The sequence below is a fragment of the Rhinoderma darwinii genome, chromosome 6 (genome assembly GCF_050947455.1).
Source record: "Rhinoderma darwinii isolate aRhiDar2 chromosome 6, aRhiDar2.hap1, whole genome shotgun sequence".
In the NCBI taxonomy this organism is placed as follows: Eukaryota; Metazoa; Chordata; class Amphibia; order Anura; family Rhinodermatidae; genus Rhinoderma; species Rhinoderma darwinii.
Window position 1 is genome coordinate 117,105,285 of NC_134692.1, and position 62,709 is coordinate 117,167,993.

Here is a 62,709-nt window from a genome sequence, read left to right on the forward strand (position 1 = left end):
TTTTTGAATCTGTTCTTGGAACGGTTGTTTCGTTTTTTATTTATTTTGTTGCAGATGTCACAGCTGGCGGAGCTATGCCTTCGAAGGCAGGATAGGACACCCTACATGCCAGCTGCTGGGCAGCAGCCGGTGCATTATAGGAAAGCAAGGTTTCCAAAATAATGCGAAGTATGCCTTCAGGCCAATTGTTTAAAATCATTGTATATAATTAATACAGCTGTGGCCATTCACCAATTTACCATAAAGAAGCGTGTGAGTCTTTATTTATTTAGAATTATCCTCTGGAGCGGATGGGAGTTAAATTATACACAGGTGTGGACTTTCCATGCAGTCTCAGGGGAAGCCCCTGACATCTCTGTCCATATATGCTAGCTAGCGGCTCTATTCCGGGATTCCGTCTCTGGGGAAGCCCTGACATCACTGTCCATGTATGGAGAGAAGGAGTACCAGGCAGAGCGCTAGCGGCTCTGCTCCAGGACTCCCTCTCTGGGGAAGTCCCTAACATCACTGTCCATATATGGACAGTGATGTCGGAGGAAAAGAAGGAGTCCCAGGCAGAGCGCTACAGGCGGCTCTGCTCCGGGACGCCGTCTCTGGGGAAGCCCCTGACATCACTGTCCAGGTATGGACAGTGTTGTCAGGAGCAGAGCATTGTCCCAGACTTTAGGGTTGCCCCTGACATCAATAGCTGTATATGACAGTGATGTCAGGGGCTTCTCCAGAGCTGGAGAACTGGAGCAGAGCCTTTACTAGTGCTCTGCCCGGGACTTAAGATCTGCTCTGGACATCACTATCCATCTATGGACAGTGACGTCAGGAGCAGAGCAGGGGTCCCAGGCAGAGTGCTAGTAGTGTTCTGCCCGGGACTATGGCTCTGGGGTTGCCCTTGACAACACTGTCCATATATGGACAGTGACGTCAGGGGTTTCTTCTGAAGCGGAATCCCCAGACAGTGCATCGGAAATGCTCTGGCTGGGGATTCCCCTCCTAGAGCGAACCCCAAAGGCTCTACCTACAGGGAGGGAGGCTATGTGGTACTAGCAGGGAGGGGGGCTGTGTGGCACTACCTGGGAGGAGGGGGCTGTGTGGCATTACCTGGGAGGGTGGGGGCTGTGTGGCACTACCTGGGAGCAGGGGGCTGTGTGGCACTACCTGGGGTGGCTGTATGGCACCACCAGGGAAGGGGCTGTGTAGCACTATCTACAGAGGGCACTAAATGTATGGGGGTACAAACTGGGGGCCTAACTTCTATATGGGGACACAAAGTGACATTTTCTGCCATTTTACTGCCACCATGAGTTCCCCGCAAAGGGGCCTACTAAGTCTGTGTCGCCCAAGGGCCCGCATAACCTGGAGCCGACACTGGTCATAGGTAATGCTACAATATAAAAAGCAGCCACCTGAGCAAAATGCATGGTAGGCAACTAAGGAGAATGGCAACTGTCGTATCGCGCATTTCATTACGCGCTAACTTCGTCAGGAGCATTGAATAGTGAGTCCTGGCCCGCTCTGCCCAGAAAGTCTCCAAAAAAGAACTAGAAATGGCTTTGTATGCAAATTTACATAAACCGGCCATTTGTTCTGCAAAATGTATGTCAAATTAGCAGTTTATTTTGGTAACAGCTTATGTTACGACAATTTAATAATTATTTTTTTTAAGGATTTTTCTTGATCAGATTTTTTTTTAGCATTGCGATTCAAAATTGAGAGATTGAATAAACTGATGTAAGCTGGTGTAAATTTTCTTTAACGTTTTTCAATCAGTTTATATCAGTTGCAGAAGCAAAATTAACCCCTAGGCGCACCACGACGCAACTGTACGTCCGGGTGGCCAGTGTCTTAGCGCATGGGGACGTACAGCCCCCTGTAGATAGTGCCACACACAGCCCCCCTGTAGATAGCTCCACACACAGCCCCTGTAGATAGCGACACACACAGCCCCCTGTAGATAGCGACACACACAGCCCCCCTGTAGATAGCGACACAAACAGCTCCCCTGTAGATAGCTCCACACACAGCCCCCTGTAGATAGCGCCACACAGCCCCCTGTAGATAGCGCCACACACAGCCCCCCTGTAGATAGCGCCACAAACAGCCCCCTGTAGATAGCACCACACACAGCCCCCCTGTAGATAGAGCCACACACAGCCCCCAGTAGATAGAGCCACACACAGCCCACCTGTAGATAGCGCCACAAACAGCCCCCTTTAGATAGCACCACACACAGCCCCCCTGTAGATAGCACCACACACAGCCCCCTGTAGATAGAGCCACACACAGCCCCCTGTAGATAGAGCCACACACAGCCCCCTGTAGATAGCTCCAGACACAGCCCCACTGTAGATAGCTCCACACAGAGCCCCCCTGTAGGTAGCGCCACACACAGCTGCCCTGTAGATAGCTCCACACACAGCCCTCCTGTAGATAGCTCCACACACTGCCCCCCAGTAGATAGCTCCACACATAGCCCCCCAGTAGAAAGCTCCACACACAGCCCCCCAGTAGATAGCTCCACACATAGCCCCCCAGTAGATAGCTCCACACACAGCCCCCCAGTAGATAGCTCCACACATAGCCCCCCAGTAGATAGCTCCACACACAGCCCCCCTGTAGGTAGCTCCACACACAGCCCCCCAGTAGATAGCTCCACACATAGCCCCCCTGTAGGTAGCACCACACATAGCCCCCCAGTAGATAGCTCCACACACACCCCCCTGTAGATAGCTCCACACATAGCCCCCCTGCAGGTAGCTCCACACACAGCCCCCTTATACTTTGTGCCACAATGCCACCAGAGCGGAGAGCAGTAGAGGAGCTGGACCTACTACTACCACTCTCCGCTCCGCCTTGACGTCACTCACCGTCAGAAGAAGGCAGGAGTCTTGCGGCGGTGTTCTCACTGATGTCGATGCCAGGCCAAGAGTGGACCAGTCCAGTCACCTGACCGGTGAGGTCAGATGACAGGTCAGATGACTGGTCCACTCCCGGGCCGGCATCGATCCCAGTGAGAACGCCGATGCAAGACCCCTGCCTTCTTCTGATCGCTGCTGCAGTCAGTCGTCTGGCATGCACGGCGCCTGTCAGCAGCGATCATGTCATAAAGTACAATATGTCATGAGAAAACAATCTCAGAATCGCTTGGATAGGTAAAAGCATTCCGGAGTTATTACCACATAAAGTGACACATGTCCGATTTGAAAAAATCATCTGTGTCCACAAGGCCAAAACAGGCTGTGTCCTGAAGGGGTTAAAAACACATACTGCAAAAAACTTCATGTGAGAATTTTGCTGAGGCTTTCTACGCTCTCCATTGAACACATGGAGTAATTCCTCCACGCCGACAGGTGGCAGCACAACACTAAAACTAATGCAGTCTCTAGAATCGTGACTATAGTAACAACCTAAGCTATCGCCTTCATGCTTAGCCGGACAGCTGAGCGCATGCGTGGAAGAGTCTTTTCGGCCCGCAGCTGACACCTCTAGCCTGTGTCAGCAAAAAGCAGGCAGATCGTAACAGACCGGCAACCTGCTGAGCGGGCCCGAGAGAGGGGAACCAACCGACGGGGGCATGGACGGAAACATGCGTGGCTGGGCGCTGTGGACTGTGCTCTGCGCCTTGTGCTTGCGCTGCGGGCATGGAGCGGAGGATATCGTGGTGGGATGCGGGGGGTTCGTGAAATCCGACGTGGACATCAACTATTCGCTGATCGAGGTGGGTGAGGGGACTTGGCAATCGACACTTTGTGGTTCTCCCCTGGGCTTTTTCCGCTGTATGTATCAGGGGGGTGCCCCGGATGTTGGGGCTGTCACTTTTATGGGACAGGCCTCAGCCTCCCTCCATTCATTCACTCCCTTCACCTTCGTGCTGCTGACCTCTGAACCCTGCTGTCAGAGGCTGCGCCTAGTATCCTAGGTCATATACATACTGTATATACTTAGAATATATATATATTTATTTCAGAGGAGGGCTGTATACTGGGTGCACTTATTGGTATTAAACCCTGATTTAAAGGGATCCTGTCAGTGACTTTATGCTGCCCTCAGAGAGTAGTAGTGACAGGCGGTGTCTGATTTCTGTCACTTATGTCTGATCGTTACTGTCAGTGATTTTAGAGGACTTACATTTAGGGTATGTTCACACAGTATAAACGCTACGGATGTCCTTGTGGAAAATCTTCAGCATAATAAAGTAGCAGAGTGGGTGAAACTTGATTAAATCTCATTCACGCGCTGCGAAAAAAATCTGCATAAAAACTGTTCATAAATTGACCCGTGGTGCGTTTTTTTTTTTTTTTTAATCCGCAGCATGTTCATTTATGCTTCAGCAACGTTGCTTTTCTGTTGCAGGTTTTCACTATTGAATTCAATGGAAAGGTAAAACCCGCAACAAATAGCAAATGTTGCGTTTTTTGCAGCGGAAAAGCAGCGATCCGCCGCAAAAATTGTAACTCAGAAAAAAAGAAGAAGCTTTTTCTTGTTTAAAATGTATAAAACGATTTGTACTTACGATTGTTTTTCAGGCGGAATCATTTGTTGAAATACTGCTATAAGAAGAAAATAGTTCATACTTACCCCGTTCTCATAGCGACGCTTTCTTCTGTTCTCCGTCCAGGCCGGCCACCTGGGATGACGTTTCATCCTGTGTGACTGCTACAGCCAATCACAGGCTGCAGCGGTCACATGGAATGCAATGTAATCCCTGGAGGCCGTTCTGCCCGGAGAACGGAGGGACGCGTCGTGTTGATAACGCGGTAAGTATGAACTATTTTCTTACAGTAGTGATTCCGCCCGAAAAACTGCACCACAATTTGGTTTCAGTTTTTCATCTGGAATTCCCTGCGTGTTCCAGGACTAATGCGCTGTGTACTTTTACACAGTGTATCCACCCTATGTGAACATAGCCTTAGTGAATTGCAGTTTTCTAATCTCTCTGTGAGGAAGGAGTCCGGCGTAGATATATGCGCAGCCGCTTTTCCCGATTTACATATTTCTCGGTATGCGAATTATTAGGGAGAAAGCTGTCAATCAACGGCAGCTGGGTGGGGGTAGCGGTAGCACATGAATACGCTAGACTCCTTCCTCACAGCGAAATGCGACAGCTACAACGCTCTATATGTAAGTTCCCTAAAATGACTGACGGTAACTTTCTGACATAAGTGACAGACCGCAGCATAAAGTCACTGACAGGTTCCCTTTAGGCTATGTTCACACGGGGTATTTTGCCGAGTTTTTTGATGCGGAAACCGCGTCGCAAAACTCGGCAAAAACGGCCCGAGAACGCCTCCCATTGATTTCAATGGGAGGCGTCGGCGTCTTTTTCCCGACTATCTTCGGGCGCTTCCGCCTCTGACCTCCCATTGACTTCAATGGGAGGCAGAGAAAGCCTATTTCGCGCTGTTTTATGCCCGCGGCGCTCAATGGCCGCCTGGCGAAAAACGGCGCGAAAATCGGCGTGCAGGGAGAGGAAAATCTGCCTCAAAGTTCCAAACGGAATTTTGAGGCAGATATTCCTCCCCCAAAATACTCTGTGTGAACATAGCCTTAAAGAGGACCTGTCAGCTCTCCTGATCTGTCTGTTTTAGTAAATATTTGTATTCCCCATGAAATAACAATTCTGAAGCATCTTTTCTTATAACTTTGCACTGCGCGCCGCTGTCCCTCTGTTATTCCTCCTAGAAATGTATGAATAAGTTTTTAACTGCGTGTTACCATTCCTCTTGTCAAAGCGGTGTGTCCGTACACAGTCTCACTCTATTAGCACTGATTGGACATTGTCAGTCTGTGTAGGGTTTTTTTCCCTGCACAGCGGCGCCTTGCCCCATTCAAGGGAAAATGTAGATGGGGATGCAACACTGCGGCCCCTTCATTGTTGGGCTATGTTCACACGGGGTATTTTGCCGAGTTTTTTGACGCGGAAACCGCGCCGCAAAACTCTGCAAAAACGGGCCGAGAACGCCTCCCATTGATTTCAATGGGAGGCGTCGGCGTCTTTTTCCCGCGAGCAGTAAAACTGCCTCGCGGGAAAAAGAAGCGACATGCCCTATCTTCAGGCGCTTCCGCCTCTGACCTCCCATTGACTTCAATGGGAGGCAGAGAAAGCATATTTCGCGCTGTTTAATGCCCGCGGCGCTCAATGGCCGCGGGCGAAAAAGGCGCGAAAATCGGCGTGCAGGGAGAGGAAAATCTGGCTCAAAGTTCCAAACGGAATTTTGAGGCAGATATTCCTCCCCCAAAATACTCCGTGTGAACATAGCCTTGGGGTTGCGGAGGGTCCCAGTCTGACCCCCTCCGATCATAAAGTAGTGGCATATCCTAGTGTGATTCCATCCCTTTATAAGATTGGAATAACCCATTAATAAAGTCCACAAAATATTTCAGAAAGTAATCGGCCCCCGTTCACACTCTTTATAAGGTTTATTATTCCTTCTCTTCCAGATAAAGTTATATACCAAGCAAGGCACATTGAAGTACCAAACGGACTGCGCGCCTAATAACGGATACTTCATGATTCCTCTTTATGATAAGGTGAGTAAGCAGTGCTGTATATGGAGATGTGGACAAACAACTACAACATTACATCTTATACATCAGTACTTGGCTAGTGCTGAAGCAATACATTTTTATAAGCCTAAGGCCTCATGCACACGACTGCGCAATTGCGGATAGTGTAGGGCACGTTCTATCCTCTGGGCCAATGCACACGACTGTGATTTCCACGGTCTGTGCATTGCCTGGACCGGAAAAAAAATAGGACATGTCAATTCACGGACTGCAATTACGGTCCGGGCTCTTTGAAGTGAATGCATATCTTGTGTGTGATGGTCCGTGATTGTGGACGGCCTGCGGATGACCTTCCTTGGGCCATCCGTGCCATAATTACGGACCGTGCACGCGGCTACGGTCCTGTGCATGAGGCCTAAGGCTCGCTTCATACAACACGTCAAAATTATGCCCTGGAACCAGCCTGATAATCCGTACCAAATTTATTTCAATTCGATTTTTGGTGCGGAAGTCAGCCGCGGATTTTCATTCCTTGCAAAGCTGTATTGAAAATCAGCTGCATTTCCGCAAAAGACCGAGCATGCTGTGGATTTTCAAATCCGGAGCATGCCCTATCTTTTGCGGAAATGCAGCGGACTTTCAATGCGGATTTCATTCGTTGCTATGCAGATTTTTTACGCAGTGAGTGAATTTTGGTTAATCAAAACGCCATTCACTAACATTGTGCTGTATTTCGTTGCAAATTCCACAACAAAAATGCATTATCTGTACCCTGATCATTAAGAGTATATTCACACGTGGCACATTTGCTGCAGAAATTTCTGTAATAAATCTGCCGCGTGGATATACCCTGTAGGAATATTATGGTTTCTACAGATAAAGCTTATTTATTGTGTAATGAAAAGTTATAGAATTTTCCAATATACTTTCTATATCGATTTTCTTCTGTTTTAAAGGGTAACACAGGCAGCATGAACTAGTGAAGCCCTGCGCCGTTTCATAATTTTTTATTTTTTTTAAAGTGCTGGGCTTCGATGGGCGGCTCCTCTCTGGCTTTTCCGCACCTGGGTTAGCTTGATTGACACATGTCTACCTATACAAACCTTTTGCTGATAACCTTTAAAGATCTCTGCTTGCTGTCATACAATGGGAGCCTTTACTGTTTACTTTCTCCGGATGCACGTCTGTCCTGGTCACTTGATAATCACACCGGTGCGTGACTCGTTACAAGGCAGATCAAATTCCATCATCTAATCATGACATGTGAATAGCCCCTCACTGGAACGAGCTGCGCGTCTGTCACGTGACCAGGTCAGATTTTTATCCCCTAAAAGTAAAAAAGGTTCCTATTCTATGATATCAAGCAGAGATCCTGAAAACGGTAAAGAAATGATGCAGAAAGTAAATTGGAAAATCCTTCTCTTTTTATCATACTTTGAATAAGATTCATTTGCTGAAACCGTAATACCCCATTTAAAGGGGCAAACACTCAAGATTGAAAGGTAAAAACCAAGAAAAGCTTACAACATTTTATATCTGTGCTACAACTGCTCCATTCATTAGTTTTAGTACTATAGAAAGAGGGATACAGATGATCGCCTATGCTGTCTTTGGCCAGTGTAAAATAAGTACTGTTTTTCGGGAACGTGTGTCCGAGAAGGAACATTGTTTGTATTGTTTTTCGACTTCTGGAAATCTACATTGGAAGATGGACTGTTCTATTCCTATAACATATCTGACACAGAACCTGCATGTTACACAATTAAGCCGGATTCGCATGAGCGTGTTCGTTCCGTGATATACAGTCGGCATGTCGGCCGCATTTCCTGGACCGAACACAGTGCAGGGAGCCGGGCTCCTAGCATCATAGTTATGTACGACGCTAGGAGTCCCTGCCTCGCTGCGGGAAAACTGTCCCGTACTGTAATCATGTTTTCAGTACGGGACAGTAGTTCCACGGAGAGGCAGGGACACCTAGCGTCATAGATAAGTATAATGTTAGGAGCCCGGCTCCCTGCAGTGTGTTCGGTCCAGGAAATGCGGCCGCCATACGGACTGTATATCACGGACCAAACACGCTCGTGTGAATCTGGCCTTAATTGGACTGCTTCTTTATAGTAAAACCCTCACACCCCCACACTTCCTTCATTGTGTAACCTCTGATTACACAGTAACTTGTTATGAGAACAAACCAACCTTTCTGCTCTTCTGACATGTCTGTTTTAGTAAATACTTTTATTTTCCAGGAAATAATTCTGGAGCATCTTTTCTTAGAACTTTGCGTTGCGCCGTTGCCCTGTTTATTCTTCCTGGAAACATATAAAAAAATTGACAACTGGGTGATTCCATTACCCTTTTCATTGTCAGCACTGATTGGACAAGGTAATATTCGGTTTTCAATTTATTCATACATTTCCGGGAGGAATAAAAGCGGAATTTCACTATGCCGAATTCTAAGAAAATATGATCCAGATTTGTTGGGGAACACAAGTATTTATTGAAACCGATATGTCAGGAGAGCTGACAGATCCTCTTTAAATCATTTTGCATGTTATTTGTTGGGGTTTTCCCAAATCGATAGGAACGTTCATTGCTCACGTTCAGAGGGTGAGACTGGTCATGGGATGATCCCACAGGTTCACGGCACTTTACAGTACAGTTATCAGAGCTGTGTCTTGTTAGGGATTATTCACATGTTGCGGTGATATCGCGATATAAGTGCAACCTGTGACTAAACTCTTAACAAGTTGTGCACCTGTGTGATCATCACATCACAGGACAGATTTTTATCCTCTGGACGTAAACCATGATGGATCCCAATGAATGACCGAAGATCATATGGAGACTGTATTCACCGGGCACCATCCTTAGGCCGGATTCACACGAGCGTTACGCATCTTGGATGTGAAAAACTGCCGTTTTTCACTTCCGAGGTGCATCCGTGCTCTGCGGGTTGCGATATCACGCATCCCCCATAGACTAGAGTCCATGGAGGGATGCGTGAAAAAATAGGTCATTACCTATTTTCTCACATTCCCTTCACACGGTCCGTTGAAACAACGGCCATGTGAACGGCCACATTGAATTATACAGGTTCGTGTGAATAAGGACTTAGTGATGAAAAAAATTCAGTCCCTGGAACGTCTTTCTGCAGCTGGGAAACAATGTGACTAAGACCAGGATCTCACGTGCAGTTTTTGGCTCCGTTTTTTGAGCCAAAGCCAGAGGAGGATCCAAAAGGGAGGAAAAGTATAAAGAAAAGACTGATCAATCGCTTTCCTTTTGTGTCCACTAATGCGTTTGGCAGAAACAACAAACTGATCCAAAAACTTCATCAAAACTGCGTGTGATTCTTGCCTAAGGCTCTTTTCACATTGCGTTTTGGCCTTCCATCGGAGGTATACGTCGGGAGCACTCTTGACCTATACCTCTGACGGAAGGCAGCAACTTATCCCACTCCACGTATCCCAGGAGGTCCCTTTACATATTTGGACAGTGACGTAAGAGGGGAGCATCAAGAGTCGCTCTGCCTGGGGACGCCGACCCTGGTTAAGCTTCGCTCCTGATGTCCCTGTTCATATATAGATAGAGACGTCAGGAGCTTCCCCAGAGTCAGAATCCCTGGGCAGAGCAGCTGTGCAGAACTATGGACATATGTGGACAGTTATGCCTGGAGCCTCCTGACGTGATATGTTTAATGTATACCTGTGATGAATGCCCAACAGTGGCATCTGTCACCCATGTTAAAAAAAAAAAAATCATACACCGTGCGGTATACGTTATTTTTTTTTTTAGATCCCTCGGGATGAAATACCCTAGTTGACTATGCAGTTCCATTCTTTTAAGGAAAACGGTTTACTAGCCCGATGGTGGCAAAAAGTACGCCCTATTGACCAGGAAAGCTTGGGACGTACGTGATACACAAGATGTGATGAGGGCCTAAGGACTTATTCGGACGAACGAGTGTAAACCCGACGTGAAAAACTGCAGTTTTTCACATCCAAGTCGGATCCATGCAAACGGTCGAAAATAGGACATGTCCTATTTTTTTCCACGGGCCCTTCACACGGTCCCTTAAACAGCCATGTGAACAGCCCCATTGAGTTGCATGAGTCTATGTGCTGTCCGTTTTTTACGGACAGCACATGGCTGTATAATACGCTCGTTTGAATAAGCCCTATGGGCTGTCATCAGCTTATTTCCAAGGTATATCTAGAAACTTAGCAGAAATCAGCTGATCATCGGGCGACTTCATTCTAAAGCTGCACATACGCATGTACACGCGCGCACATACACACACGCGCGCTGCTTGCTGAATGCTTGTTTGGTCCGCGGCTTTCTCTCCTGGCTCCACTATAAACATGCAAGCTTGGCTGACCTTGCATGTTTATTAGAGGGGCAGCAGCTTTACCCTTCTTCCCGGGGGAACAAAGAATTCGGCTTGTTGAAATCCAACAAGACTAATCCTTCTTGGATTAAGTCCGAAAGCCTCCATAGTCATGAGATCTATGGCCGATTTTTCATCCCTTTCCAAAATTGGTGGGTTTGTCCGACTTCTCATGTTTACGACTGGCTTAAGTATAACAGAAATATTTGCAAAATGTGAATTACGATTTTGACAATTTTTATTTTGTACAATATTTTTGCGTTTCAATTTAACAAAGGTTACAGACCGTAAAAAGGATTAACTACAACTCACATTTACGGAGACCCTGTATGTGGCAGTTTTCATGCTGCACAAATCTGCAGCAGGAAAAACCGCAGCAAAATGTAAAGTCTGAACTTAAAACTTTAATACATGTGAAAAAAATAGACTGACTCGGGCTGCACCATGGCTTTGATTGCAATGGAGAACCAGCAAGTTAAAATTGTCCAGAATTGATACAAAAAGTTTTTGTTGTGTTTTTGTCAGAAACCGTGTCACTGTTGTCCACAGGGTGTCTCTGGTATTGCAGTTCATCCCCATTGAATTTGGCTGAGATTCAATACCTGATGCCTCTTGTGCTTTTTCGCAGAAATAGCAGACCCTTTTTAATCTTGGGCAAACCCTTTGAAATCAATGGGGGGGGGGGGGGGGCGATTTGGGGCGTTTCTTGTTGCTGATTTCAATGTGGTTTCAGTGTCAAAATCGGCGTCAATAAAGCCTTGTGAACGATCCCTAACTGGTTCTGCTGCCATCAGGTACTTTCCTTTCCGTCCTGTGTATGCGGACGTGTTTATTAATGGATAATATATATGGGGATTTGGGGACCTTGTGTACTTGTTATCCGCTACTGAAAACATCTGCTACGTAACCAGTAGACTCGGTCATTTATTTCCTTCTGTGTCCTTGCAGGGGGATTTCGTTCTCAAGATTGAGCCTCCCCTAGGGTGGAGTTTCGGTAAGTTGCTGTAATAACTATGTTCGTGTCCCGGTGGCATTGTGTGTGTTTATAGTCTACATTCCCAGGTTTCCCCTATTTGCATTCGTTAGATGTAATCATTAAATCCCTCGAGACCAGAAAAACGTCACAATTCTTCTGATGTCTCTTAATGTTTCCTAAGATGCAAATACGTTGATAATTGAGCGTGGCGACACTTTCTGGGCTGCATTACGTTTTTAAAACCTATTCGTGTATCTATATGTTGTTCCTTTTATTTTAGGTTTTATAAAACATGTAAAAAAACAACAACAAACGTTTAACCTGTTAAGAACGGTCAAAGGGGTGTGTCTCTACAGTCTGAGTCCACTGATTGGACATGGTCATTCTGTGTAGGGACGCAGCCGCCCTAGTAACACCCACTTGTCTATTCATACATTTCCAGGAGGAATAACAGAGGAACAGCACAACCTACAGTTCTAAGTTGCGATGAGAAATAGACTTTTTAAGGGAAATATATTTAAAATGATCTTCTGAAATGTCATAGATCTCACATTTTCGATAATATAAGAGCTTCGCTGATTTCTGGAATGAAGAGTCTTTATAGATCATGGCCCTTGGATCACAATGTGTCCTTACACACTGGGGCTAGAAGAATTGTATTCGTGTGTATGAAGTAAAATGTTTTTCTGCTCTATATGCAGAGCCAACGAGCGTTCCCCTTCACGTGGATGGAGTCAACGACATCTGTACAAAAGGCGAAGATGTGAATTTTGTTTTTACTGGGTTTTCAGTCAGTGGAAAGGTATGGAAATTGAACGTAGTGTCCGCAGTAAGAACGAATTGCATCTGTCCATGTCCCTAGTTTTAATGTTGGGGGTGTTGGGTCTGTGCCTATTTGCCTTTTGCTTTTATTACGCTTGCGTCCTAATGTAAATCTAATCCTCCCTGTGTGTGTTTATGAAGAAATAAGAGCTTTTTTTTAAGTTTGTATATTAAAATGTTAATAAATTACTTACAGGTTCTCAGCAGGAACCAGAATTTGGGACCAGCAGGAGTTCAGATTGCAATGAGAAGAGCAGGGAGTGGAAGCAACTTGCAGACAACGGTTACTCAAACTGGTGGGAAGTAAGTTGTTTAAGTAAAGTAAGGACCTTGTTTCCACTGCATTTTGTCGACGCTGATTTTGGCCATAAACTGCATCGGGATCAGTGCCAAAAAAACGCCTCAATTCTTCCTAAAAAAAAAAGTCATGCTCTATGTTTTCGTCTCTTAACAGCCTCTTAAAACTTCAGTGGGAGGAGGGGAAAAAAATTCACCTTTTTGATTGAGGCATATATTTTTTTTTTTTAACCAAAAACTGCCCACGATTTTTGCAATTGCTTATTCAAAAAAAATAAAAAATCAAACACTTGCATTTAAAAATCTGCCTCAAAAATCAGGGAGTTTTGAGGCAGCATATTTTTCTGCTTGGCGATAAACGCTGTATGCTCATACCCTAAATATGCGCGGTTTAGATCTTTAATATTTTTAACTGTTTCCTGACTAAATGTGCAGCCTGCGGCCGAGATACCCCCGTCTGGCACGACTTCTGTAGCGGCCAATTGCACATTTTCATGAGAAATGCATCACAAAATGTTGTGATGGTGTCACTTTAAAGGGGTTGTCTGGTTTACAAAACACTTTTTAAATATCCTATTAGGGAATTCTGAGGTAATGGGGGTTCGGGATCCCACATTCAGGACTTTCTAACCAGAGAGATGGACGTCCCGTTATTTATAATGAGAACTGTGTAATACTTCCTTTCCCCTCTGGTGGTTTTGGGAAACTGAACACTGTTTTAATAATCATGTCTGCCACTTTTTAAAGCGTATGGATTGTTACAACCCTGATGTTTCAATATTTTACTTTAATTACTGAAAACCAGCACCACCTATATAGATACTTTTGTTGTTAATTCTTAATTGATCTATCAGAATAGAGAAGAGCAATTGTGGACATTTATAAAAACTACTGCAAAGGGAGAAGTGGAGTTGTTGCCCATTCCAACTAATCCGATTCCTGCTCTTATGTATTTTTTAGAGGCCCTTTTGAAAATGAAAAAAAATATGATTGGTTGCAATGGACAACTACTCCATTTCTCGCTTGTACTAGTTTTGACAAATCTCCCCCAATGTTTATATACGTGGGCTTCCTGGAGACTTGTCCATACAGGCAGGGTCTATATAATGGAGGAAGTAGCTAGCTTCTCCTCCTACTTAGGATTCTGTCGAATTAGGTATAGTGGACTGTCTAGAACATAATTTCATGAAAAGAAAGCCTAGCAATTTCATAGTTTACCCTGTGACACATACCCTGTGTATAGCGGATATCCTTCTTGTTCTACATATTTATATTATATTCCATTTTTTTTAAGGTTTTCCTTCAATAAAGTGCTTCCTGGAGAATATGAAATAATTGCATCTCATCCCACTTGGACCTTAAAAGAGGTATGTCCTTCCTTGAAAACAGATAGTTCAGGTTTCATGAAAGTTGGTTTCCGCATCATTTGTACAATGTTTTAGAAGTGTAGAAAGAAGGGTCGCAGTATTAGCATTGCTATAAACAGCTGTTCATATGGAAAGGCATAAACCTCAGATTGTTCATAGACTTGTCACTTCATTAAATGCGTTATTTCTATATTTCAGGCAAATGCAATGGCACAAGTGAAAAATTCCAATGCCCAAACATCAAGCCCTCTTCTCATCGCTGGCTACGATGTATCTGGTTCTGTTCGTAGTGATGGGGAGCCAATGAAAGGCGTCATGTTTCTGTTGTTCTCCTCATCCATCAGCAGAGAGGTAAAGTCAATGTGATGGTCCTTGACCATTTACTTCTATTATCCCTCACTTGTGGAGCATCTGCCCTTTAAAAACCTCCTGTTTCCAAAATGCTGTTTTTATGTGTAAAGGGAGTCTCCAATTTTTGAGGTATTCAGTTAAATGATATCTCTTACGTTTGGCAGTAACTTTCACTTTAAAGTGGAGGAGTATTACCATTTAAAGAGGCTCTGTCACCAGATTTTGCAACCCCTATCTGTTATTGCAGCAGATAGGCGCTGCAATGTAGATTACAGTAACGTTTTTATTTTTAAAAAACGAGCATTTTTGGCCAAGTTATGACCATTTTTGTATTTATGCAAATGAGGCTTGCAAAAGTCCAAGTGGGTGTGTTTAAAAGTAAAAGTCCAACTGGGCGTGTATTATGTGCGTACATCGGGGCGTTTTTAATACTTTTACTAGCTGGGCGTTGTGTATAGAAGTATCATCCACTTCTCTTCAGAACGCCCAGCTTCTGACAGTGCAGATCTGTGACGTCACTCACAGGTCCTGCATCGTGTCGGACACATCGGCACCAGAGGCTACAGTTGATTCTGCAGCAGCATCAGCGTTTGCAGCTAAGTAGCTACATCGACTTACCTGCAAACGCCGATGCTGCTGCAGAATCATCTGTAGCCTCTGGTGTCGATGTGTCCTCGCTCGTCTGACACGATGCAGGACCTGTGAGTGACGTCACAGCGTGATCTGGCAGAAGCTGGGCGTTCTGAAGAGAAGTGGATGATACTTCTCGTCAGAACGCCCAGCTAGTATAAGTAGTAAAAACGCCCCGATGTACGCACATAATACACGCCCACTTGGACTTTTGCAAGCCTCATTTGCATAACTACAAAAATGGTCATAACTTGGCCAAAAATGCTCGTTTTTTTTAAAATAAAAACGTTACTCTTATCTACATTGCAGCGCCGATCTGCTGCAATAGCAGATAGGGGTTGCAAAATCTGGTGACAGAGCCTCTTTAAAGAGGCCTTCCAGTCCTAAGAAATTGATAGCCTATCTTTAGGATAGGCCATCAATATCTGATCGCTGTTTTGAAGGGACCTGCCTTCGTACAAGCGCTGCTTCCCCTTCAGTCCTTGTCTACTCTTATTCCTTATCGCCCGACACACTTGTCTCAGTATCTCACAGTATTGCAGCCCCCTCCCATGGAAGTGAATGGGAGCAGGCTAAAACTCTACAGCTGCTACAAGTGTGTCGGCGCTTCACAGTACGAGCAGTAGGGCTGGGTGATTAATTGAATTAATTCGTCCTCGTGGACTCTCCCGATTCTGTTTTTTAACAGAATCGTTGAATCGATTATTTAGTGGCGCCGTGCTGCAGGAGGAGGCCCCGCCCTGCCGTCTCGTCACTGCCTGGTCCGCCCCGTTCTGTCTCTGCTTCCCCACAGAACTGCTGTTCTGCACTGAACAAAATGATACAGTATGGAACAGCAGTTTCGTGGGGAATCAGGGACTCCTCATATATAGCGATACCACCCCGCTGTAGAGAACACCTCCCTTGCAGACCGCACCACCACTACACCCCCTTTCTGATCGCATCACCACCTCCACTTGTAGATCGCACCACAGTAGCTCCCACTAGGAGCTGAATCCCCAGGCCAAAGCGTCAGCAACCTCTGGCCGGGGATTCAGCTCCTAGTGGCAGCTACAGTGGTGCGATCTACAAGGAAGAAGGGGGGGGGGGGTATCTGCAAGGGAGTGGGGGTTGTGCCGAGATCTGCATGGGGATGGGGGTGCTATCTGCAAGCGTGTGTGGCACTATATTGGGTCACTCACTATATGTGGCCACTGTGGCACTATGTGGGCACTATGTACAGGGACATTGCGGCACTATCTACATGGGCACTACTGTTTTCAGATGATGAATACAAAAACCCTGACAAATGAAATCCTCGTCCCCTTTTTTCATTTCTTATTTTTTTTTAACGGCTATGAAAAACAGACGGACTAGAAATTGATGAGAATTTGGAGACGCTGATGCAAAATGCATTTTTTTTTTTTTTTTTTTTTTTACTGTCGTGTGATTAGCCTAAATGTCTAGGATGCCAGAAGTCCCTTTCACATGTACCGTCATCCGGCTGGGAAATCCGGCAGAGACACTGACCGTTTTTCACAGTCCAATCACGGTTGTGTGAATCCGCCCTTAAAGAGGCTCTGTCACCAGATTATAAGTGCCATAATTTTCTACATAATCTGATCGGCGCTGTAATGTAGATAACAGCAGTTGTTTTTATTTTGAAAAACTATCATTTTTGAGCAAGTTATGAGCAATTTTAGATGTATGCTAATTCGTTTCTTAAAGAACAACTGGGCGTGTTTTTACTTTGGTCAGCCTCATACACTTCTTTACAACACCCACTTGGTCAAAAGTAAAAACACGCCCAGTTGTCCATTGAAAAACTAATTAGCATAAATCTAAAATTGCTCATAACTTCCTCAAAAATGATCGTTTTTCAAAATAAAAATCACTGCTCTTATCTACATTACAGCGCCAATCAGATTATGTAGGAGATAGGGCACTTATAATCTGGTGACAGAGCCTCTTTAAAGAGGCTCTGTCACCAGATTTTGCAACCCCTATCTGCTATTGCAGCAGATCGGCGCTGCAATGTAGATTACAGTAACGTTTTTATTTTTAAAAAACGAGCATTTTTGGCCAAGTTATGACCATTTTTGTATTTATGCAAATGAGGCTTGCAAAAGTCCAAGTGGGTGTGTTTAAAGTAAAAGTCCAAGTGGGCGTGTATTATGTGCGTACATCGGGGTGTTTTTACTACTTTTACTAGCTGGGCGTTCTGACGAGAAGTATCATCCACTTCTCTTCAGAACGCCCAGCTTCTGGCAGTGCAGACACAGCGTGTTCTCGAGAGATCACGCTGTGACGTCACTCACTTCCTGCCCCAGGTCCTGCATCGTGTCGGCCACATCGGCACCAGAGGCTACAGTTGATTCTGCAGCAGCATCAGCGTTTGCAGGTAAGTAGCTACATCGACTTACCTGCAAACGCTGATGCTGCTGCAGAATCAACTGTAGCCTCTGGTGCCGATGTGTCCCCGCTCGTCTGACACGATGCAGGACCTGTGAGTGACGACACAGCGTGATCTCTCGAGAACACGCTGTGTGTCTGCACTCCAGAAGCTGGGCGTTCTGAAGAGAAGTGGATGATACTTCTCGTCAGAACGCCCAGCTAGTAAAAGTAGTAAAAACGCCCCGATGTACGCACATAATACACGCCCAGTTGGACTTTTGCAAGCCTCATTTGCATAAATACAAAAATGGTCATAACTTGGCCAAAAATGCTCGTTTTTTGAAAAATAAAAACGTTACTGTAATCTACATTGCAGCGCCTATCTGCTGTAATAGGAGATAGGGGTTGCAAAATCTGGTGACAGAGCCTCTTTAAGGTCATTTATTAAAGCCCCATCGTGGTTTCGGTACTGCACAGGGTCCTGCTCACAATTCAGACACTATAATGTAATCTCGCTCCAGAGTGCCTGCTCGGCGCAAACGGAAAAAAATAAGAAAATCAAGATTCAAATCGAAAATCGCCCAAAGTCTTGAAAAAAAATCGAGATTTTATTTTTGGGCAAAATCACCCAGCCCCAATTAGCAGTAAAGGAAATGAGGGGGAAGCAACCCTCGTATGAGCGCTCTGGCCCCTTCATAATAGCTGATCGGCATGTAACCCCTCACACTGCTCTATTGATGCAAAAATAAAAAAGTTTATGGCTCTTAGAAGGCGGGGAGTGTAAACTGAAAATGAAAAAATGCAAAAATGGCTTGGACTTTGAGGGGTTAAACTATGGCATATATTAGGGGGCCCTTTAAAGGTATATGCTACATTCTAATCCGTACGTCCCTCTAACTGCGGGATCACATGGTTAGAATTCCGACACTGTTGGTATGCAAGTGGTTTGATTCCCCTTGGTCGGTAAGTCGTAAGTGGTTTACTGATTAGCATACAGAGTTCCCTTTAAAAAGTCCCCACTGCTGAAAGGTGAGTTGGCATGAGTCAGTAATTCAATACGGGCACTGATTAGTTAGGGCTTCTTAGAGATGACCCAGTGTAAAGAGGGCTTGATCTGTCACAGATCCTCTTGAATTGTACTTTACACCGTGTAATTTAATGTTCTCACCGCAGGATATTCTCGGCTGCAATCTGTCACCGGTTGAGGGCTTTCAGGATAAAGATGAATCCGTTTCATACCTGTGTCATGCCACATCTAAAGAGGACGGGTCCTTTACTTTCTCGTCACTGCCAAGTGGGGATTACAGCGTGGTGAGTGAGGAAGGTGTCTCTTCCTATCTAATGAACCGTCTGCTTTTAAACTGACTAGACCGTTAATCTCCTCTTAGTGGAGTAATCTATGGGGAGCTTCCTTAGCTAAATCCACCAACAAATGCTCTCTCATTACTTTAATCCTGCCCTCTTTTGCTACAAATATACAGATCCGCTAGTCATACACATTAGATAAAAGGCGGCTGACGGGCGCCCCATCAGTCCTATATGGGATTGTTTGTACGATCACCCACATAGAACATGCAAGACTGGATTAGCTGAATAGTCCTACATTGGTGCCTTACATAATACAGCAGCACCCTTTGGGCCGATGTAGGAAAAAAAACCATGTGCACAGCAATGAATGTTTTAATGTGCTCGGCCACCAACGCCATTCACATCATTGCAGACCACGAATGGGCAAAAAAAACAAAACAAAAATGCCCGACCATCTTAAATATTTTTCAAAAAGCGTCGACTAAACCAGTCCGAATTGGCCACTTTGTCCAATTATGTAATGTGTATTGCTGCTTAACAGACTTTCTTTTCATTATAATTGGTATATTCAAGCCGGGTTATACCATGTGCCTACTGTTTGGCATACCGAACCTAGAAGTGCTGTAAAGCTGGACTAATTTGCCTCATGACCAGTATGCAACGTCAATGTTTCCCTGTGGAAAACAAGATGGCATAGGTGGTGTTCTGGTCAGATCTTTCGAAAATGCAGGTTGCACAGCAGGGGACACCTGCTGGTGGGAGTAGAACACTGCTGGCGACTATTACCAGCATGTCAACTTCTTTGTAAGGTTATTTAAAAACCTACAGACCGTGGTCCTTAAAATTTACCCGGCTATTGATCTATCAATTTAGTTATAGGGGTATTTCCATCTTCGACATTTATGGCATAGCCACAGTATATGCCCTAAATATATACGATAGATGCGGGTCCTAACTATGGGGACCTGCGCCTATCTTTACAACAGGGGCCCCTGAGCCCCGTCGTCCCTGCTGTTGCTGGGCTCCAGGTACTGACTGACGAGGTGGCCCGGGTTTTCCGGAAAGGTTTTGCTACGTTGTTTCTGGAACTCCCATAGAAGTGAATGGGAGTTATGGAAATGGAGTAGCACAGCGAGCTACGCTGTTTCTATAGCTCCCGGATAATGGAAACAGCGTAGCTCGCTGTGCTACTCCGTTTCTGTAACTCCCATTCACGTCGAAAGCCGCGTAGTAAAACCCGCTCGTCTGTTTCTGGAGAACCCGGCCACCTCATTAGCCAGTGACCGGAGCCCACTGGGAGAAGGTAGAGCAGGAGTCATGGGGCCCCGTTCTAGAGAGATGCGGGTCCCAAAAGTCATACCCACATTTATCGGACATTTCTGATCTATTCTGTGAATATGCCATAAGTGTCCGAGATGGGAATAACCCTTTAGTTTATACAATCTGCTGCCAAAAATACAATCCATTCAGTCAGTGTCTATGTATATTTGCACATTTATATAAGCTCTTCTACATATGTGTATTGTACATATGTATTTGCTGTGCCATTCACTACCTTTTCATGGATTTGATTTAACTGGAGGGGGGGGGGGGGGTATGGTTCTCATTGAAGAGACCAAGCAGTTTATGGAGACTTCTTTACAGTCAATGCTCCATGGGAAAAAAAAAGTATGCAAATTAACTCCTATCAGCCAAACCAAAGACTCCTCCATAAGGAAGAGGGACCGATCTGTAGACAGCACTGTTCCTGGGTTACTGCTCCTCACCAGTACAGAGCAGGGTAATGGTTACCACTGCGTCTGAGGCATATAATTTAGCTGACCTGTACACTGCTCTGTAAGGGTGAGGGGCAGTAAACCTCAAAACAGTGCTGTCTAAAGATGGGTGTCTCGTCCTTTTGGAGAAGTCTTTGGTTTGTCTAATATCCGTTAATTTGCATGGATTTCATTTGAATGTTATTTTGGGGCATGTACTTTTTCAACCTCTTCCTGTATTTTATTTTTTCTAGATTCCGTTTTACCGGGGAGAGAGGATTACATTTGACGTTGCTCCATCCAGGATTGATTTCACTGTAAAACACGACAGTATTAAATTAGAGGTAGAATAATTCTAAATGATCATACACCATCTGCTTTATTTTGTCATCTTACAGTTAGAATTTGTTAATGTGACGACTTACAGCCAGGCTAACAAAATGTAGTTTTTATTAGATTGTCTGGCCCTCCAATAATTACTGCAGTGGCTCATCGCCGCTTTTGTAGGCCGTGTCCGGCCATACGGATGTATTACATGGCAGGCATTCAAATGAATGGTGGTCTATGTAACACACAGACCGGCCGGGTTCGCCAGAGTGAGTTCCGCTTTTTTTTTTTACAGGCTCTCCTCTTACTCATGGAGTAAAAGAGGAGTCTATATGTCCTAATAGGGTATACGAAAAGGGGTTTTCGTCATGAGACAAATCGGGACATCATGAAGGGGGAAATACTTTTTTGTATTATTGTATTTTATTTTTTCTATATCTTTCTGCCCTAAGGCTGAAATCTCATGTCGTGGTTTTTGCGACGGATTGTGCCAAAACCGCACCATTTTGCAGAGATTGTTACAAAGATCAAGGCAAATTGGCACAGTTTTGTCGTAATTCAACGCAACTTGAGATCCCAGTCTAAGGAGTATTTTTTTATTTATTTATTTTTTTACTTTTTTGTTTTTAATATGTCAGTCTGATGGATTAACCCCTTAACGCCGAAGGACGGATATATCCGTCCTCAGCAGCTGCTAGTTCGCGCAGGAGGACGGATATATCCGTCCTGTGATCGCGCGGGTACTGACAGTTTACCCACGCGATCAGCGGCAGGAGCACGGCTGTTATACACAGCCTGGCTCCTGCTGCAACTGCCGGAATCGAAGCACGCGCCGATTCCGGCAGTTTAACCCATTAAATGCCGCTGTCAACAGTGACAGCGGCATTTAATGTGTTTGACAGAGGGGGGAACTCCCTCTGTCTCCCGATCGGCGCCCCCGCAAACAAATCGCGGGTCGCCGTCGGGTTTCCATGACAGCCGGGGGTCTAACAAAGACCCCCAGGTCTGCCTTCAGCATCTGCCTGTTAGGCGATGCCAGAGGCATGACCTAACAGGTTGCCTGTCAGTTTTACACTGACAGGCAATAATGCTTTGGTATACGAAGTATACCAAAGCATTATATATGCGATCAGCAGATCGCATAGTGAAGTCCCCTGGTGGGACTAAAAAAAAAAAAGTAAAACCGTTAAATAAAGTTTGTGAAAAAAAAAATAAAAAAAATTACAGTCAAAGTCAAATAAAACTACTTTTTTTGCCCCAAATAGTGGTTTTATTTAATAAAACGGTCAAAACAAATCACACATACACATATATGGTATCCCCGCGATCGTAACAACTTGACCAATAAAATGAACACATTAATTAAACCGCCGGATGAACGGCGTCCAAAGAAAACGCAAAAAACAACGGCAAAATTCTCTCTTTTCTCCCATTCCCCCCATAAAAAATAAAATAAAAGTTCATCTATAAGTCCTATGTACCCCAAAATAGTACTAATGAAAACTACACATTGTCCCGCAAAAATCAATCCCACGTACGGCCACATCGACGGAAAAATAAAAAAATTACGCCTCTTGGAACGCGGCGATGCAAAAACAAGTAATTTTTTTCTAAAAGGGTTTTTATTGTGCAAACGTAGAAAAAACATATAAAACCTTTACACATTTGGTATCCCTGTAATCGTGCCGACCCATAGAATAAAGTTAACATGTTATTTACGCTGCATAGTAAACGGCGTAAATTTATAACGTGAAAATTAATGCTGGAATAGCTGCTTATTTTCAATTCTCTCCTAAAATAAAGTTAATAAAAGTTAATCAATATGTTATAAGCATCTAAAAATGGTACAATTACAAAATACAACTCGTCCCGGAAAAAACAAGCCCTTATACGGCTATGTCGACGGAATAAAAAAAGAGTTACGACTCTTGGAATGCGACCGTGGAAAAACAAAAAATAATCCTTGGTCATTAACGTGCAAAATGGCCCGGTCATTAAGGGGTTAATATCATTTCGCTGTGTATTTTCCCTGATCACAGGGTTTAGCAAGTTAAACGTTTATTTAACTTTTAAACCCTTTGATGACCTTTTTATTACTCAATGGCGCAGCGTTATGATCTTGTTCACATCGTATGCCCTTTTTTTTCTGATAGTCTTTTGTGAGTAAAAGCCTTTTACCTCTCTTTAATTCAGCCGATCTTTCATGTCATGGGATTTTCTGTCACTGGTCGCGTGCTGAATGGGCTAGATGGTGAAGGAGTTGCAGATGCTGTGGTCACGCTCAACAACCAGATGAAAGGTAATAGCAAGGTCACTGCATCTGACTTACGTTGCAACACTGAATGCAAGCTTTTAATATTACGAAAGTGTCTGTAGCACGGCTTTACGATTTTAAAGGGGTAGTCCTATGGTAGTAAGTGACGGCATATTGCCAGAATATGCCATCACTTCCTGATCGCTACTACAAATTCCACTCATTGTCAAAAACAAGGAGCTGACCTGCTACCTAAGCGCTCTGGGACATTGCCAATGTTGAGAACGGGGGGGACTAAGGTCCTTTTTAGCTTATTCCTTGCACTACGGCGCATCCAGCCACAATCTGTTCAGGAAACTGCAGTACACCGCCATTCACATGAACACAGCTGTGCAAAATAAGCAGACGGGACCTTGGTCTCTTCATTCTGAGCATTGTCTGGAGTCCCAGAGGTCATACCTAGTGATATGCCATAACATTATAAGATGGGGATAACCATTTTAACTATTGAGTGACAACCTCAGTACACAGGCGTGTATGGAGTTGCATACAACTAATGTATTCCTCTGGACTGCAGCTTTAGCTCAATGGCTACAGTTGGAAAGGATCACTATAAAAGTCCCAATGTGGCCCCAGCCTTAATGCACTGATCTAGGAGCACCCCATATTATGCTTATTTTCATCAGTATGTGCGTTGGTTACTCTTCCTTTCTAAATAGGCACTCCATGCACTGCTGTGTTTCTGGTGGGTTTTTACTTCTATACAAAGAATGTGAACGAGCAGAGCTGCAGTGTAAAGAATAGCCTAGCAGTCACAAATCATCATTTGCTATTTTCCTTTAGGGTCCATCAGTAAAATAGACACTGGTCTAGATGGTACGCTCCAGTGCAGACTAGGACCAATGTGAAGGAATACATTTTCTATTGGTGCTATGTAATAAGGTAAATCTTTATCCTCTCTCTCCTCTTTACGTAGTTATGACTAATGCTGATGGATCCTTCCGTCTGGAGAACATGACTGCTGGTACATACAGTATTGATGCTCAGAAGGAACATATTTTTTTTGACACACTCACTGTTAAGATTGCTCCAAACACTCCACAGCTCGCTGACATCGTAGCCGCAAGGTTAGTCGACCTGGAGATTACGGTTGTGTTTTCAGTCTTGTAATTGTTTGGGTAATTATACTTTTTTTTTTTTTTTTCTTTGTTTCCAGATTCAGTGTGTGCGGAGATATTTCTATCGCACATTTTCCTGATAGTATTAAGATGATGAGTAAATATAAAGTGACACTGACATCACAAGACAAGGAAAGGGTTTCTGTCCTGACATCAGAGTCCGACTCTCATGGAGCCTTCTGCTTCCAGGCTAGAAGAGGATCCTATAATATTCAGGTAATACTGTATTTCAGCTTTGCCCCTTAGTGCTGAGGCCAAATGAGCAAGGAGTTTTCTTTATATAAATATATATATATATATATATATATATATATATATATTATATATAAAAAATGTTTTTCTATTGATCAGTGTCAGAAAAGCCTCATTTAACCATTAAACCCCCCCCACCTGATTTAATGCTGTATAACATCATTTTTTTATGTTTTAGTGTTTAAATAGTTAAAGCAGTTATTGTATGAATCCTTTATACTATACCATTAATCATTTATAGCAAAAGTCCAGAAATGCTAGTAATGGCTAATTTAAAGTAACTTGCAGTGTTTCTAGCATATAAAAATACCTCATAGTTGCTTTTTGTCCTCCATTGATGCTGCTGCTAATCTGTGCTTCCTGGAGAGGGGCTCTGAGCAGTCTCCTTCCTCCTTCTGTCAGCTGACAATATCGTTTTTGTTATTTTTTTTGTTTTTTTACTGCCCCTGCAGATATAGGGATCATGGGATCCAGAGTAGTGAAGGTATATACTGTGTGACATCCACAGTATGCACTACATTAGTAAACCATAAAAATATAATATAATAAAATAAAACAAAACAATGGCTGAGTGGGCATGTGGAGGGTTCATATCTGCTGTCAGGATGCAGAGCTTTACAGTCCTAACAAGCTGTGAAGGAGTCGTCTCCTCAGCTATACTGGCATGCTACTGCAGAGCCTCTGCTCCTTCCCTGACAAGCAGGGCAGAAAGCTATTTCTATTGGCTGATCTGCAATGAACAGAGTATCGCTATGCAGAGACCTGGCTGTGGGAAGAGTGACTGAGCATGCGTATCCACTAGCACTTGGCTTGTTAGGTGGATGTGCACATTGCTATAAACTAAGCAGCAGATGGCACCATACGATTTACTGGATAATTTTTTTAACCGCATGTAAATGGCAAAATTGTCCATTTTGTATGATCTATACAAAAAATATATTTATGATTGAATAACCCCTTTAAAAAAAAAAAAAAGCCTGTTACGCTAAAAAAAAAAGTGATCTTCTCCCTTTTACAGGTCTCTATATCAGAAGTGGAGGCTAAAGCTGGGCTGGCATTAAAACCGACTGTGTTCCCTGTGACTGTAACGGACAAGCCTGTTATGGATGTGTCTTTCTCCCAATTTCTGGCCTCTGTTTCTGGCAAAGTATCTTGTCTTGGTATGTTTAATATATTACAATGACGGTTGAACTTTAGGAGTTTTTTGCAGGCAGAATAATTTGCCTCAAAATTCCTTGAGGAATTTTGAGGAAGACTTTGCCCTGCCTGCACTTTCTTTGCCACGTTTTCCCTGCCTCCCATTTATTTCAATGGGAGCTCAGAGACGCAACCACGGGAAGAAAGAGCATGTCACTTTTTTTTTCCCCGCAAGCGTTTTTTTTTCCACTCGCGGGAAAACACCGCCTCTGCTTCTTATTGAAAGCACGGGATGTTTTTTGGCACGGTTTCTGCATCTAAAACAGCACCAAAAAACTCAGTGTGAGCTAGTCCTTACAGAGTATTCTAGTCTACTAGTCTACTTACCAATGAAATGTTGATGAACTAACTTTTAATAACTACCCTGCATGTTATACAGCGATTATTATTGTCTACATCACACAATTACAGACCCATTCACTTCTATTGTCCACAGACACCTTCCCGTTTTTTTGCGGGAAGGTGTCCGGGCCGTAGAAGTGTACCGCAAAAGATAGGATATGTCCTATCTTTTTTGCTTTTTACGGAGCTCCCATACTTTGTATGGGAGCACAGCCCAAAAATGCGGGTGGCTGCCCACGGACGGCCGTGCCCGCAATCGCGGGCCGTGATTACGGACACAGCCGTGTGCATGGGGCCTTAGAAAGCAATTAAGGTTCTCATTCAATGACTTCAAGCAGAGATATTAAAAACGGAGATAACGATGCAGAAAGTATATGCGAAAATGGTATAACTTTTCATTCTATGAGGAATAAGGCTTATGTGCAGAAACCGGCATTACCCTTTGGACCCCATTCACTTGGATTCAGCGGTGAAATCCGTCAACCATTGACTTCAGCGGGAATTCCGTCTCTGTGCAAATGTGGGCGGAGATTTAAAATCCGACTCACAGAAAAAAAGTGACATATTATTCTGCTGCTTAGGGCCTGTTCACATCACCGTTCGTTTCCGTTCCGTGGGAGGTTTCCGTCGGGTGAACCGACGGAACGCCGGAACGGAAAGTGAACGGTGATGTGAACAGGCCCTTATTGGCTGCTGCCAGTTATTTCTTGCAATACTGGGGAATTATTGTAGTTATTAAGATGTTTTTGTTTTTTTTAAGATTTTATTTCTCTTTAGGTTTTTGAAATGTACAATGTTTCTTTTCTGTTCTCCTAAGATGCTTGTGGGGACCTGACGGTGACATTGCAGTCTGTGAGCCGGCAGAGAGAGAAACGTTCTCTACAGGTTTCCAGCAAAACAGAAGGGGTGACATTCTCTTTTGAGGACGTTTTACCCGGCAAATATAAAGGTAGAGAAATATTTAATATGTAAAAAATAATAATAAATACTGCTCTCAAGATACATAATGACCTATGTTCGCCGTCCTTAATACTTCTATGCACAATGCATTCTCTTATCGTTGAAGCCTAGGACCAGTTTCAGTTACAGGTTATTGAGAATACAAATGTAATCTGTGTCTCTAAAAGTTTACTGACCCCTTGAAATGTATCCATGCAGCCTACGTAAGGGATCTTCTGAGTTATGGTATGTTCACAGGCTCTGGATTTGAATTAGGCACATCTGCTGTGGATTTTGAAGAATCTGTGAATAATAAGCATGTTGCGGATTATAAAATCTGCGGCGTCGTTCTTATTTCACGTGCAGCTTTTTAGGAGCATGTGAATGGACCATTTAAGGTTAACCTTTTAATCTTGGGACATCTCCTAAGCACACGATGGGTGATAACATGCTGATCAGTGGTTGTCCAACCGCTGAGACCCCCACCGATCACGAATACGGGGGTCCTGTTTCTCCAAATGAATGGAGCGGCAGGTCGAGCATGCACACTGCTGCTCCAATTACGGTCTATGGGACGGCTGGAGATAGCCAAGCGTAGTACTCGGTTATCTCCGGCAGTGCTATAAACAATGAATGGAGCAGCAGGGCGCATGCGCGATTCTGGTTGCAGATTCTGTCTGGATTGTGTGAACATAGCCTTAGGGAAGAAACGTGTTGGTTTTTTTTTTTTTGTTTTTTTTTTTTCTCTATACTGAGGCTCTTTGTCCAATACTGTCGATTCTTCATCCCTCTTCCATTTATTTATTTTTTGCTCCCTTCCATATTTATTTGTGATGATCTAGCATTGTCCCTCATGTTACATATCCATATCCCATCATCTTACAAGTTGCCTCATTTCTGTAATTGACACCCCAAGGAAAATCTCTTCCATCAATTAACCATGAGACCTGTAAAGGCGTTATGATCCTTTTTGTTGTGGTCTGCCTAAACTTTCATATTGAAGAAAAAAAGTTGTAGTGTTGACAAGCCTCATCAGCCACATATTCACGTACAGTATACAGAAGCCTTGTCAGCTCTGCCGTTCTGTCCTAGTACGGGGTATAGCGTAATTTAAAGGGGTTCTCCAGGACTTTCAAATTGATAGCCTTTCCTTGGTGTAGGTCATCAATATCAGGTCAATAGGAGTCTGAATCCAAACACCCCACGATTAGCTGACTGAAGGGGCTCTGGCGGAGAGCGATGCAGCCTCTTCGTAGTTTACCAGTCACCGGGTCATACTCATCCGTAGTGACTGTGCTTGGGATTTCAGCTCAGTCCTGTTCACTTTAATAAGATCAGAACTGCAATCCCAGACCCAGCAGCTACGGATGTGTACAGCACTGTGCCTGGTAAATTAGGAAGAAGTCGCGGCGTTCGTCGCCGTGACCCCTTCAGTAAGCTGATCGGCTCGGCTGTTGTGAGTTGGACCCCCAACATTCTGTTATTGATGAACTATCCTGAGAATAGTCCATGAAGAAAGGCAATTAAAAAATCCAGAACTTCATCCAGTGAGATTAAAAAATATTTATTTCAATACATTAAAAGCCATGTGCACGGCCGTGATTTTAGGGTTGGCCGGGGGCGGAGTGTCACCAGCAAGCCGCCCGCAAACCGCGGACCGTGCACATGGCCGCGGCCATTATTTGCTATGAGCCTGTACCGCAGAACACGGCCATAATAAGACATGCCCGTTCTTTCGGCGGTCCGGGCTCCTGGGCCATGCACGGACCGTGGAAACCACAGTTGTGTGCATGGCCCCATAGGAATGAATGGGGCCGCAATTCTCTCGTGGATTTTCAGGGGAATTGCGGCCGCAAAAGCACGTTAGTGTGCATGAGGCCTAACACATCCTAGAAATAAATTAAATCTAGATGATCTTATTTCTAGGATGTTAATTTTTTTAATGTATTGAAATAAATGAAGATGTTGTTTTTTAATCTCACTGGATGAAGGGCTGGATTTTTCAATTGCCTTTCTTCGTGGATTATGCCGTCTACCGATGCCGATTTATCAGAGCACCATCTGAATGAGGTAACGCCTGATACTATAGGAAGCACAGTGAGCAGAATAATTATTTTTTTTTGTTGGTGTTCTCCTAAAGATAGGCCATCGATTATAAAAAGTCCTGGAAAACCCGGAGCTTTGGAATCCACACTTGTTATCCCTGAAATACATGATCATAAATGTTTTATTTTTTTTCCTCTGTTTCCAAGTGAGTATCATCCAGGAAGATTGGTGCTGGAAGAATAAATCTCTGGAGTTTGAAGTTACAGAAGATGACATTGCTGGCATTGAGTTCAGACAGACCGGCTACATGCTCCGATGTTCCCTTTCACACGGCATAACACTGGTCAGTGAAGAACATATGCAGACCCATTTTAGATGCTCTTAGATCCCTTTGTGTTGTCTTCATAACTCCTTTTGATGTTCAATTTTGCATGAAATCATATAATTACTTTCCGTAGACCCGGAGTTATTTTTGTTTACCAGTCTCTTCTCTCTTAGCGATAGAACAATGGAGAAGATTTATTAATAATGACATAACGTCTGAGCGGTTCTCGAGTCTTTCCCCCCAGTGCAACAAGCGCCATAGTCCTCAAGGAGGAAGAGGATTTATTATATCTCTAATGTGTGAATGGAGCACTGCCTAGAAGAATCGGGATACAGGACACGTAGGTCCTGGACAGACACTTCGCTTATGTTACAATAGCCAATTGTAACGTATTATAAGTGACAAAGGGGGAGGCAGAGCAAGGAGGGGAGAAATAAAATTTGTACAGTGCCTAAGACACAAGGGGCGGAGCATGACAAAATATACTAGGAAAAGAGCTGTGGGGATAATCTAGTTATGGACATGACACATAGAGCTGTATAGCAATAAGAAATGAGAATGGTGCCACTGACCAAATGAAGAACAGGTTAGTGAGATCTTGTGAGCCTGTAAGCATACGGAGGTAATATAGAGGGGTCAGGCCCACCTGAGCCACTGCAAAGAGTATTTGTAATCCGTGGCTGGGGAAAAAAAAACAAACCCTGATCACGGGAACAGCAATCCCGGTACCGGTCATAAACTGGGGTTATCTAAACTGGACAAAGCCTTTTACGTTACCGTTTTAAAATGGTTATACTGAGAAATCCTACTGCAAAGTGTTACAATTTTACTGCATAGATTATCTGCATTTATTTTATCCTTATTTATTTTGTACTTTATTCTTTATTTTTCTCTTTTTATTTATGAACCTTTTACATTTTTCTTCCACAGGAATTCTACCAAGATGGAAATGCCCCAGAACATGTTGGTGTGTATAATCTAACAAAAGGGGTCAATAGATTCTGCCTATCAAAACCAGGTAATTTTCCACAGATTTTACTTTTGAGATTTATAATTTCAACATATGAGTCTACTGGACCCTGATAACGATAACTTGCTGCAGCATGGAAACTTCTCACTTAAGCCTTTAAATACATTGAAAAAGTCATGTTCAAGTGCCACTGTATTTATAGGGTAACTATACTTTCAAAAAAACTTCTGACATGACAGAAGTTTTGATCGGTGGGGATCTGAGACCCCTACCGATCGCTAAAACAGAGAAGCTCTCAGGTGAGCGGGCAATTGGTGTACGGGCTCAATGGAAAGTGTATGAGCCTGAACACTCCGTGCTCGGACCCCCACCGATCAAACTTCTGACATGTCACTGACTTTTTTTTTTTAAAGTTTAAAAGTTTAATGCGTTAAAAGTCAAGTTTAAAGATCGCTTCAGATGTACTGTTAAAAAATATATTCATCCACAATTCATCTCGAGCCGTGATCAGGCAATGGGAAAGGCCATAACCGTTTTGTACTGGCCAGCTCTGAGTGCAGGGGAAACCATTTATCGGTAGTGGCTTCTGCCTGCACCTCCCTGGTGCACTAAAATAAGGCTTGTGCCAAGGGTTCTAGAGCAACACTTTGCCGACGCATGAAGGTCCCTGAGATCTTGCGGATGGGGCCACCGCATAGTCAGTTGCAATGTCCCCTGCCCATTCTGCTCTTTCCTCTACCGCTATCCCTATCAGTCCCTGACCCATTGATAATACGCTCTTGTTGTGACTGTGAAGGGGTTACTGATCTGTGGGTATAAGCAATATTTTAATTGAAGGCAAATATGAATTCTGTATTCATATTTTCATTGCCTCCCTTCTGAATACAGCTGATGTTTTCCTGTTTGTAACTAATATTGTTTTCAGGTATTTACAAGGTCACCCCGCGATCCTGCCATCGGTTTGAACACGCTCATTACACTTATGATACGTAAGCCGTTTTTATTTTGTGTTTTATTCTGTGATGTATAATTTCAACAATTATTACCAGTTGTAAAGTCTAATCTCCCATGATACCAGCACCAGGCGCTAGAATTGAGGACATCCTAATATTGTATAGTAAACGTTTAGCATAATTCACTATTTAATAGCTTCCTTTTTGGCGAGAGGACTATAGTAGAGAATAAAATGTTGTGCCGTGTAATAAACCCACGAAAGTCTGTGTAAATACTGTGAAAAATAATGCAAATTCAAAGAATGGTGTCACACACCTGATATACTTGTAAAGGCACTGAATGATTTAATGGACTAGCTGATGGCATTCAAGTAGTAAATTCAAGGCTATGTTCACATCTGTGTTGGCCGCTCCGTTAGGGGACTCCATCACAGGTCCGGATGAAAATACCGCAAACGATAGTGCAGCATGCTGTGATATTCTTTCTGCTAAAATCACGGACACCCCAATGGAAACCCTACAGAAGCCATTAAAGTCAATGGGTTCCATCGGTTGCCGGTGGTGTCTGTTGTACAACGGAATTGGTGCTTCCGGTATTTTTGTTGTTGGGCTCTGATGGAGCAGGACAACCGAAATGCCAATGCAGGAGTGAACGCGGCCTTCATGAAGGACTGATAAAATGGTCTGTGCGTATATTCAAAGCTTGTACTTCGAAAACCTAATGTCACTGCGTTCTTTTTACTTGACAGATCCTCACCTAGTATCCTTACTCTGACCGCGGTACGACATCATGTCCAGGGGGCCATAACCACTGATAAACTAATGGATGTGACTGTCACTATTAAGTAAGAGCAAGAACAATTGCAGGTTGACTTTGTATGATATACTGAGCAATGATGGTCTAGGTAAAGCAGCTGACTTTAGGAGTCACTTAAGGTGGTCGTACACATTGGACGAAACTTCTTTAAATTGGACAATTTCAACCATAACGAATTTTCCTCATCTTAAACCCGAATGATGGTTGCAACCGACCAATGGCAGCCAAAAATTATTTTAAAAAAATGGTCAACCGTGTTAAAATTTCCTTTCGAGTATTGCAAAGTTTGAATGTTTATGGCTAACTTTTTTTTTTTTTTTTTAAGGACTATAACGTTCCCCATTTGGGTTATTCTTTTTTTTTTTTTTTTTTTTTGGGGGGGGGATCCAGAAGAAGAAATGTTGAAATAAATGTTATATAGTCTGTATTTGTTTGGTGTGCTCATTAGAATTTTTTTTTAAAAATCCACGAGGGTACGTGCAGAATATTTGTCACATGTCATTGGGCATATTAAACGACTATAATGGCCAAAATCATCGGATGTGTATGGACGAGTCGACCTAAGGGCGGATTTACACGAACGCGATATACGTCCGTGCCACCCGCGTGTTTTTCACGCATGTCGCGCGGACCTATTCAAGTCTATGGGGCAGTGCAGACTGTCAGTGATTTTTGCGCAGTGTAAAATTCACGACCGGTCCTATATTTCTGCGTTTTTCGCACATCGCGTGCACCACACGGAAGCACTTCCGTGGGACGCGCGTTATTCGCGCAACAGCAGTCAAAAGTATGTTTGGAAACCAAAGCACCACGTACTTTTCTGTTTACAAACATCCAAACGGAGTGTCATAATGATGGCGGCTGCGCGAAAATCACGCAGCCGCACATCCTATCTGATGACACACGGAGCTGTTAAGTGCCTTTTGCGCACGCAAAACGCCGTGTTTTTTGCGTGCGCAAAAAGGCACACGCTCGTGTAAATCCGCCCTTACGTATATTTGCAGGCCAAACGATCGTCCAAATGTCACGCTACTTTTATAAAATGTGTGGCTGTCTTTAAGCCTCATTCACACTTCAGTTTTTAATTAGTCATTTTTATTCGTTGTTTTGTTTTTTTTTGTATTGTTTTTTTAAAGACAAAACAAGAAGTTGATCCCAAACATACAAAATATAATGGAAACACTTCAACTTTTCTTTTTGAATCCATTTCAGATCTTCTCTTAAAAACGGTATGAAGTATGAAAAATACAAACCAAATACTGAAGTGAAAACGAGGCCTTAGACCATTCCAGGAGCCAGTTTGATTTAGTAATCAGACTATAAGAACTACCATAGATAGAAACCGAAAATAACCCCAAAAACTAGGCGCCACCAGCAAATTTCAATGCACATTGGCCACCTGACTTCTGGAATTCGTCCAGCCCTGATTTATGAACAAGGCGAGCTCGCTATTGATAAAATGTATTAAATTCTGCACTTTAGCCTAGCGCACCATTTTATATGATGTGGCAGAATCGGTAAATGTACCCGAGTGGGTTTTAATTTCTCACCATTTTCAATAGCTCTGCTTGCCTACATTTCTAAAACATCCTTGTTTACATCAGGAGGGTGAAAACCCCCAAAAGACCTGTTACTTCTCACAGCTGAGCGGTATATACAGTTGCTCTCGTCTAATATCCAGTGTAGACGTCCTCTGTGAGCTCCAGTGGATAAGTGATAAATGCTTTTGGTTGGAATACCCCTTTAATTGTAATGAATCCCTATACAAGCTTAGACAGTTTTCTGCGAGGAAATTGGTATCTGTCTTTTGCTATGTGAAAACTAAAGGAGAACTTTTCAACTTTTTCTAGCGTAGATAAGTCGCAAAAAAATTAAAAATAGCAATTTGCTAGATAAATTGCGACTTTTGAGCCGTTTACGTCGCTCTTTGCACTTTTCGAAAAAGGAGGTAGAGCTTAGTAAAAGGGGCGGAACGACCATTGCCCAACAAAAATTTAAAATTTTAGCGGAAATCTACTCCTAGCTGGCAGAAATATTACTCTGTGGCTAGCTGCGTAACAGAGTAAAGGCAGTCCTAATAAATCTCCCCGCTAATTGTTTAGGTTAGAGGGACTTAACACTCTCGGCTGCTTTAGACTTTTGCAGTCACAAAACGGTAGACTTTTATTCAAGACTATATGGAAAATTGCTTTATGTGTTGTTTTTTTTTTGTATATATTCGTTGATTGCAAAGGTGGACCTAACCTTGTAATGTGTTTTTTCCTCCAGATCTTCCATAGACACTGAACCAGCCCTGGTCTTAGGACCGCTGAAATCTATTGAAGAGACACGGAGAGAGCAGCAGCTAGCGGAAATTCAGGCCCGGAGGTTGGAGAGAGAGAAATCCATTGTGGAAGAGACTGATATACAACCACCAGTTCAGGAGGTTGTAGAGGAGCTCCAGGGGCCCTTCACTTATGAATTTTCTTACTGGGCAAGGTGAGGTCTAAATTATAGTAGATTTTTATTCGTTTTTATTTAATTTTTAAAAAAAAATGAGTTTTTAACTAAACATTGAAAAAGATACATACATATTAGTTATTCCCGTATTTGTAATAACCCGACAATAAAATTATTTTGTCAATTGAGATAAACGGTAAACTACTCGAAAATGCATTTACAAAAAATATGGTGGAATAACTTTTTTCATTTATTCCTCCGTTATAAATAAATTCATAGAAAATAATGAATTAATTTATATGTGCCCCAAAATTATGGCTAAGAAATCTGCAAACAGCATCAAACGCTACATTGACATATAAGTGAAAAAGTTATTGCTGACGGAATGTAAAACGTTCCTGTGGTCCTGAAGACCAAATTTGGCTCGGTCCTTAAGGGTTAAAATTGCTCAGGTGATGGATTCCAGATCACTGCAATTCCCACTAGTGTCCTCTCATTGGACATACTCAACCATGATCTGTTTGTGTTTTTTGAGGAGTAGAGGGGAGAGATACAAGGCAGGCTAACAATAGTTTTTTTTTTTTCATTTAGATCTGGTGAGAAGATCACAGTGACCCCTTCATCTAAAGAACTTCTCTTCTATCCCCCTTCTGTGGAGACTGTCGTCAGTGGAGGTAAAGAGCTGTCATAAACATTAAAGGGGTCGTCCCACCATTAAATATCATATTCATTGTATAGATCATACAATACGAACAATGTTTGCCATTTACATGCTGTTAAAAAATAAACATTTAGTGAAAAGTTATGCCATTTACTTGCATAGTATGGTACCATCTGGTGATGAAAGTGTATAGCAATGTGCACGTCCTCCTAATGAGCTGAGTGCTGGTGGACACGCATACTCAGTCACTCTCTCCCCACAGCCAGGTCTCTGCATAGTGATCCTCTGTTTACTGCAGATCAGCCAATAGAAATCGCTTTCTGCCCTGCTTGTCAGGGAAGGAGCAGAGCCTCTAAAGTAGCATGGCCGTATAGCTGAGGAGACTCCTTCTGCACAGCTTATACGGACTGTAAACCTTTGCATCCTGCCAGCAGATATGAACCCTGCACGTGCCCACTCAGCCTTTATTGTTTTATTTAATTATATGTTCATGGTTTACTAATGGAGTGCATACTGTGGATGTCGCATAGTCTATATACCTTCACTACTCTGGATCCCATGTTACCTATCTGCAGGGGCAGTAAGAAGGGACTATATTGTTAGCTGCCATAGGGGGAAGGAGACTAATTCTGCTCAGAGCCCCTCCCCCGGCAGCACAGACTAGGGAAGCAAAATAAAGATAAGAGGTATTTTTATATTCTAGCTACACTGCAAATTGCTTTAAAACAGCGATTACCAGCATTTCTGGACTTTTGGTGTGAAAATTATTTATGGATTACCCCTTTTAAGATTGTTTTATTATTATAGTAAAATGTATGAATTGTTTCTGGAACGTTCGTGTTTGGTTAAATATTTAAGTCTGGAAATGGTAAACGTGGAAGACGTGTAGTCATTCAATGTTCTGGTTTGTGCTAGAAATCCTTCTACCTTTGTTTTTATCCTGTTGACTTTTTCAGAAAGCTGCCCAGGAAAGTTAATAGAAATTCAAGGGAAAGCTGGCTTGTTCCTCGAGGGACAGATACACCCAGAATTAGAGGGTGTTGAGATTGTAATCAGTGAGAAAGGAGCAACTTCACCTCTCATAACCGTTTTTACTGCTGATAAAGGTTCATACAGGTTTGTCCATTTTTTTATTTTTTACACAACAGTATACGTATAAGGCAATGTTCACATCACGTTGTTGCCTTCTGTCGGAGGTATGCGTTGGGAGGAATCCCAGCGTATACATTTGACGAAAGACTGCGACCTATCCCACTGTATAGGCATTCAGTGGGCTATATATCGCCCACACTGTACATCTCCCTTCATATCGTCCTCCTCCCTCCATATCACTACCGGTCCATTGTTGTTGTCCCTCTGTCCGACCCGCATCCTCACCGCTCTTCCTTCAGCTACCCACCAGTTCTTCATCTTGTCTCCACATTTTTTCCCTCCCCTTTACCACACATAAGCTTCACTCCTGTCCTCTGGCAACCACTGCAGTATCCATGCCAGATCCTGGCTGGCAGTGCTTCACCGATTCACAGCGCCAGTAGTTAGGTCATGTGGCTGCTGCTTTGATTTTGGGAGACGGATGGAATACCCCGCTTCCTGGATTTGGAGTGTGCAGATAGCCAGTCTCCGAGGGCTGTCTGGGATACTTTATACTCTCACACATACACACACACGAGTGTTAGTATAAAGCAGGGGTCTCAAACTCGGCCGGGTAAGTGGGCCGCATATAGAAAAAATGTGAAGTGGTCGGGCTGCATTACTTTCAAATTTGATACAATACAAAATTATTGTTAATCAATTAGTTATTTGAACTACTATAACACTATATTACTATAATACTAATACTACATTACTATAATAATACCGTTGGGTTTAAAATTTGAGAGATTTCTCCACGTGCTTATTTCAACAATCCAGCATTCCAGTTTAAGTGTCGCTAAATGCAGTCCGGCGGCTCAGTTAGCACACATGTCAAGACTGGGCAGCCGCTTTTTAGATAGTGCCCTCGGTGGATGCTGCCGCCGCAGTGCCCTCGGTGGATGCTGCCGCCGCAGTGCCCCCGGTGGATGCTGCCGCCGCAGTGCCCCCGGTGGATGCTGCCACAGTGATGTCACGGCCTTGCCCAGAGCTGGAGTCCCGCTTCTGGCACTCTGCCTGGGATTCCAGCTCTGCTCCTTAGATCACTGTCCATATATGAACAGAGATGTCAGGGGCAACCCCAGAGATGGAGTCCCGGGCAGAGCGCTAGTAGGCTCTTCCTGGGACTCCAGCTGTGATCATGACATCACCGAGACTCCTGCTCTGGGGAAGCCCCTGACATCATTGTTGATGTATGGACAGCGATGTCGGAGGCTTCCCCAGAGTCCCGGAGCAGAGCCTCTACTACCGCTCTGCCCGGGACTCCGCTCTGGGGAAGACCTTGACACACTGTCCATATATGGACAGCGATGTCAGGGAATTCCAGAGTCTCGGAGCAGATACTGTACTAGCGGCTCTGTGTCCCGCGGGTCGCAGATGACAGCCCCAGGGGCCGCATGCGGCCCGCGGGCCGCGTCCTTGAGACGCCTGGTATAAAGTAACAGCCTCTCATGCACTCTCGTGCTTTGCCGGCCACTAACACTCTGCTGCTGCTGCTGTCCAGCGAGCCCCCTCTCTCACACATGTTCCCTCCACACACCGCCAAGAACATCATCGTTGTCTGCTCCAGGCCCCCTGTTTTTTTATTTCAGCCAGGGGACGCTCCTGTGCACTGTCCATATATGTACAGAGATGTAATTGGAGCTTCCCGACATATACATTTAATAGAGGCCTGTAACAAATTGCATACAGTGGCGTACGTCACCCATAGACTTTTATGGCATCCGCCAAAATTATGTCTCTTGTTTTTTTTTTTTGTTTTTTTTTTTTTTACTGGATTCCAAGGTATATTGATTAGGCATAGGCAAAAAGGACACACTTTTGGCCTCCGTCTAGCAATCGAAGTCTATGAGCACTTTGTGTTTACATCGGGAGCTTTCCCAAGGAGCACGTTAAATGGAAAAAAAAAAGTGATCTGAACACGGCCTAATACGATTTATAGATACTAGAACTCTCTCCTAGAACGTCTATGTGATCCATCTTCAGCCTGAGGATGAGTGCTGATCACAGCTGAAGGTGCAGGGTGCTCCGCTGAGTGCTTTTGCACCTTTGTTTCAGCAACTGCGGGGGTCTCCGCACCCAGACTCCCACCAATCCAAACGTTGGAAATGTTTCTATGACCTATCAAAAGTTTTTGAAAGTGCAGTCACCCTTTAATTTAAAAGAGCATTGAAGTACTTTATGTATAGCAGGTGACCCCACAGAGGATGCTAATTCATTCTCGATCGATTTTTTAAATAATAGTCCTGAAGAAAACGTAAAATCTTGTAGAACACAGGTGAGATTAAAATGAACATTTAACAAAGGCCTGCATGACTTCTTGTAATCTTACAAGTTGCCTTTTTAATGTTGACTCCACTTGTACCTTAGGTTTTGCTGCCTTTTATTGATTGTGGCTTTTTATTGTTTGTTTATTCTCGCATGTAACTATTGAATGGCCTGTTTTTTGCACAGTGTGGGACCTTTACACAGCGACCTGGAGTACACCATTTCTGCTCAGAAAGAAGGCTTTGTGTTGACTGCTGTTGATGGAACCGTGGGAGACTTCAATGCTTTTGCCCTTGCAGGAGTTACATTTGAGGTATTTGTATCGATCACGTCACCAGTTCTTTTCCTTTCCCTTCAGAATTCTACATTAAGCTTTATTTCTAAAAGTTTTCCACACTAACTAAATTCTTTGATCTATACAGATCCGATCAGAAGATGACCAGCCCCTCGCCGGAGTTCTTTTGTCTCTTAGTGGCGGAATGTTCCGTTCCAATCTTCTCACCCAGGACAACGGGATGTTAACCTTTTCAAACCTGGTAATGTACAAAACGATGTACCTGATGTTGGGCATGTAAAACTGGTCCATCTCCCGCCATTCTGCTGAATATTGGTTCCGACCACAGAATGGCTCCCTATAAAGGGTGCACCTTTTTGACATTGTGCTTTTTTTAAATAAAATTATGCATCCGTTTGGTGCAATTTCCTAAATACATTTTATTAAGAATTATTTTTAGTTTTTGAGATACAGCTGATTTGTATTCTGTATACAGAGCAGCTGTATCGTTCGCTAGGAACTGAATACGTCAGCTCAGCGGGACTGACTGGTTCAGTGACAGCGGGTCCTGCGTGTCCCTGACACACAAGATTGAGCTTTTATCGATCACATCTAAGTTCTGAACTTGTGAATGTTAACCGCTCGATCTTGCGTGTCAGAGAGACACAGGACCTGCTGACATTGAACCCGTCAGTACTGCGGATTTGCACCATTTCTGATTTCAACCGTTTTGACTAATGTTCTGAGGGAATTAGTAGCCGTATATTTTTATGTAGAATGAATACAAATGGCTTTTTCTTTCAGAGCCCTGGTCAGTATTATTTTAAACCCATGATGAAGGAGTTTCGTTTTGAGCCTTCCTCTCAGATGATAGAGGCACAAGAAGGGCAGAATTTAAAGATTAAAATCACTGGCTACAGGACGGCGTACAGGTCACTATTTTAACTATTTAAATGAAATGAATAATGAATGAGTGACTCTTAATGTAGTTTCTTCAAAAAAAAAAAAAAAAGGGACAGGTAATCTTCATCAATTGCTTACACTAGCCTAATTCATTTTTATCTTTTAATATTATACACAAAAGTATTTTAATTGGCCATTAAAAATGTGCTATAATAAGCATAGTTATGAGTGGATTACCGCTGGCTCTGTAGAAATGAATCTTGACCTGCCCACCTTCTTCTCTAGTGCCCTCCTGGTCAGTACAGACATGAAAATACAGCAGAATAGCCAAAATCTTGTTGTAAAACCGTGTGAGAATTATTAGGAAGGAGAGAGGGGTTGCGTGATTGATCGTAAAATAAAAAGAGGTTCTCCATGGGGTAAGATCACCAGAACAACGTGGGGGGCTAGGACAGGTACTCGTGAGTGTGGAGTGCCGGGATCCAGGGCCCAGTTGTTTCAAAGTGACAGGTTCATTTTAAAGTTGACAGACCATTTTTAACTTGTGTCATCTTAATTGTATTAAACTGTGCTCATATTACAGAAAACAATATGTTTAATCCAAAATTTACAACAGGTGCCTACGTTAAAGATAAAATAAGTGATGGCTTTAGTAAATGATAGGAGATAATCTGATGAAATTATAAACCAGCCCGGTATGCAGTTTAACTTTATGGGGTAGAAAACACTAAAATGTCGCCGGTGCGGGCTCAGGATCATTCCCAATAGAATTTTACATGTGGTTTATGACTCTTGACGGCAGTCGGTCGTTGTCTGGATGTACCACATTGTGCTCATTGCTCTATCTAATTCTATTAAATATGTATATATTTCTTCCTAATGAGTATCATAATACTAAGGGCTGCTGTTTTTTAGTACCTTTTCCTTTTCTAGATTTTTTTATTTTTTATTTTAATGCTTTTTAATCACCCACATCAAAGGTACGGAGTATGCTGAAATGCCGGGATAGAAAATCAGGCAAATGATACCATTAAAATGTGAACTGTGTGTTTTCAGCACAGACTCTTCAAACACACCAGTGTCATAAAGTGGACCTGTCTCCTCTCCTGACATGTCTAATTTAGTAAATCCCTGCATTCCCCATAACAGAACAATTCTGGATCTTCTTTTCTTAGAACGATTCAGTGTGCCATTCCTCTGTTACTCCTCCTGGAAATGTATGAATACATTGACAACTGGATGATACCATTCCCCTTGTCTGCGGGGCATGTCCCTACACAGTCTGACACTGTCCAATCAGTCAGGCCACACCCCGTCTAATTATAGGTTATTACTGAAATCTTTAAACCTAAAACATTTGGGTTGCCAGTCTGAGGGTGAATGATGGCGTACCTCTTATGCTAACATTTATATCTAGAGACTCCCATCCCATGGCAGGTATTCTGCAGAACTAAGGGAATCCATGCGGCAAACTTCTATACAGCCTTCGTCATGGTGCCAGAGCCTTGTCTTATAGGCACACTTGTAAAATTATAGTATCCGATTCCCTTAAAGTCTATTTTGGCCATGTAGCATGTAGAATATTGTAAAATAAAAAAATAGATTTACTGGTGAAGTTGTGTGAACCAGGAGGAGCCCAATACTTTCTGCTCAATTTCTGCCTCCTAGTGGCAGGATCCGAAATCCATGGTTGCCCTTTCACTAATGATATTTGGGAAAGATTTTAGTCTGCTCGAGTCCTGAACACTAGATCTTCACCAGGAAGACTCCTCATTGAGTTTGTGACATTTCTTTGCCCATCTCCTTGCAGTTGTTATGGAACAGTTTCGTCTCTGAATGGTGAACCTGAGCAGGGAGTGTCGGTGGAAGCTCTGGGTCAAAAGGATTGTTCGGTTTATGGTGAAGACACGGTCACCGATGAAGAGGGCAAATTCAGGCTTCGAGGATTAAGGGTTAGTGTGGATGATTGTAGGGGCCACAGTTGTCCTTTTATGTCTTAACTTTGCAGTTTATTAAGTTTTACACTCCTATTTTTAAAATTAAAAAAATTGCATAATTTTTTGTCTTCAAAACTAAGTACATCTTAAAGAGGCTCTGTCACCAGATTTTGCAACCCCTATCTGCTATTGCAGCAGATCGGCGCTGCAATGTAGAGAAGAGTAACGTTTTTATTTTTAAAAAACGAGCATTTTTGGCCAAGTTATGACCATTTTTGTAGTTATGCAAATGAGGCTTGCAAAAGTCCAAGTGGGTGTGTTTAAAAGTCCAAGTGGGCGTGTATTATGTGCGTACATCGGGGCGTTTTTAATACTTTTACTAGCTGGGCGCTCTGATGAGAAGTAGCATCCACTTCTCTTCAGAACGCCCAGCTTCTGGCAGTGCAGACACAGCCGTGTTCTCGAGAGATCACGCTGTGACGTCACTCACAGGTCCTGCATCGTGTCAGACGAGCAAGGACACCGGCACCAGAGGCTACAGATGATTCTGCAGCAGCATCGGCGTTAGCAGGTAAGTCGATGTAGCTACTTACCTGCAAACGCTGATGCTGCTGCAGAATCAACTGTAGCCTCTGGTGCCGATGTGTCCTCGCTCGTCTGACACGATGCAGGACCTGTGAGTGACGTCACAGCGTGATCTCTCGAGAACACGCTGTGTCTGCACTGCCAGAAGCTGGGCGTTCTGAAGAGAAGTGGATGCTACTTCTCATCAGAGCGCCCAGCTAGTAAAAGTATTAAAAACGCCCCGATGTACGCACATAATACACGCCCACTTGGACTTTTACTTTTAAACACACCCACTTGGACTTTTGCAAGCCTCATTTACATAAATATAAAAATGGTCATAACTTGGCCAAAAATGCTTGTTTTTTAAAAATAAAAACGTTACTCTTATCTACATTGCAGCGCCTATCTGCTGCAATAGCAGATAGGGGTTGCAAAATCTGGTGACAGAGCCTCTTTAAGTCTAGTCACTTATGGTGCTAAAGTAGAGATTGTTGCAGTAACATCTTGCGTAGAAGGAGAGATCCGTATATAACCACTCCGGTCAAAACTGCCACCCTAGCTTTCATCCTCAATAGTTGGGGAACCCCACACCAGCGAGTGCTTCCTATAGTTTGAGAAGCACTGCCATGTACAATAATGGGTAATGTTCATAACATGGATATGTGATACAGACTGGGTATATTCTGCCGCCTTCCCCTTTTGCCAGCTTTGTCTTGGGCTTCTGCGGTATTTCCAGAAATCCTGGTGTCAATATTTCGCTTAATTATTTCCATTTTTTTCTTCAGCCGGGGTGTTTCTACCATGTTCAGTTAAAGGCTGAAGGAAATGATCATATTGAACGTGCTTTGCCTGCATATCGGGCAATACAGGTGAGTTCTGAATTTGTTATGTGCTATTGATGATTGATTACTTTTTCATTTTTTCTTAAAGGGGTTTTCCCAGATTCATAAATTGTCACCTGTCCACAGGATAGGTGAGCGTTTTGTCATTGCTGCAAGCCCCAGTACTGGGGCCCCCCCACTATCGTGAGACCGGGCATCCCGAACCCGCGTTCCTCTTCACTGCTCGACCGCAGTGAGGAGGACATTGAATGGAGCGGTGGTCAAGCATGCGCGCTGCCGCTCCATTCAATATCTACGGGAATGACAAACAGCCAAGCAGCCCACTCCATTCAATGTCCTCCTCACTGCAGTCGAGCAGTGAGGAGGGGTCCCAGTGGTGGGGACCCCACGATCCTAAAACGATGACCTATCCTGTGAATAGGTGATAATTTGATTCTGGGAAAATCCCTTTTAATTAAGTTGACCGTTCTCGACTTTACAAAAGAGAGGTTGTGCCATTTTGCACGTATGTTGGTTTTTGATGTATGATTTTTAGCAATCCCACCTCTTGGTTGAGCGTAAACTGTGCTCTTAGGCCCCCTACACATCACGTTCTTTCCCTAAGTTCGCATGTATGATGGAAAAGCTCTCGCTGTACACACTAAATGTGGTCTATAGGGCTCCATTAGCCCGACGGAGGCCAAAAGACTGTTCTTTTTGCCTCCTTCGGGGCGGTTAGTTTTTTTTTTTGTTTTTTTTTTAGTAGACTGCAATGGAATTCAATACAAAAAGGAAAAACTTATACCGCGCGGTATACATTTTTTTTTTTTTTAAAAAGGTAGCCAATTGAGGCATAGGTTTAACATATATGACATGAGATTTTTAATAGCTCTTCATGACGTATACGTTAAATGGATGCAATTCTAGTCTGTGGGTGATGGATACATTAAACCTATTCCTAATAGTGCCATCTTTCACCTATAGACTATAATGGTATCCGTATAACAGATACGTCCTGAACACTCATGTTCCCCGTTCATGACGTATCCATTTAACGTTACCATTATAGTCTATGGTGACAGATGTCACTGTTAGGGGATCTGTCACATCTGTTAACATCTGGGCCTATGCGTCAAATGTAGTGCAATAATTATGTTTCAGTGCTGGTAATACAGTAATGACGACAAATCTTAGGGTACACCATTTTTAACACTGCAATCGGCATTACCATGTGGGATTCCGTTATTTTGGATATTAAGTGAATTGAACAGTTTAAAGTGAGTCAATTGTAGTTACTATTCACTTCCCTGTTCTGTTGCCTTATTTGAATGGTGCCAATATAGTTTGCATTACTGTTCACAAAACTGATCCACTCACATCATGCCGTGTTCTCAGTGACTATCACAGTCCTGACCCTGGGGCCATTGGGAACTTTAATGAGGGTCATATGAATACATCCATTGTATGCCTGTCTAGTAGGAGCTGGGGCCTCCATAATTATTATATACAGCAGGATCTGCAGCCAATTCGGAGCTCCGTATGAGCAATTCGTGTTCACATCCTTTTCTGAAATAAAGTTGCAGATGATGGGTACGGTTATTAAACTACTAGAACTATATGCTTTAGTTCTCCAGTAACATTCTATACTTATTTTGTTTTCTTTGTAAGGTTGGCGATCGCGATCTAGAAGAGGTTAACATTATTGCTTTCCGTCAAATTAACCAATTTGATCTGAGTGGAAATGTAATTACTTCACCGGAGCACCTCTCTACTCTGCTGGTAAGTCACAGCCTTTATATACATGTGGTGAGTTATTCTCCTGTTAATATATGATGGTTTTTTTTAAGTCTTAAAGGGGTTGATCCATCAGGAAATATGCGTCTGGCAGCGGCTTCCCCCAGTGATTATAAAAGATCACCATTGGTGAGAGAAGCTGGATCACCCGGCTTCTTTTTGATAAGGAGTTGTCTTCATAAAACATCCCCTTTTAATGACCAAACACAGCTTAGTGACTTTTTTTTATGTATGGGTGTAACTTTTTGTTGTTATTTAACAAGCACTTTAGCTTTATTGGTTACGTATGTAACCAGCATAACTTTTAATTAAATAAAAGTAAATGAGGGATCCACCAGGGGGAGCTCCTGTTCTACAAATACATTGGGCACATTTATAAATAATGTTCTTGGTCTGGCAATTTTTTGTCTTTGATAAAGTAGCATATTTAGTCCACCGAGCTCCCTACTATTAAGGAGTAATAGCGGAGATGGATCTCCTCCACAGAATGGAATCTCTCTCATGGCCGAGGATAGAGATCGATCAGACCAGATTATGCTTCTGTGGCTGCCTCGGTCCACTTTTAAGACTGGCCCACATTTTGCTACTTGGTTGACTTGAGACCTAACTTTCCAGAGGGGTCCATACATGATGATAGCAGGAGTTTTGACACCCCCCCCCCCCCCATCTACCAATCCAATTACCTCCCTCTCTATCCCACCTCCTTTTTTCATGACTGCAAATGAGAAAAATAAGCACAAAAATCATAACTTACCTATACTTTCCCTCGGCGATCCACCGCTGATGCTCCACTCCCAGTGATTGTTTACATACACGTAGCGTGTGACCGCTGCAGCCAATCAGAGGGCTCAGCGGTGACTAAACGTATTTCTGGCATAATGTCGGTGTTGCAACACATGACCGCTGAGCCCTCTGATTGCATGCTACGTGCATGTAAACGGTCACCTGGGAGGGCCGCTGGAGCATCCATGCTAGAACACCAGGCGACAGGATAGATAAGTACTGCTTTTTGTGCTTATGGTTTTTTCGTTTGCAGCCGTTTCCCCAAAATGTTCAAATTCCGTATAACCTCTTTCAAGTATATAATTTGGTTGCATTCTATGTTTTGTGAGATATTCCGATATCTTCTTCCGCTCTGTTGGAATCACGTCGTCTTACTGCATTGTATGATAAATTTTGTATTCTGTATATTTCTATCGCTGTATTAATGTGTCGTCGTTTTTTTTTTTTCTGTTTGTAATATTGAAAACTCTTCTAATAAAAAGTAGATTATAAAAAAGTAGCATATTCAGAATAGTAGCTTTTATCACTACACATAGCAATTACAGATGCCGGTAATTGGAAAGTATAAACCGTTTGGATGTGCCAAATTTATTAAATGTCACATGACCATCTGTATGCTGACCCCTATAAACATGACTCCCTTACGTAGTCAAGCATTTAGTTTAAACGTAATGAGAAACACATTTAATAACCTTATTGTCATTGGGCTGTCTCATTCCCATTTACTGCAATGTACAAAAGTGGGGATGCTCCTGGGAAAAAAAGACATATTTTTTTTTCTCATTTGCGACATCTCCTTTAACAGGGCATTTAAACATATGGCAATGATACAGTAGAATAATTTATATAATTCAATTTTTAATTGTAATAACTGAGGTCTACAAAACGAATTGGCAAAATTTGGCGAGGAACAACATAACTGGACTACACCGAGCCCTGACCTCAACCCTTTCAAAAGACATCGGGGTGACTAATATTTGTGCCCGACCTTAATAATGTTTTTCTGGCTGAATTAATTCAAACCCCATCAGACAATGGAAGAATCGGCTCCATGGTTTAGGAATGATATGGATGTGACATTCAGGTCTGCAACTATGTTTGCCCATAATTTTGTATTCTTTCATCTCATGAATGCATCATTTAAAGTGGTTGACTTATCTAGAAAATACTTGTCCTTATGCCCACCCATGAGTCAGAGCAGAGAGCTGTTAAGTATCAGCATCTTCTTTTTTTTTTTGGCAGCACAGGCCCATCCATGCATTACATTTGAATGGCCAGCGTGTAATACTACGTTTCTCCTGCAGTGGCCGCTGCAGGAGAAATGTGTAGACTCCCAAAACTTCCCCTGGCGATCACCGCTGATTTCCAGGAGCCGGAGACACTCCCTATAAACCATTTCAATAATTATTCGTCGACCATTGTGTTAAACATTCCTAAAAGTGCTCGTTGTGTGAGCAGAAATGACCTGCCCATCGTAAGCTATTTAGCGGATCTTCACCTTTTTATAGGCGTCATTATCTACTCTCTCATTTCCATCACCTGCTACAACCTTTACTTCCATATTGCTTTTTATACCACGCTATGAAGTATTTTATGTCGCCTGCTCTTATGTCCGGGTAATGGCCTTATATTTTGCAGCCTCTGATTTTCTCTGTCATCTATGCCATAATGTAAAGTATGCCATAGTTCTGAGCAGAGATAAGTTGAAGACCTTGTTTGATCCTATAGGGTGTAGTATTCAGTGAGGATATTGGCTAGTTGTAAAAATCAAAAACTAAATGTGTTGTTCCCCCCCCCCCCCCCCGCACCCCAGATAAATCGGATTAGTGATTTATATAGGGCCAGTAAATTCAGTAGTAAAGCCCCTTAAAAATGCTTCTTTATAATTAACAAATAAAATAACATTATTTCTTATCGAAACCAGGAAACTTTTTGAAATCATGAAGGTGTTGCCATATACTCAGAGAATAGATTTAAAGTGCAGGTCTTGTTATTGGGTCTTCCCATTAAACCCAATAACTGGCTGGCCAGTCACGGACTGCTTCTTGACATGTTGACCATAGTGATATTGCTACAGTGGGACAAGACTGCCCGGACCACTCACGTGACGAGGACACAGGAATGCAGCGGGAGACCCGTACAGGGGCAGTGTGTGAACGGTGAATAATAGTAATATTGTTGAGACGTTTATTAATGTAACATGTTGGATATTTCCCCCAATTTCCAGAAAACAATGTGTGTGAAAAGAAGACTGTGTGGTATAAAACGGTGATATAAGATTTGCTAATTTTATTTTAATTTTTTAAATCTAGGTAAAGCTGTATAAAAGTGAAAATTTGGACAACCCAATACAGTCAGTGTCTCTGGGACAATCCTTTTTTTTCCATTTTCCTCCCCTACTCAGAGATGGAGAGGTAATTTTTTTAAAATTTTTTTTATATATATAATTTCATTTTAGGAAATGCATTACAAACATGATATAGCGGTTATAACTGAGAACAATACACTACATACATTTTCTGGTACATACACGTGTATATGTGGTTGATTTATATACATAGGTTTACACACGCACGCGCGCGCGCACATTTTTCTTATGTTAAAGATGTGTCCTCTCGAGAAAAGATGTTCCCATAGGTGTCAATGACATTATATTACCCTTCATGGGGACACCGTAGCTTACACTGTCATTAGGAAAAATATGGATAATGCGTGTCTATGTATACATTGCATTTTTTTTCTTTTCAGACCTATGTTGTACAGCTGGATTCCACTCTACCTAAATCTCAGTATGACTACACCTTGCCACAGATTTCTTTTTGCACACAGGGATACAATAAACACCTCACTTTCACCTTCAATCCTACGGTCAGTCTAGCATTCTTTTTATTCCTGACAATTTTTCTGTACATTATACCATCTGAATCTGATAATAATACAGATACTGAATTCTAATACCGAATCTGATAATACGTTTTCTGAAAGTTTTAGTGTCATAAACTCAAGTCAGAAGTTTTGATCAGTGGGAGTTTGAGTGCGGAGACCCCCACCAATTGCGAAAAAGAAGCGGCGGAAGCGCTCAGGTGAGCGCTATGCCACTTCATTTCTGATTGCCTTTGTTTGGCTATCCTCGGAAAGCCGAGCGGGTGTTGTACAGAATCAATAAAAAGTCAAAGACTCTGTACACTACCCGCTCAGTTTTTTTGAGGAAAGCCGAGCAGAGCCAAACAGAAACAAAGTGGCGCAGCTGCTTCTGCCGCTTTATTTTAGCAATCGGTGGGGGTCTCCGCACACAAACCTCTACTGATCAAAACTTCTGACTTGGCACTATGACAGTAATTTTTTGAACGTTTAGTTACACTTAAGGCAAGGAACTGCTTTCATAGACGTCTATGTAGCAGATCCTTGCTGACCCACATGTGGGATGGAGCAGACACTTACAATCGCTCATAGTGGCCAAATGTATAACGCATACCTCAAGTGATCTGCTTAATAAACTGTGAGGTTTTACACATCCATGTGCAAATCCACGTTTCTATTCCTGCTGTTTGTTGCTCCATTCACTTGCAGGCTGCACACTCTATTCATTTACATGTGGGTCAGAGTACTACTTGAATTACTGCAGCTATTTACTTACTGCTGATAGATCGATATGAGAGAGATCAATAAATAGCTAGAATAACTTATCCAATATCTTACCCAAATAGGGAATTGCAAGTAGTCTGTGGAGTCATGTAAAGCCCTGTGATCACAGCAGCATCAGCACTGATTCAAGGAAGCAGTCTCTGCAGTGTGACATTAGTATAACTACTGGAATGTATCAACAGAGAATGAGTGGCAAGTGTAATGTGGGCTAGTAGGCTTGTAGAGACGGTGACCGTGACCAGATTACAGTTCCACTGTATCTGTAATTTGGATGACCATGAGAACAACTTCCTGTTGGTGAATTCTGAATAAGAAAAGTTTTTAAGCAAATACAACTGAGCTTTGATGGCAAAAGCCTTCCGAAGGTACTGTCCATGAGGATCTGAGAGCACTGTAAAGTATTTCTTTCATGGAAGGTAGGATTTAAAATAAGTCAATTACATAGTATGAAAACGTGAAGTGCCATGCTTTTTATACACACTAAAAACAGAAGCTGCAAAACCTGTTTATACGTTTATTTATCTATACAAGATATGACATGTCTAAAATATATTCAATGGGGTTTTCTCATCTCCTAAAGTGATGGCGTATCGCTAGAATATGCCATAATTTTCTGATCATTTGTGTTCTGACTTCTGCGACCACCATCTATCCTGACAATGACGCGATGCACCGCCTTCAAAAAACATTTCTGCATGAGGTGGCCAGAACATTGGCACTGCCATGCAGGGAGAAATATGTGTCCTCGATCTCCGGATCAAGGGGGTATCGACAATCAGACTCAGACCGATCAGAAAGCGATGGCATGTACTAGCGATATGCAGTCACTGAGATGGGAATGTCAGATGTGCGTACTTGATTAAATATGTATTTTATGAATGAACAACATCATTTTGTTTGAATTGCAGAGAAAGTTACCTGAACAGGACATTGTCCAAGGCTCCTACCTGGCACTTCCTCTGACCTTACTGCTATTATTAGCTGGTTACAAGTATGATAAGGTAACTGCGACTAATACCCTGTATAGTAAGGGTTAAATGGGCTGTGGATTCTAACCCAGACTATCCACCAGGTAAAAGTGTTTAGAGGGCGTGGAGCAAGGTCATGCACTAGGCAACCGGACCTTATGACATATTTATTACTATAATACATTGATTACTTTGATGAAAAATATTGAAGCCTCTTGTTATATAACAAGTCATAAATTCATCCCGTCTGTGCACAATTTTTGCCGAAATCAGTCCTCGGTGCTTGAAAGGATTAGAACAGCTTTAACAAAACCTTTATAGAAAATCCTTCCTAATGTATGAATAATGCTTATCCATAAATTTCTAGCTGCACTACAATCCATTTGGAGACCACGCATACCATGAATGTTCTGTGAGGAGCAGCGCTATAATCCAACACACGGTTTCAGCATATTAACTGCTTCCGCACCAGCACGTTCATATACTATTGTGACACTACTAAAGGAAATATCACGTTTCACACCAGTGGCTTAGGTTGTAGAGTTGTGATGTACAGTCCTAGTTAGTTAGTTGGAGGGCCCAGGAGCTTGAAACTATGACTCTTCTGGTTGTTATAGACAATCAGTACTAACCTTGCAAGGATCCGTGAGGGTCTCATTTCATGTTCAGAGTCGACAAAGGTGGCGAGTTTGCACCAAAAATGACCAAAAAAGTACAGTAGAATTCATGTGATTGGGGAGTGTTAAAGGGGTTGTCTATTTGGGACAATCTCCCTTTTAATGGGTTGCCCAACAATAAGCTGATCTCAAGGTTGCCTAGACCCCTGGCAATAAGCTGTAAACTTTGGGGGGAATCCATCAGCAAGTGCTTAGTTTCCCTGCAGCACCACTGTAGGCAAAATAAGACATTACACCAATCCCATTTAAATCAATTGCTAGGGTTGATTTAACCCCTTAATGCACCAGGATGCACGGTACATCCTGTTGCAGGGGGAGAAGTATGCAGCGAGCTCCATATGCTGCGGGTGTCGGCTGTGTTTTACAGCCGACGTCCAAGACTTGCAGCCAAGAGCAGCAATCGCACTGTTCCTGGCTGTTTAACCCCGAAATATCCTGCGGTCAATCGCGACCGCAGCATCTGTGGCCCCCTCCGACGGCTCATCACCCCCCCCCCCCCCCCGCAACGAGATGGGGGTGACGATGGTTGTTATGGCAGCCCGGGGGCCTAATGAAGGCCCCCAAGACTGCCTTCACTCTGCCTCTGTTAAGCCCATGCCTGTAAAAATGACGATATACTGCAATACATACATTAGTATTGCAGTATATTGTACCAGCGATCTAATGATCGCTGTTTCAAGTCCCCTAGTGGGCCTGATAAAATGTGTAAAAAGAAGTGAAAACGTTTTTTAGTAGTGAAAAAAAAGTTTAAAAAAACACATTTTTTCCTCTAAAGTAATGTAAAAAAATAAAAAAGTAACCAATTGGTATTGCTGCATCCGTAAAAGTCTGAACTATTAGGGTATGTGCACACGACCTCTTTTCAGACGTAATGGAGGCGTTTTACGCCTCGAATTACGCCTTAAAAGAGGCCCCAATACGTCGGCAAACATCTGCCCATTGCTTGCAATGGGTCTTACGATGTTCTGTGCAGACGAGCTGTCATTTTACGCGTCTCTGTCAAAAGATGGCGCGTAAAATTACGCCCGTGGCAAAGAAGTGCAGGACACTTCTTGGGATGTAATTGGAGCCGTTTTTCATTGACCCCAATGAAAACCAGCTCCAATTACGTCCGTAAAAGACGCAGCGAAAAACGCATGTAATTTCAGACGTATTTGGCGTTGGCGTGCGAACATACCCTTACAATATAGCCTTATTTAACGCACATGGTGAACGCCATAAAAAATGTAAACTGCCAAAATCGCTGTTTTTTTTTTTTTTTTTTATCAACTTAGCTCACAGCATTTTTTTAAAATAAAAAGTGATCAAAGTCATATGTACCAATAAAAACTACAGCTCGTCCCACAAAAAATAAGCCCTCACACCGCTCAATGCACGGAAAAATAAAAGTTGTGTTTTTTTTTTCTTTTTTTAACAAAAAGTTTTTTTTTTTTTTAAAGTAGTAAAATCTATATAAATTTGAGATCACCGTAATCGTATTGAACCACAGAATAAAGTTAAGTTGTTGTTTTTACCAGACGGTGAAAGACTTAAAAATGGAACCCAAAAAATAATGGCGGAATAAGTTTTTCAGCCCACAAATAAGTAGTTTTTTTTTCTCAGCTCCCCAGTACATTATATGGTACTTTAAATGCTACAAATAGAAACTACAGCTCCTCCTGCAAAATATAAGCCCTCACACCAAGCTATTGATAGTAAAATAAAAATGTTCTGGCCCTTGGAATGCCGGAAGTGAAAAACGAAAATGAAAAATCAAAAAAGGGTCCTTAAGGGGTTAAGCTAAGTCCTCCGGAGCTGCTCATTGTAAATGGTCTCTGCTTCAGCTAATAGACGAGGGTCCTAAAGGAGGAATCCCCACTATTAAGGGTATGTGCACACGACCTATTTTCAGGCGATTTACGCCTCGAATTACGCCTGAAAAGACGGCTCCATTACGTCTGCCCATTGCTTGCAATGGGTTTTACAATGTTCTGTTCACGCGACGTGTAATTTTACGCGTCGCTGTCAAGACGGCACGTAAAAAAGTGCAGGACAATTCTTGGGACGTTTTTGGAGCCGTTTTTCATTGATTCCATTGAAAACCAGCTCCAATTACGTCCGTAATGGACGCCACGAAAAACGCGAGTACTTGCAAAAACTTCTGAAATTCAGGAGCTGTTTTCGCCTGAAAACCGCTCCGTAATTTCAGACGTAACTTGTTAAGACGTGTGAACATACCCTAACTCTTTAATTTTCTAATAGGACATTTGAAGTGAAGTGAAGTGAAGTGAAATGTTCCTTTTGCCTGCAGATAGTCTTCTGGATAATGTTGGTGCTGACTTTTGGATATAGACACGCTGTTATACGGTCCCTGAATGTAATATAGGCCAATAGATGTCATGTATACACCTTTGCCACCTTCCATCTGAGCCCAAATAAAAATAAAAAATTCACCTTTTTACCACACACATGACCATGACCTATTATCATGTAAGTGCGACATCCAATAGTTCACAAATTTCCTGTAATCTGGCACCTAGCTGGTCCTAAAGTTACCGTATTCTCTGGGTTTTACTGGCCCTATGTTTTATTGTATAGTTTGCTTTTGTTTCTAATAATCCAAACGTCTACAACTTCCGAAGACTGTTCTGCTACTTTAACTGTTCTGGAACGTCTCATTATGAGAATGACCTTTCGTGTATTGATAGTAATGGCTTAAGAGCCTGAATAATGACCACTGTGAGTCTGAGGTTTCTCATTACATAGGATGCCTGAGATGCTGGTGAGATGTGTGGAGTCATCCGTCACACTTTGTTAACTTGACATGTGTAAATAGTTTTTGGCTGGAGAATAGGTCAGACTGTGTCATTAATTGCTCTGAAGAGATCCGACTCAGAGAGCTTCATGTTCCTGTAGCAGGTTGTATTGGAACGTTTTCCCTTCCACTTCACGCGTTTTATACATTTTTAAAGCAAAGTGCGTTAGGTGAACATTGGGCATAATTCGGAATGTCACAAGAAAATCTCTGCTTGTAAGTATGGGTCACACTATTACTTGCTTACACATATTTGACGGGTTAATTAGACTCTCAGCAGGACTCCTATTAATCACGTTGTACATTCATGTTTCTGCCTTATTGTTGGACTGCGCTGCATACAAGCTGTGGCCAAAATGTGCGATGTTCTGATTCTCTTTGCCTCCATGATCATGCGTAGTACATAGTCTATGGTGACCTATAGATTAGTGGGAAGCACTTGGAAATATTCTTGTTTTCTGTCCATTTATAAAAATGGGCTCTAGCACAGTGCGAAGACAACCCACTACATTATGGGGTCCTTGGACATGGCCCTTGACTTTATTAGTGGGCTGTGCTTTACATTCCGGATTTCTCCTACATGCTGTTCAGAAAAGGCACAGCCCTTCCAAGGAATGGCGCTGCCACATACCCCCCTCCCCTGATATATACACTACCGTTCAAAAGTTTGGGGTCACCCAGACAATTTTGTGTTTTCCATGAAAACTCACACTTCTATTTATCAAATGAGTTGCAAAATGACTAGAAAATATAGTCAAGACATTGACAAGGTTAGAAATAATGATTTTTATTTGAAATAATTTTCTCCTTCAAACTTTGATTTCGTCAAAGAATGCTCCATTTGCAGCAATTACAGCATTGCAGACCTTTGGCATTCTAGCTGTTAATTTGCTGAGGTAATCGGGAGAAATGTCACCCCATACTTCCAGAAGCCCCTCTCACAAGTTGGATTGGCTTGATGGGCACTTCTTGCGTACCATACGGTCAAGCTGCTCCCACAACAGCTCTGGGGTTGAGATCTGGTGACTGCGCTGGCCACTCCATTACAGATAGAATATCAGCTGCCTGCTTCTTCCCTAAATAGTTCTTTCATAATTTGGAGGTGTGCTTTGGGTCATTGTCCTGTTGTAGGAGGAAATTGGCGCCAATCAAGCGCTGTCCACAGGGTATGGCATGGCGTTGCAAAATGGAGTGATAGCCTTCCTTATTTAAAATCCCTTTTACCTTGTACAAATCTCCCACTTTACCAGCACCAAAGCAACCCCAGACCATCACATTACCTCCACCATGCTTGACAGATGGCGTCAGGCACTCTTCCAGCATCTTTTCAGTTGTTCTGCGTCTCACAAATGTTCTTCTGTGTGATCCAAACACCTCAAACTTCGATTCGTCTGTCCATAACACTTTTTTCCAATCTTCCTCTGTCCAATGTCTGTGTGCTTTTGCCCATAATAATCTTTTCCTTTTATTAGCCAGTCTCTGATATGGCTTTTTCTTTGCCACTCTGCCCTGAAGGCCAGCATCCCGGAGTCGCCTCTTCACTGTAGACGTTGACACTGGCGTTTTGCGGGTACTATTTAATGAAGCTGCCAGTTGAGGACCTGTGAGGCGTCTATTTCTCAAACTAGAGACTCTAATGTACTTGTCTTGTTGCTCAGTTGTGCAGCGGGGCCTCCCACTTCTCTTTCTACTCTGGTTAGAGCCTGTTTGTGCTGTCCTCTGAAGAGAGTAGTACACACCGTTGTAGGAAATCTTCAGTTTCTTGGCAATTTCTCGCATGGAATAGCCTTCATTTCTAAGAACAAGAATAGACTGTCGAGTTTCACATGAAAGCTCTCTTTTTCTAGCCATTTTGAGAGTTTAATCGAACCCACAAATGTAATGCTCCAGATTCTCAACTAGCTCAAAGGAAGGTCAGTTTTATAGCTCCTCTAAACAGCAAAACTGTTTACAGCAGTGCTAACATAATTGCACAAGGGTTTTCAAGTGTTTTCTAATCATCCATTAGCCTTCTAACACAGCAGACAAAATGTACCATTAGAACACTGGAGTGATGGTTGCTGGAAATGGGCCTCTATACACCTATGTAGATATTGCATTAAAAACCAGACGTTTGCAGCTAGAATAGTCATTTAGCACATTAACAATGTATAAAGTGTATTTCTGATTAATTTAACGTTATCTTCATTGAAAAAAACTGCTTTTCTTTCAAAAATAAGGAAATTTTCTAAGTGACCCTAAACTTTTGAACGGTAGTGTAAGTCTCACCACCTGTTCTCTTATTGCGAAGGTGCCACCTTCTGACTGCATTAATTGTGTATCCTCTAAAAAACCAGAGGCATACTTCTTAAAGATTGAGAAGTTTAGTACTGGGCAGAATAGAGCAGGAGAGCTGAGGGCTGCAGAGGGCACCTGTAGGCTGCCAGGTGCCCACCACTGCTCTAGCATATGTAAATAAATGAAAATAACATCGTACGAGTCTTCGGTCATAATTCTATTTAAGAAAATAATCTGTAATCCCTCAACAAACTGGAGATTTACGGTAGACATCCAAGTAATGGCAAAAGGAAGAAGATAATGGGGCACGTTTACTTAGATTGGCGTTTCATGCGCCAGTTTTAATCCAGACTTCACTGTAGTAAAATGAGCCAATTTGGCTGTCCGTGCCCAAGAAGTTGATTTGTGCTAGTTTACGGCAATTTGAGGCTATGGCTAAACGGTGACTTTAGACGCAGCACATGTCACGCGCCAATGGTCGCTATATGATCGCCGTGTTGCACTGCATGCGTTGCAGTAATGTAAGTGAATGTGGTCACGTCGCGACCCGCAAGTTGCCGTGTCCATCGAGTTAGTCGGGGCAACTTACGGGTTCAACATAGCCACTTTCACTTACATTACTACAATGCAGGCAGCGTGACACCGCAATGGCACAGCAATGTTTTGCCGTCAGCCAAAGCTGCCATGTAGCCCAAGCCTTATATTAAACCTGTTGGTGCGCGGTTGCTCTTCCTCCTCCAACTAACTCTGCCTACTTTTCACGCCATTTTTGAAAAGTTGTGCAAGGAGTATTAAGTCATAAATTGAGACGCAGATATGATATGAGTTTATAAATTCTCCTTGATTAATTTATTTTAGTGAAGTGGTGGGAGCAACATTTTATGTGTGCTAAACTTTCTTTTTTCTTCATTTAGTCAGCTTTTTTTAAAACAATTTTTTTTTAAAACTTTTAATATATCAGCCTGATAATAGTCTTGGGCCACTTTCACACCACTGCATTCTATTACCTGGATTATGGTTGCAGGACCCGGACACAATTGGGTTTTATGATGATTTAAATTGAGTTGTTCATATTGTTTTTTTTCATTATTTTTGACATTTTTTTTTTTTTTTTTCCCATCTTCTAATAAATAATAAATCCACAATCTTTACCAGAGCTCAGTTGTTATAAATGGAGACTCATAATTCACTTGCATTAGCCGTCACCTTCACCATCATTCACGTTACATTCTACATATCCGCTGCATTTACCAGCAATGATCAGGGAATACTTTTGCGCTGTATATAATGTTTGTGGAGTGGTATATAGAGGAGGCCAGTATTTATGGTACAAAGAAAATATATATATATTTTTTTCCCATGAAGTCACCTGTCTTATCGAGTCATGATTCCCTTGTTGCCCCTGTCCTAGGTGATTCCCCTGCTGTTGCAGTTGACAAGCCGTCTGCAAGGAGTTCGTGCTCTCGGACAGACAGGAGCTGACACCGCCAACCCAGAGGATGCAAAAAGACTTCAAAAAAGACAAAAGACACGGCGGACGTGAAGAAGAGGTAGCGTGAAGTGACATCAAAGTCATGCTCCAGACCCTTGGGACATGTTATGGAAACTCTCCTTGGTTTAAAAGAAATTACAGACTTCCAATACAGTTTCTCCACACTACATGACCCCCCTTTTTATTAAAATAAAACCTGTTTTTTACATTGTAGGCATTTATAAACCGATTCTGGAACATGAATTAACTTGGAAGTGAAGAAAATTGACCACTTTTTTTGCTAATTTTTCCACTGGAGAGAACTTATTTTTTGATGGCCGTCGACTTCTAAATAAAGCAAAGTAATTTAACTTCCCAACTGATTTCTCAAGGATCATAAATAAAGAGTAACATGGTTTACCTTTCTAAACTCATGCGTTCCTGAGTTTTATAATGGTCATATGTCAAATGTGAAACATAACTATTGGGCCTCGTGCACACAAACGTATTCTTTTCCTCCCGTAAATACGGGTCCTTGGTCACACATATTCGAACCGTATTTACAGGCATGTTTTCGCTGCAAAATTGCACATCACTAATCGGCAGCCCCTTCTCTCTATCAGTGCAGGATAGAGAGAAGGGACAGCCCTTTCCGTAGTAAAAGTATAAGAAATCCATACTTGCCCGGCCGTTGCCTTGGTGACGCGTCCCTCTTTCGACATCCAGCCCGACCTCCCTGGATGACGCGGCAGTCCATGTGACCGCTGCAGCCAATCACAGGCTGCAGCGGTCACATGGGCTGAAATGTTATCCCAGGGGGCCAGACTGGAGGAAGAAGCAGAGGGTTCTGTGTAAGTATGAACGTCCTTTTTTATTAATTTTTTTCTACAAGTTGATCTATATTGTGATCGGTAGTCACTGTCCAGGGTGCTGAAAGAGTTACTGCCGATCGTTTAACTCTTACAGCACCCTGGACAGTGACTATCCACTGACGTCGCCTAGCAACGCTCCCGTAATTACGAGTGCACACACGTAGTCAACCGTAATTACGGGAGCCCCATAGACTTCTATGGGCCTGCCCGTGCCGTAATTACGGCCTAAAATAGGACATGTTCTATATTTTTTTAAACGGCCCAGGCACCTTCCCGTAAGCATACGTGGAGGTACCCGTGGCCAATAGAAGTCTAAGGGCCCGTAATTACGGCCCGTGATTACGGGCGTTTTTACATTCGTGTGCATGGGGCCTTGGTCTGTATGTGTATTATTAAAGCTGTGTATTGTTGTTGTGACTTTTTAACCACTTCAGGTGTCCTTTCCCGGTTTCAGGAGGCAATTCATTATTTTTTATTTTGTACGCTGTTTGTCATACGGTATGAATAACATTTTAATTTCATTTTATGGGTTGTTACGTTCAAGCCAATACCAGTTTTGCAGTTTTTAGAAAAAAAAAAAAATAATTGATATTAGATCGATTTTACCACTTCTTCTTTTTTTTTTTTTTTTTCAGAGAAACAAATGTAGCACGGACACATTCAGAGAGCCATAAAGTTTTTGTTTTTTTTTACATTTTCGTCAAGCTATTTCAAGGGCTTGTTTTGTTTTTTTTTGTCTTTTTATTTTTTTGCAAAACCAGCTATTTTTTTTCAATCTAACCATTTTGGGGTACAAGTCTTTGATTTAGCGTTTATTCATTTTCTTTTCTTAATGGGGAAAAACATGTAAGGCTCTGTTCACATCTGAATTGGGGTCCCATTCTGACGTTCCGTTTGAGGTTTCCGTCAGAACGGGACCTTGAGCAGACAAACTGACACCGTCTCCTTCACCATTGATTTCAATGGTGACTGAGCCGGTGCCCATGGTTTCCGTTTGTCTCTTTTGTGCACCGGATCAGTCGTTTTGCTGGAATCAATACCGTAGTGGACTACGCTATTGCTTCCGGCAAAATGATGGGTCCGGTACACAAAAGAGGCAAACGGAAACCATGGGCACCGGCTCCGTCACCATTGAAATCAATGGTGATTGAGACGGAAACCTCTGGTTTCCGTCGGTATCAGTTTGTGTCTGCTCAGGGTCTGACGGAAACCTCCGACGGATCGTCAGAACGGGACACCAACACAGATGTGAACAGAGTCTAATCCTGCCATTGGTTTTTTTCTGGGGGGTTACAATGTTCATCATGCTGTATAAATGAAGTTTTTATCGGCCGTCACTCGGGCACTGGTGTGAATAGAGCCTTACATAGGAATGCAGGTAACAACATCTACATTATCTGTAGTCAGAGAGTTACATAGAATTCCATAGTTCTATAGGACTGCAGGTAACCTCTACTACATTATACCTTTACCCTGGGTGAAAAATCTATTATTCAGCAAACGCTTCCGCATTTTTCTTAGGTTTCAAATTTTGGTAGTTAGGTTTTAAAATACACGTATATTTTTTTAATATTTTTTACATGTACTTATTCCTTTTGCTAGCAAACCTGTGTGTAATGGATTTGCTATACGTGTGTGTGTGTGTGTGTGTGTGTGTGTGTGTGTGTATGTATATATATATATATATATATATATATATATATATATAGTATACATTTTATTTTTTCAATATTTTAGCACTATATGGGGATTTTTAATGTGAAAAATATACTAAAGAGAACCTTTTCAACCACCTATACATGTTCAGCTGAGTAATAGCGCACCATGTAATAGGCAAGGCTGTACAAATCCTGGGGCACGTTACATTTTTTTCCTATCCTCCGTTATTTAGATGTCGGTGCTGTTCTATTTGGCACCCGATATTTAAATAACCCCCCTGAACAGTCAATGGGGTGTGTAATTGGCAAAGGGGCGTGTAACATCGCTGTGACACTGTCCAATCAGCTACGGACAGAGTCACAGCTGGAGAGAGAAGAGGGTGTGTGTGCCTGTGCACCTTTGCCGCCACTGAACAGAAGAGGAGAAGAAGTGTGAATAATTCTTCTGTTCCGTGGCTGTGAGTATTGTCAGCAGCGGCGTCTGAGGTGTGCGTGCGCCTGCTCTCACTCGGCAGACAAGGACGACAAGACTTATCAGATCAGTGTGTTGTCCTTGTCTGCCGAGAGCTGAAGAGTGTGAGTGCGTGCACATTTCCGACACAGCTCCTGAAAATACTACCACCGCCACGGAACAGAAGAGGAAGAATTCACCTTCTCCTCTTCTGTTCAGCGATGGAGGTGCGTGCACACACGCTCTCCTCCTCTTGCTGTGACACCGTAGCTGATAGGACAGTGTCACAGCGATCGCAACACGCTCCCTTGCCAGTTACATCCCCCATTGACAGTTCAGGGGATTATTTAAATATCGGGCATCAAATATAACGGCACCGATACCTAAATAACGGAGGAGGATAGGAAAAAAATTTAAAGTGCTCCAGGATTTGTGCAGTCCTGCTTATTACATGCTGCACATGTATGGGGAGGTGAAAGGTTCTCTTTAAGGCCACTTTCACATGATCGTATTTCAGTCGGTATTTGTGATCCAAACATAGAAGAGGTGCAAATCTTTCCATTATAATACTTTGCGGTTTATGTTGAACTCTGGGGTTTGGCTTACAAATACTGATGCAAAATACTTTAGTGTGAAAAAGGCCTTAATGATATTTTACTTTAACTTTTTTTTTTTGTTACTACGGGACATGAATTTGACATCTGATCGCTTTAATATTACACTGCAATACTCCTGTATTGCAGTGTATTATTGCCTGTCCGCAGAGGTTTAATTAGGAAAGACTGGGCCCCATAGCAAACTCTTGACTGGGGCCCTGCCAGGTGCCACACGCAGCCGCCCCCCCCCCCCCATAGATAGTGCACCCTTGCAGATTGTGCCATACAGCCCCCTGTAGACCGTGCGATAGAGCCCTGTCTGTAGACAGTGTCACACACCACTTGTAGATAGCGCACCCCCACCTTATAGATAGTGCCATACTGCCCCCCCCCCTGTATATATAGCACCTTGCAGCTCCCCCTGTATCTAGGGCCACACAGCCCCCCTTAGTAGATAGTTCCACACACACAGACCACTGTAGATTGCGCCACATAGCTCCCTGTAGATAGAGCCACAGCCCTCCCCCATGTAAATAGTGCCAAACAGCCCTCCTAGTATAGTGCCACACAGCTCCCCAAGTACTACAAGGTAATGGCGTATCTGAGAAAGTTGTATCAGCCAGGGGGATGTCAATTAAACATGTAAAGGTGGGTTTGGAGGCAGGACTATGTGACTCTTCAGGTTAGTGGCACCGGCCCATGACCCTTTAATGAGTAATTCGCATATAGTGTGTGCCATTTTAAAAGTTTATTTTATAGATTTTGCTGCATCTGAAAAAATATACATCTGGAAATATTGCCAGGTCATGTATTACCACATTGTGGCGGTTCAAGGGCTTAAAACTACCAGAAAGGTTCCCATTAAATATATAATGAATTGAAAACAATTCCATCGGCCTTGCAATTTTGTTATTATAAATATATCCTATATGATTACAGCTCCAGAACCAAGCTCATACATATATACAGTACCACATCCAAGCTCAGTACATAAATACGGCACTAGAACCAAGCTCAATACATATATACAATACCAGAACCAAGGTCAGTACATATATACAGTGCCAACCGCAGTACATAAATACTGCACTAAATCCAAGCTCTGACAAATATACAGCACCAGAACAAAGCTCAATACATATATACAATACCAGAACCAAGGTCAGTACGTATATACAGTACCAGAACAAAGATTAGTACATAAATACAGCCCCAGAACAAAGCTCCGTACATAAATACAGCACCAGAACCAAGCCCTACATATATACAGCACCAGAACCAAGCTCAGTACATATACACAGCACCAGAACCAAGCTAAGTACATAGTTAGGTCCAGAATTATTTGGAAAGTGACAC

At 42.8% G+C, this 62,709-nt stretch overlaps 1 protein-coding gene across 2 annotated transcripts; it reads left to right on the top strand.

Moving 5' to 3' along the window:
- The first annotated feature begins 3,414 nt into the window (after positions 1-3,414).
- LOC142655694 (BOS complex subunit NOMO3-like) lies at positions 3,415-58,206 on the top strand. 2 transcript variants are annotated; one of them, XM_075830168.1, is made up of 32 exons: positions 3,415-3,712; positions 6,436-6,525; positions 11,837-11,882; positions 12,566-12,666; positions 12,883-12,989; positions 14,278-14,350; positions 14,549-14,701; positions 18,878-19,015; positions 21,021-21,110; positions 23,287-23,392; positions 24,324-24,474; positions 24,564-24,741; positions 25,796-25,937; positions 27,134-27,265; positions 29,508-29,644; positions 30,557-30,644; positions 31,522-31,585; positions 32,299-32,394; positions 34,635-34,844; positions 35,397-35,479; positions 36,423-36,582; positions 39,052-39,178; positions 39,288-39,401; positions 39,944-40,071; positions 41,853-41,994; positions 43,332-43,415; positions 45,036-45,146; positions 48,257-48,358; positions 48,693-48,812; positions 50,498-50,590; positions 57,717-57,855; positions 58,012-58,206. In XM_075830168.1, exons 1-31 carry the CDS (start codon positions 3,569-3,571, stop codon positions 57,846-57,848), a joined length of 3,642 nt encoding a protein of 1,213 aa, XP_075686283.1. In that variant the 5' UTR covers positions 3,415-3,568; the 3' UTR covers positions 57,849-57,855; positions 58,012-58,206. The 2 variants fall into 2 exon arrangements, with proteins under 2 accessions (XP_075686283.1, XP_075686281.1); XM_075830166.1 differs by having other exon boundaries at positions 57,717-58,206.
- Positions 58,207-62,709: the final 4,503 nt, after the last annotated feature.

Bases quoted from the DNA above. Each gene is read 5' to 3' on its own strand.
- LOC142655694 (XM_075830166.1), top strand. From the start codon at position 3,569: ATGGACGGAAACATGCGTGGCTGGGCGCTGTGGACTGTGCTCTGCGCC. The intron at 12,667-12,882 runs GTATGGAAATTG...AATTACTTACAG, and splicing joins GGTTTTCAGTCAGTGGAAAG to GTTCTCAGCAGGAACCAGAA. The intron at 14,351-14,548 runs GTATGTCCTTCC...TCTATATTTCAG, and splicing joins CCACTTGGACCTTAAAAGAG to GCAAATGCAATGGCACAAGT.